This window comes from Vigna umbellata, chromosome 10 (genome assembly GCF_029865625.1).
Source record: "Vigna umbellata cultivar VRB3 chromosome 10, Vumbellata_1.0, whole genome shotgun sequence".
Taxonomy (NCBI): Eukaryota; Viridiplantae; Streptophyta; class Magnoliopsida; order Fabales; family Fabaceae; genus Vigna; species Vigna umbellata.
This window is the reverse complement of record NC_142174.1, coordinates 16,730,874-16,791,821: the sequence shown is the minus strand read 5'-3', so window position 1 is coordinate 16,791,821 and position 60,948 is coordinate 16,730,874. Positions and strand designations below refer to the sequence as shown.

The following is a 60,948-nucleotide window of genomic DNA, read 5'->3' as shown; positions in this document are numbered from 1 at the left end:
AAAACACTACCAAATTCACTTAACTTCAACATAACAGTTATCACAACAGATTATGTTCATCTAACATACTCAATTACAGTTACACATCACATTTACATCAGTTCACAAGCATCAGTTCACAAATGAACATTCCAGTACATACAATTCCATACACTCAAAACTTAAAATGTAACTCAAATAGCAGAATTAATGCATAATTCAGTATATACACATAACATATAACTAGTTATAAAGAAGTATTCTAGCTCTCCTTACCTCGAATATCACAGCCCAGCTCACCGGATCACCTCAATAGCACCTTACACAACAAGGAAACTCAACAAAACCCTACAAACCACCAATTGGTGATAGAAACAGCTCTTAGAGCTAGAATTGAACAGAGAATTGAAGAAGAACGCTACAAGACGCATGCAACCAGCAAAAATTGCATGGTCTAAGTTCAAGAACAGCGGAGGAAAGGGAAGAACAACTTACTTGCTAAAATTCAGAAATTGATCGGTCAGTTGTGTAGCCCTCTACGCCGTGAACGTCTGGGCACCCCCTGATCGTCAATCTGAGAACTCAGTAGAGAGAAATTCTAGAAAGAATGCAGAGAAAAGAGAGTAGAGTTTTAAAGAGATGAAGTGTTTAAGATAATGAACCGAGCTTTAGGAAGTTCTATTATATTATAAAGTTATATTTTTAAAGTAAAATGATCGTCTCATCATTTTAATACACTTATCTACTCTATTACTATATCTTCTAGGTTTTTACAAAAAAATTATTTATTTATAAATATTTTATTTATAATTTCTTGAATATATTACGTCGATAAACTCATCCATAAGTAAATTGTTAGATTTCAATATTATAAATCAAAAGAGTACGAGAGGATTATTTCACGGAAAATTATCGACCAAATTTAACTAAAATTGGGCATGTGTATACTAGATACTTTATACTAATAACATGGTCAAAAAATTTCAGTATAAAATTAAATGTAGCATATTAAATATAGTAATAAAAATAAGATAAATAATTATTTTATAAATCAAAATTAATTTATGTATTAGCTATTTAAAAATAAAAAGATAAACCTAGATATACTAATTTTTAAAAACTGCTTGGCCTTTAGTATTTGTGGAGTTTAATTGTTTTCTTTGTCTTCGGTTTGGCTACAGTGTGTCAAGTTCATCTATCCTTTTATAAAAAATTTAATTTCGTTTAAACATGATTTAAAAGTGTCAATTTCGTACGTGATAAAATTTGTCTCAATCAAGTTATTTTTTTTTTCTTCTGCTCCTCTGTATACAACACGGCTTTTTGCCAGTACACTCTTTAATATTTGAGTGATTCTCCCTGCACCTCACCGACTTCGTCGTGCACCTCCACAATATATTTTAATTCCAAGTATAGCCTTTCAACCGTCAAAATATTTGGATTTTTAAAATGTTTGACTAAAAGTTTAACTCTTCCTGACGCATTTCAAACTCAAACCCTACACCCCCTTTCCAAATCTCTCCTCCCTCTTTTTCTCTCCATCCTCCTCCTCTGTCATTCTTCTCTCCCTCGTATCCTCTACCACCACCAATGTATTTTGTCTCCGCCCTCCCTCCTGAGCAAGCGTTCGTCCTTCGTGCCAAGATTATGCGTTCGTCCTTGCCACGCTTTGCGTTCGTCCTGTCTGGCCTCACAGATCTGAGGTGTTTCTGGCGTCCAGGTTAGAACCATTGCATTGCATCTGCTTTGTTTTGTTTGCTATCATAATCTAGTGCTTGGGTGTTCCCTTCGTGCGTCGGAGTTTCGATTTTTGTTCGTTCGCCGGAGAGCTTAAACGCCTTTGGAGTTGCGGTCAGAGACGTCCGCAGTTGGAAGTGCGGAAACATAGAACCGCATTTCGATCTGCGGAAAGCAAAGAGAAACCGCATTTCGATCTGCGGAAAGCACAGAGATACCACCGCATTTCGATCTGCGGAAGCGGCAGACTAACCGCACATGGAAGTGTGTTAGTTGTTTGCCGGATTTCAAATGGCGTGCAGTTTTTGAAACTTAAGGTTTTTTAATTTTTTTTATTAGGTTAGTATATATTTATTTTATTAGGTTTTATTTTTATTAGGTTAGTATAATAAATTTAATTTTTTATGTTAGTTGTTAAATAAACTGTTTTGTTTTAATATATTTTGAATTATTTTATTTGTTTGTTAAATTTTGTTGAATTTATTATTTTTCAACATATTATTATTTTCGTAATTTATTATTTATTATGTATTTAATTTTATTTAAGTTTTTTAATTTTTTATGAAATTGAAATAATTATTAAATTGTTTATTAAATTAAATAATAATTATTATCTGTAAATTTTGTTAAATATTATTTTGGATTTATTTGTAATTATTTAATTATTATATATGTAATTTTTTTGAATTTCGTAGCATAACATATAAGAAACGCACTTCAAAGTGCGATAGAAATATATAAAACGCACTTCGAAGTGCGACCACTATGAAACGCACTTCGAAGTACGGTTAGAAAACATTAATTATGAAACGCACTTCCAAGTGCGGTTAGAAAACATTAATTAATTAAGTTTTAACTTTTTGTTAAATGAAGGATAAAGAAGTAAAATTGGGGGTGCATGATGAAGGCATGAGGTGTAGGAAGAATCACTCTTGATATTTTTACAATTTGTATGTGTGTCAGTCACGCAATCATATGCAATAAATTTTAAATAATTTATTAAAGAATAATATATTATAATATGCATGGATAAGATTTTTTGTGCATTGAAATTGGAGAGAGAAGATTTAATCATTGAATTATTGAAAAGTGCTGATTCCTCTCTCTTACTCAGTTCAACGTCAAACAATTATTGAAAATTGTTAATCCTACCATCATAAAAAGAAATTATCTTTTTTTGTTTGAAAAGAACAATATGCTCATACAGTTATCTCGTTACACTATATACATATCTTTTCCTAAAAAATAAATACTAAATCTATTTATCTTACAAACAAATAAATTAACTGAAGTTCTTTTAATTTATATTAGCAATATAAATTTTAATTTTTGTAAATTAAAAAATCTGAAGAAACATTTACAGAAACATACAGTAAACTTTAATTAACAGAATTCAAAGACAAACATTTTTATGTTTAAACTAGAAAAGAAAATAGAGAAATTTCAAATGAACTTTGAATTGAAACTTTCTTACAAATATATAGATGGTATAATACTCTAAATTGTAAGTATTTTGTTGAATTTTACCTTGGATTTTTCAAAGGATATATTTCAATATATTGAATTTAAATTGATATTAGTTTAAATTATTTTATTTTTCATTATTTATTTAATAAGTAAATTCAAATTTGAATATTTTTATTCGGATGAAATATTTCAATTACTAATACATACAATTATTTAATTGTAAAACAATCATAATTAATGTTGTTGAAATTTTTTTTCAGTCAACGTTTACAAAAACTGAAACAAACTATCGATAAATAATAATATTTGTGTTGATAGTAAAAAAATACTCACATATTAAAAAAGATGAAAACTGCCAACTAACAATTCATAAAAAAATTAACTTTTTTTTCATAAGCTCTCGTTTTCTCTCTCTTCGTTTATGTTTTATTTTTATTTACAAAATTTATTTAAATATTATTGAGTTTTTACAAATTCTATTTCTATTTAACTTTATTATAATAATTTTATTAATTTAATATTCTTTTGAAACTGGGTGCAAAAAAAAATATATATATATATATACTTTTGTTAGATATACTTACATCATATATATATATATATATTGCTTTTGTCCTTTTATATTATTAAAACATTGTTTTTTATTTAAAGAAAAATATATATGTACACGTAATAGTGTTAGGTTGATAAAAAGTGGAGTGAAACACAGTGTTGTTGTCTTTTTTCTTTGTACAGAGGTTTAATTGCTTCTTTGAAATAAAATTGGTTTAATTGCTTTATTTGGAAAGTGATCATTTTATGCTGGAAACAGTGACAAAGAGTCTGCATTAAAGATAAATGCAAAAGAGAGAAAAAAAGATTAATGTCGTTTCTGTCTATTTAACGGAAATGACTTGATTGAGGCAAAATTTTATTACGTTTGGACGAAATTGACACTTTTAAACCATATTTAGACGAAATTGAAACTTTTTTAAAAGAGTAGACGAAGTTGACATGCTACAGTCAAACTGAGAAAAAAAAACAATTAAACCTATTTGTGGAGAAAAAGGTAACCCACGAATGACTTTAAATTTAATAAAATAGTATTTTATCATTTTTTTAAAAATTATTTATGGAAAAAATCTATACGAAAAGAGACTATAAAAACCTAGCACAAACTATCTAATATACCTTTTTTTTTCAAACCAGTCACAACCAGAGAAAATAAGTAGGTGCGTACATGGTGTAGACAGTATTTTGTACATGTCATTGTTCATTTTGGGCTTATAAATGTTTAGTCCAAGATTAACATTTTTTTTGTTAATATGATGTACAGTTAGTAGAGTGTTTCACCATGCACCTATAAGGATTTTATCCTCCACCTCCAATTTCCTAAATTCCTAAAATGTTCTAATTAATAAGTAATTTAAAAGTTTAATTTTTTATTATTGAGGACTTCTGTGCACAACATTGACTCCACCTTCATTTTCTTCCAATCACCAAACATACTTCTGGCATCCCTTCACTCCTGCACCCTTGCATCCATGCACCTCATTTCACTAATTTAAAACTTTAAAACAATTGAAAACAAAATAATTTAATGAATTTAATTAATTCCTTAATATATTATTTGAAATAAACAACTATACGTTCTATAAAATTTATTATTTCATTAAAAATAAATAAATTTAATTCAAATCTTTATATAAATAAATAAATTATTAAAATATAACAATTTAATTAAAATAAAATTCAAAAATAGGATAATCGAAAATTTAAAATAAATTATTAATTAATTAATTAAAACCACCCAAAATAACTTAAAAATAAAATTAAACCGAACATTAAATGGCTAAAAAAATTTAAACACAACATTAAAACCACCAGCCAGAGTATAACGGTTACCAGTACATTAAATATAAATTTAAAAACATTAAAATGAAAAAAAAAAACTATAAGTTAGGTGTTTAGGAAACATTTGGAGGTGTAGGATGAAGGGCTTGGAGGATGAAACCCTCCGGTTAGTGATGATGACGGTAGGAGCAAAGCCCACAAGAGATTGAATAAAGAGAGTTACTTCCTCCACCACCACCAACTCCTCTTTGCATCATCCTGTACTTAATTTGCCCTTGTTATAAAATGGATGTCAACATCCGTTTCACCTTCATTAGATGTTGACATCCGTGAACGGATGTTGACAAACTTCAACGGATGTGACACATCCGTTTTAATAAATTTATAAAAACTATTTTAATTATTATTTAAATAATAATACATAAATTAAATTAATAATAATTGTTTTATTAAATAAAATAAAATTAATTTATAAATAATTAAGTAATAATTTTAAAAAAATTAAATAATATTTATATATTAATTTAAAATACAATAAATTAAAAAATTAAAAAAATGTGGTGCTACAGAAAACAATGTGGAGTGGTGTAGGGAGTAACCTCTTGAATAAAACGCCGAAAGTATATGTATTTGGGCCACGAAAAAATGAAGCCTTATTGAATTTTCGTTTTCTGAGTATGTTCACAAGGAAAGAGGATCCGAAAAGAAAAGATGATCGGAGGAAAAATAAAGATAGAGATTGAGAACATATAATATAACAAGAACATATAATATAATATGTTATATACATTTTTTTATTATAATTATGAATTTCAAACTATTTTTTTATAAAAATAATTATGAACGCCTTGTGTTGTATTAGGATTTTTTTTATATACATTGGAAGTAAGAAACCTTGAGTTCGTTTAATTTCGGAATAAGTAGTTTGAAATGTTTATACATGAATTAAAAATATAAAAAAATTAATTGTAAACGTATCTGATAAAATCAGTTCTAAATTTATTATTGATTGTAATTTTAAAAATAAATATATATAACGTTTTCCTTTTATAATCAGTAAAAGTATAATTTCATAATATTTTAAAATCAATTTCATTCTACATCAATTATTGTAACGCTCATCGAAATTTATATAAATAATAGCAGTGACACGTGAAAATGAAAACGCAAACAAATGGTGAAATCTGTGCTGTGAAGCATCGTAGAAATTTCTCAATATTTCTCTGTTCTATAGGGTAACTACACTATAGCATACTATCACTATTGTCGTTAACTTCTCTTCCAATTCCGAGGGTAACTTGAAAAGCTAATTCTAAACAACAGAAACAAACACACAGCCATAGTACAGAAGGAAAAACTAGGTTTCAATGACCATGAAGCATTTAGCTGTGTTTTCTTTCAATCAAAAGAACCTTCAAGGAAGGTTCCTACTAGAAGTAAAATGTTAGGAAGTTTCGGATATAGTTGTTACTCTACAAAATTCATTGACGTTGTATATAAGAGCATCTTAACGTAGCCAATGGCATGCAGTGCAAAGCTGAGGCGTGAATTGGCATCAGAAAAAGGTGTTAAGGTGAGTGCATTGAGAGAGAAGAAGAGATGAAGATGGAGATTGAGGAAGTTGGGAACTGCGAAGCACAACCACTTCCCCTGCTGTCACTCAACCACGTGTCCCTCTTGTGCAGATCGGTGTGGGAATCTATGAGGTTTTATGAGGATGTTTTGGGCTTTGTTCCCATCAAACGCCCTTCTTCTTTCAATTTCACCGGAGCCTGGTTAGCTTCATCATTCATTCTCACAACCTCTTCATTCCATACCCAATATCTTCTTAATTACAAAGATCATTCCTTTTGTAGGTTTTACAATTATGGTATTGGAATACACTTGATTGAGAATCCTCATGTTGATGAATTTGATGCCTGTGCCAATGAATTTAGGCCCATCAATCCCAAGGACAACCATATCTCATTCCAGGTAACACACCAGGCTTCTAAGCCAATCTTTAAGGTTTAGAAGACCTAAACAAATAAATTTAAGAGGAGACATTTCTCAAGCATATAAAAATTATAATTGATTTACTAAAGATATATTAGTACTAAACTAATTTTATTTTTTTAAATGTTATTTTATAATTAGTTTAACAGAGATGTATTATTACTAAAAGAAAATTAAGAACTTTTTTTTCTTGGAGATTGAGAACCTTACTTAGTTTGACCTTCAGCTGCGATGTTTTTTATTTCAGTTTACTTTATTATGAAAAGGTCCTATGACTCATGACTTTCTTTAGTAACTTTTAAGTTGTTCTAGTGATAAATATTCATTATTGATATAATGTGAGATAGATACTATACATGTCTGAGAAACTTATGACAGTTCATGATATGATAATGTGAAAATACTTTACACTATCCATGGAGAGATATTATTTACTCTATTTTTTTGTAGTTTGTGATTAGGATTTGTTGAAACAAAGTTGTTTAGATGGTAATAGAACTTAATCAACTATAGTTTCAGTAGAAGAAATCAAATGATGACATGGAGTGTTTTTGATTTTGGGCAGTGTACTGATGTTGAACTTGTTAAGAAGAGGTTAGAAGAGAGGGGGATGAGGTATGTGACAGCTGTGGTGGAGGAAGGAGGAGCCAAGGTGGACCAAGTGTTCTTCCATGACCCTGATGGCTACATGATTGAGCTCTGCAACTGTCAGAATATTCCAATCATTCCTATTTCTTCCTGCTCTCTCAAGCCTCGTGGCCACAGCTTCAAGAAGACAGCTCCTTACAAGTGTGGATTCATGGAGAATGTCATGATGGAAAGCTTGAGCACCGACATGATCAATTTCTCCTTTTAAAACAAATGAGTGAAGAACCTTATCTTGTTTCTTTTTCTTTGTAAGATAAAAAAAAGGGTTTGCTAGCTTATAAAAAAACGATAGGTTTGGTGATATTAAGATAAGTCTGTCATTAATCTATGCTAAAACCTACACAAACGTGGTCTAGAAGTCTTCGTTTGTAAGAGAATATGGTGGACCAAAGTAAATCTGTACTGCTATATTGTATCATGTTTCTGTTTGAAATAATAATAATAATAATAAAAGGAAGAAATTGTGAGTTGATCGGTTGCACTGTTCACCAGCGGATTTGTCTTTATCTTTTGATACTTTTCCACAGGAGGCGTTGTGTGATGAAATTTTCAGCCTACCAAAATTGTGCTGCCTCCACAAAAGAGAACAGAATAGAGCTGGCAATGGCCCGAGGTTACCAAATGGATGGTTCAAATTCGATGCAAAAAGTAGAAAGAGTTTATTCATGAAATAACAGTTTTGTCCTAATAAATCCAATGTATCATAAACAGAGTTGGTTGATGTGTAGATTCATGAAAACAATTTATTTTTTGTCTCGCAATTGTGGTCATGTGTTGTGGTGTCAGAATGACTATTCCACCAAGAATAAAAGCAAGAATAATCACTACAAGCCGAAGTCACACATTTATTTATTTTTGTCTCGTCATTATGGTCATACATTTGTTCTGAACTCATTACATTTCTTGGAGACTCCTATTTAAAATGACCAATCTCTAGCCACATACTTAAAAACAGTTGTTATAAACTCATTACAGGTTTTATGTTATAATCAATATTTGCTTTAAAAGTTGCCACTGTTCTACATTACTGTTTCATGCATTTGTATACATCTCATCTTTACTAAATGGTAGCACACACTAAACAAAAGCAATCCGGAACAAACTCACTTTATTCTCTATGAAAAAAAAAAGACATACAAGGTTACTGATGGGAAATTCCCAACTTTTTAAAGAGTATCAGCTAAAATGTCAGGCTAATTTGACAGAGCTTCCGAAACATGTGATGATGTAAAGCAATAATAGAGGTGACAAGCTGTAAACAAATCTTGAGTCCCCTTTTATTTCTGTTTGGGAAAGTTATTCTAGGAACAGTGAAAATTACCATTTGATCAGTGTCTCTTGTGCTTCTGATTGTGGACTGTAAACAGTATCTAAAGTTCTTTTTTTTCTCGGCCAACTACTCATGCAAAGATGTTCAGACCTGTTTGATGAGTCGTCCATTTATTAACAGTATAGATATTGACGAATCCATTGAAATCCACCATCCCTGAAATGCAAAAAAGTTGGTCGCACTACAAATCTTGGCAATATTATGTGTCTCTTTAAAGGGAAGTTGGGAGATAAGAGATAACCTACTTGATTCATTCAAAAGTCTTGTTTTTATAAATCCAGTAAAACTCTAAAAAATCAAACGTACGCATCTTATAGATTTGTAATAAGTGTGTATGAGAATTTGGGTGTAGAGTAGATAAAGAAGTTAAAGTAAGAGTGAGCAGGAAAATGGATAGAAGGGACAGGTAGAGAAGAAGATGGAAGATTCATGGCTTTGGTTGTTGTGGCTGAAAAGGAAGGAGAAGTTAGGCAGAGGGTAGGAAGGATGAAAGAAACAAGAAACATGGGAAGGATGTGGGTCCCATGTCAGATAATTAATTGGTGGGTGAGAATGAAGCGTGAGTTGCTGTCAACTCTGCATTGGCTTTGAACTTGTGGCTACGAAGTAATGTTTGAGGCCAACAGAGTTGACAAACACTCATTTATTGTGTCTTTGCAAAGTTTTGGAATCAACCATCAAGGTCCCCCCACTCCTTCAAAATCCTTTCTTTTATCCCACACTCTAATCATAGTCCTTCCCCATCATCATCTTCATCAACCACCACCTCCACCCTCTTTCACAAACAACATAACATTCACTGAAAAACAAAACTATCATACCCACATGGATTTGGTGAACACCTGTCTTCTTCTCTGCCTCCCTTCTCTTTCTATGCTCATATATATTCATCATCATAATACACACATAGATACATATATTGTGTTTTTCTGTCTCACTGTAACTTTCTTTCTGTCTGTTGCCTGAAGCAATGAAAGTGGGAGAGTCCAACTATGCGAACGCTTTGTGATGCTTGTGAGAGTGCGGCGGCTATAGTTTTCTGCGCCGCTGACGAGGCTGCACTTTGTCGTGCTTGCGATGAGAAGGTGTTTTTTTTTGTCAATACTTTCTGGATCTTCTTTGTGATATGTTGTGCTCATTATCGATATTGATCTGTGTTTTGTACTTGTGTTTTGGTGTTTCGTTTAGATCACTGACTTGAATGTTATTATCTGGTGTTTATTGAAAAGTACGACACGGTCACTATATTTCATTGGTAATTTAAGAATATTGAAATCCTGGGAGAAACTTGGAGAAGTTCATGTATGTATGGGGTAACGAATTGAAGGGCTTGAAGGTTGACCCTCTTGTAGCTTCGTAGATATGCTTCGATCCGATTTGATCTTGTTGCGGTGTTGTGTGAATTGAAAATCTGAGTCTGTATTTTACTTTTGTTTGGTGTTGGTTTTTGTGGTCAACAACTTTGAACCAAAGGGTAGAAGATTAATGTTTTGGAGCTGACAGGTTCACATGTGCAACAAGCTAGCAAGTAGACATGTGAGAGTTGGTCTTGCAAGTCCAAGTGATGTGCCACGGTGTGACATATGTGAGAATGCACCTGGTAAGTGGTTTCTTCTTTATATCCTTATGGTGTTCCTATGATGCTTATTGTTTATATGTGTTTACCCTTTCAATCTGGATGTAGCTTTCTTCTATTGTGAGACAGATGGAAGTTCCCTTTGTTTGCAGTGTGATATGATAGTTCATGTTGGAGGTAAAAGAACGCATGGAAGATATCTTCTGTTCAGGCAAAGAGTTGAGGTTAGTGAGTGAACTGGTCTTGATATGTTTATTGACTAAACCCACCAAAATTTTGTATTAAGATTGTAAGTTTGGCTGTTTTAATCTCTAGCTTTGCACAAGGCTCACTTCAGTACCTAACTTTATAAAATGTTATTCGTTTTAGTCCTTAATGTTGGTGAAGAAAAACTGAAATGAATATATTTTACAAAGTCAAGGATTAAAGTGACCAATGCTTACAATCTTAGGGATTAAACTGGGGTTTATTTACTTTTGGGTTTCCATAAAGGTGTAATAATGTCTCCTTGTTCCACAGTTTCCAGGAGACAAATCTAGTCATGCTGAAAATCCAGGTTCACAGCCATTGGAACCTGGTGAGAGTAAAAGAGGACAGAATCAACTTCCCAAACTAAAAATGGGAGAGAAGCAGCACAATCATGTGATGCCTCTGCTTCCAACACCAGGATCTGCTGCTGATGGGCATACCAAGATGGAAACAAAAATGATTGATTTGAACATGAAGCCTAATAACAGATTACATGAACAAGCATCAAATAATCAGGTTAGAGTGCATGGGAAGTGGCTTTTGTCTTCCTAATTAGAAATTTCTTTTCAAGTAAAGGTGTGTTTCACATAAATCAGATATGCAAATACTTGCAAGGTAAAATTGTTAACCCTTTTAGTGCAAACCCATCTCATTTAAATTGTAATCAGTGGTATTAAATCCATTCCTCGTGCATTAAATATAGTAAACTTGTTCAAATAGTTTTGATTAGGATATGGAACTAATTGAAATGTCATGTGATGTGTTTGTTAAATGAATTTATCTTGGGGATCACATTCTGGCGTTATTTGAAGGAACATTTTACGATTCGCCTTCACAGCTACAATCTGAAGAGATTAACATTGCAAGGAAAATATTGTTTTGTACTTTTAATTGTGGGTTTGAAAAAGCTTCATATGCGAACCAAAAAAACATGTAATTTGTTCTGAAGCAGGTATTCAGTAAACTGTCATAAAACTTAAAACTAAGTGTGGTTGAAGAGTTGATCCGAACTAAAATTTCTACTAATCACATCATGTGCAATGATTATAATTCTCAGGAATGCTTTCTCTCTTTCTTTGCAGCCATAAATGGTACAACCAGGCAATGCAGTTCTTGCAGGATTCTACACCAAAAATATAGTACTGGCAAAAGCTTCTCATGCATGTTAATGACAAGGATGACAAAGATATTCTGTTAACATCCTATTCTGGCAAATGAGGCACAGAAATCTTTTGAGGAGTTTATTCGTCTATGTACGAACTTAATTTGGTAGTTCAACACAACATATTTGTATTGCAAAGCATTGTTGATTGTATATCTATATGATCGCTTCCAATGAATTGCGTGTTGCTGAATTTTGTTTTTGGTTTCAGTTTCTGTGCTACTACGGCTCCCCACAAAATTCAAGGGGGAAGAATTTTATTTTTCCAAATAAAATGAGACATATAATTATAAATCATAGAGGTGTTAGCAAATTGGATAGAATCCGTGTAGAGGAAAAAAAAAGCTCATTTGATCTTTTTTTTTTAAAATTTATTATCCAATTGATCTGATCATAAACTTTGGATCCAATTTTAAACGGCTTTGATTACTTTGGTTTGTAATTCGATTCTTTTTATTTTATACTATTAAAAGGGTTTGATCATGTGATTTGTTCTTGAAATTAAGAGTGAAAAAAAAAATTGGCCATGGACTTTTTTATAATCCATTATAGAGAGATTAATTAATTTCCTTTGAGATTATTTGATTCAGAATTAGATACTAAGTTTTGCCTTATGCGACAAACTTTCCAAAATAGGTAATAGTTCAAGATGTTCTTAACTTTATTGGAGGATTATCCATTCGCATCAATGTCTTATGTCATGTTGATGTCATTCATATCTTCAACACTCACCTTTAGTTTATTTTTCACTTTTTTTGCTAAGAAAAACATCACATCAACCTACAATGTTAGAGATAATAAATAGGTCATCAAATCGAATAAGTTGATTAAGATTTCCTAAATGTGAAAAAAAAAATATTGGGATCCACAAATTTCACTTTAATGATATCATATATTAGTTTTAACCTATGACATGCTAGATTTTATATTAAATTATAAACCATAAAGTGGTAATGGGTAATATTGAATTCCTGAAAAAGAGCAACAATTGTTGTGATAGATGAGAAATTAAAAACTGTTTGTTTATGAGTCAAGAAAATCAATACTCCATGTATTTAGTGGCTTTTTGTTGGAGAGCATTTTACGCGCGTGCTATGATTCCAACATCTCTAAAATCTTTCACTACGGATCAGATATCTTTATTCATTTTGTGTGATGACATGTGGTTGGGGACTTTATTCAAAAATTTACTTAAATGTTTAAAATACAGGTAAACGTTTATTTTCATAATATATATATATAACCATTTAAAATCGTATATGTCTAAAACCAGAACTCGTTATCCGGATCGACCAATAATATAACACAATTTAATGATTGAGTCCATCGATTTTATTTATAATAAACATGTGAAAAATATGGTTTCCAAAATTTAATTTTTATCGGGGTCAGTTGGAGTTCTCGTTTAACAAAAGTACAGAAAAACTAGGTTGTGCTTTATTTTCTGTAGAGTTATTACATTTAGATGAGTTATTAGAAAGAATAACGTAATAAAGAATAAATATTTTTAAAGACAGTTCTTTAATGGTGATATGAAATAGGACGTTTACTCTTTTCTAGTTTCTAAATTTTGCATAGTATAAAATTGTTTTATACAAAAGTTATATATGTTAAGATTGCAAATCATTCTTATGATTTTTAAGAAATTATTAAAAAAAGAGAGTATGATAATTTTTAATTACAGAACCATTTATAACTATTTTACATTATTAGTATGAATATATATATATATATATATATATATATATATATATATATATATATGAATATTCCATTACGTTAGTAATTTATATGCGTAGTGTTTCGGGTATGGAATAAATATCAACGGTCTAATTTTTGTTATGTTATTCAATATTCAAGTCTTACTCCAAAAAAGGTCTCACATACATTCAAATCGTTCTAATGATAATATTTGTAAGTATTTCAATGTCAAAGTCAGTTCAACTCAAACAGATAATAATAAATGTTGTTGTTAACGTGTAACATATATTTTTACCTCAAACCTTTATTTATTGGTTTTGTGGTGAACTTTGAATTAAGATTTGCCTAATTACGATCCAAATATAAATAATCATAATTTAACCTATGTATGATTATTCAGACCGATCGATGGTTCTGATTATGAGTGGATGGTCTGTTAAGTGACCGAATGAGCTCAACAACTTGTTATCTAGGTGGTTTGGTTTGTCATCCAAACTTATATATGATTAGACAATCTATCATATGACCGTTTAGATTCAACGACTTATCATCTGGTGGTTTGATTGATCAATCGGGCTAATGTATGACAGGACGTTCTTAGATCATTGTGTAAGCTCAACAACTTTTAGTTTGTGACAATTGACCATATGGGTTGTAAATATTCATACAGTACACTTAGTTTTGTTCAAGAGTGAAATACATAAAACATTAACTTTAAACGTCCAAAAAATAAAGTCTTGAAAATTTTTATTTAATATTAATATTTCTCTATCAAATTAATTATAAAATTATATTTATGAAAAAGAAGCCTCAAACCAATTTTTTTAATACTAGTATACATCTATTAAATTAATTATAATTTAATGTTTGAACATAAAATTTTATAAAATTATTATCACTGTTAATTTTTATTAGTAGTAAAAATAATATTTAATGAGTTAAATTCTTTTTAATGAATTATAATTTGTTTAGGAAAAAGAGAATGATTAGTTATTATAATTTTTTATAACCAATTTTAACTTGTATTATCTTTTATCTGTGTGACTTTTTATCAACTGGTTCCATTCATTTTCTCTCATTGTTTTATTTTATTCTAGAATTCTTCTTTTGATGGTTTTGGTAGATTAAGTTCATTGAATTTCACATTGTCTTTATGTACTAATTTTTTATCCTTATTTAGGTTTAGTATGTTTTTCTTTTTAATTTTATTGTTATTGTTTTTATTCTATTTGTTGAATTTAGGATTAAAAATATATTTCTTTTGCCTGGTTCAGTTTTTGGTACTTTTCAATTTATGAATTTGGAGACTTTTTTTTGCACATATTTTAACAAGAAATTGAAAATTTTTGTTTGGATTAAATTGCATACCTATTAAGTAGGTTAAAGTTTAACCTTTTGATGGATAATAGAAATGAATTCTCTTTCAAAATAAGTGATAAACACGAATTAAAATTGAAAATAATATCAAAATTAAATGGAATTAATTATAATAATTTAATAGATAATTTAAAAAAAAAAGTTCAAAAAATAAATAATTTTACCTAAAAAGTCTCGTTTATAAATTTTCTTTTGCCTCCCAAACTCTTAAATCGCCAATGGAAATATACTTATTGAGTACATCTATACTTAAATTTAAAATAAATAAATATGTGACTCGTGTTGCCTGCTAGTTAGATGTGATGGAGTATGACTTGGAATAAATCATCCTCTCCCCTCCACAAAAAAAAAAAACATTACTTTATAGTTAAAAAGTTGGTATTTTAGTATTCAATGGTATAATAATCTTATTCTATATAACGGAGATTTAAAAGAATAAATATTTTAAATGTAAATTAATTATAAAAAAATCATAATCAATATCCATTTTAAAAATTACAAATGTATTTTAGATTTATAATATATTATTTAGGTGTAGTATACATTATAAGAATACAATAACCAAAGCATAAATTATCAAAGTGTTTGGCGTCCGTACATGTACGGAGCATGCGCGTGGGGATGGTCGAAAGAATTTGTAGCCATGAAAGTCTTTTTCCGTCTATCATTATTCATGCATAGTAAAGTGGTCGATTATTCAAAACCATAGCTGGAAAACTTTATTATTTCTTATGATCCATTTATTTATTAAGTTGAATTAATGTCAGTGGATGATGAGTGTTGGAACATAGTATTAATGAGACCAAACTTTAGGTTATATAAATAATTAACACTACTTTCAATAAAAAATTTAAAATAATAAATTTTAAATTTTTAAATATGTTATTTAATTTTTTTTCATTTTTATTCTGAGATTTGAAATTTTTAATCAATATACGATTTGGAATCATACTTAGATTCCTAACGAGGAGGAAGATATTGAGTTAATGGGAAGTGAATGATTTTTAGGGATTGTTCATTCCAAACTTGTTAGGGAAAGAGGAGGGTACTATTCACCAGTTTGGTATGCAGTGAGGCACTCTTTGAAAAACTTTTGATGAGTTTTTCAGTGAAGATTCATGGGAGATATAAATAATACTAATAAAAGATGCGTGTGGGTGTAACGTGGAGTTGGTATAAGCTTGTGATAGGTTTTTTTTGAGAAAGATTCACATGAAATATACAACAATAATAAAATACGAGTTTAACCATATAGATAATTACCATTACCTCTGATTTAAAATCTTTAATTAATGAGTTTATAAGTTTTTTTTATAATATTAACTTTCGTGTGTTTACTTAATATAATACTTAAATTCAGTGATAAATTCTTAACGGGTTGTAGCATAGATAGACCTAAGATGGGAGGGATGAACAATGTGGCCGACAAAAAGAGAGGAAGGTAAGGAAGTATGGTGTGTGAGTAGTTAGGGTTCATGTGATGAGGTGTAAGAATAATAGTGATGGGTGATGGTGAGAAGGAGAACAGGTGTCGATGCTTGGTTGTGGTGTGTCAAAACTGAAGCCTGATAAACTTGATGGCCCGTCGTTGTTGATAAAGTGTTTGGACAAAAAGCATTCGTCTCAACTACGAAGGTAATGGAGAAATCAGGCAAGGATGGAGACATTTTGTAGAATATATTGTAATTTTGTAAACATGGTATGAATTGCATTGGATCATTAAAGGGTTGTAATTTAAAAATTATTGAATAAACACGCAGTGTTGGAAAAAAAGCACAGATCAACAATGTTAATTCTAGTTAAAAAAGAAAAAAAATCTTGTTTATTCTATCTTATCATCTTATTATAAAAACCTATTTTGTATATCCGCTTATTTTATCATAATGTTTATAAACTAATGGATAAATATATTGCGCTCAAACCTAATAATAATAATAAAATTACAGATTAAATCATGCAGCTCAGGATAAGAATTGCAAAATAAACCATTTTAGAAATAAATTTTTTTCTCCCAACAATATAACTTACCAAATTAACATTGGTTCTGTTCACTGAAATCCGACTCTAAAAGCTTTCTAATTAACATGCAGGGTTGGTTCTATCTAGAATAGATTGAGAATCCATTAAATCAAATTTAAAATTGATCCGTCTAATTGATATGAATTTTTAGAAAGAAAAGTTGCCTCGTCGGTGCTGTTTTCTTTTCAATAGTTACGCAACATCGTTTTTTATAGCAATTAACTGAATCTCGTTACACTGAAAGGCAAAGCAAAAGATATATTTTACATTAGCTTTTTGGAAGATGTCAATGTTAGAAAATTACACAACTTTAACAATGTGTAAATGTAATATAGCTGTACAATTGCGATAGATAGCACCATGCAACGATAATGCTTGATGAAAAGCTGCACCATATATAAGAAATGCCCCGTGCAACGATAATGCTGATGGAAAGCTGCACCATATATAGGAAATGCCGGTACCTACAGTAATGAAAAAGGCTAAACCATATTTGTTTATGTTTCCAACAACCAGAACTGATTTAAAAAGACAATTTCCTATATGGTAAGATAGGATGGTAGAGAAAAGAGAGTGAAAAAGAAAATAGAAACAGACTGCATAAAATGAAAATTAAAGGTGGTTTAGTTGAAGAAAATAGAAATAAACGAGATAAAATCAATTAGTAAAAATAAATGAAAAATGAGAAGGAAAAATATATGTGAAATCCAATTTTATCTATTATTCTCACTTCTACTCCTCCCCAATCCAATTAGACAGTCAGCGAGAACCAAATGGTACAAGTAATCACATGAGCTCTCCATTTTCTACATCATCGCTAAATTTATAGATGTGTTGGTTGCAATGTTGAACCACTTAAAATACTTAAAACTATAATGAAAAATGCTCAACACCCAGGACAAACAGAGTACAAAAATAAGACAGACAAAGTTTAGCGTGACAAATGAAGACCATCTATTACTGGCTGCTTGGACTTGGAGTTGATTTTTAAGATTGAACTAATAGATGAGATTTAAGAAAAAAACATCAAAGCTATATTACTTGCTATGTGAATAAGGTATAAATAGAAGAACGCAGAATAAAAGAAATGTACCATCATCATGATTGGAAGAGAGTTATTGTTGCAATATAATCATTCTTCATCACCTGCTAACATCGCCAGAATATTAGTGGTGTCTTCAAAGAATCATTTCGGACTAAACTATAAAATAGCAGGACATTATAAATACAAAGGACACACCTCAAAGGCAATATTTTGATAACCATACACAAATGTTGAACCAAATGGATTAGTTGCAGAGCCTTGGGTTTGAATGGCAGCTCGTCCACAATCCCCAAGTATTTCCTAAAAGAATCAATTGCAAAATATTATATGATATAAACTTTGATTAATCATTATTAGAAAATCACTTCAAATGCCAGTCACTATTCTCTTCCATAACTACATAAGATATAACCCAATAAAAGGGATAGAAGACCACCTTCACTTGTTCCCATTTGGTGCTAGGTGTAATAACCCTTTGTTTGATATTATTTACTTCCTCGAAAGATCCCCCAGCTGCTGGAAAGGTCAAAAATAGATTTTATCTCTTAATTCACAACAAAAATTTACAACCAACCGTTACATAAAGACCAAAACTAAACACTCCATTGCAAATAAAAAAGATTGCTCACAATCTGCACCATGGATAACAAAGTTGCACTTAATATAAGAATTGAAATCCGCATGACCGGGGAAGTTGGAATGCAAAACAAACTTCTTGATTTTGTGGGTCTGAAAATACAACAGATATGTAGGAGTTTCCATTAACAGTCGTTTCACCGTGCAAAGAAGCAAAAACACGATGTAAGATACAAACCTTTCCATCAAATAAGATGTCCAGACCACGAGTGAAATAATTATAAAAGTAATCTCCACATAAAGTTGTCCTTGGTCGAATATCAGAGGCAGAATGAATGCCCATTTGATCCACCTATAGAGTTAGAATTAAGAATCAAACTTCATACAAACTAAAACTCATTCAGGAAGTTTACTAGCTCGAAATAGTATGAAGTTTTTTGTGCTGAAGTTAGACTTCAGACCTACTTAAATAAATTTATATTTAGTGAATATCAATATTTCTCCATTAAGAGAGTAACTAACAAGATTAGAAGAAAAAATATATCAGCTGCAGATTTTCTTGACTGTTAGCCCGATTTTAAAAACTTTTGTTTGGACACACCTCAATTCTTAGTATTTAGAACTTATCCACAGCATAACCCTAAATTATTCTGTCAAGTACACCATTGCACGTATTAAGGGGATCTAGCAAAACCTTCTTCTAAAGCATTTAGTAGAGATTAGAGACAATACTACAAAATCTCCTGATGTCTCGCATCTAATCATGCTTATGGCTTCCATATATCACACATTCTCCAACAACCATGCAGCTATGCATACAAAAAATTCTTGAAAGAAAAAGCAGCGATGAAAATAGCAAAGTAGAAATTTGAAAGAACAAGCAGATCACATAAGAAATGAAGTTCATATAAGCCATAGCATGTGAAGCATGCCAGAGAAGAGAGGGTGATTGTGGAAATAGAACTGTTTCATATTCTCTGTTCATTTTCTTCCTGCGCTCTAAAATGAAAAAGAACTTGGTGTATCATATGTATCTTCTTCTTCCTTCAATTTTCTTCGCCCATTGACCCTATGTTTTCACTTATCCATCTAGCCAAACAGCAGAAATTCCAAGATGTCCTCTCTTTTCTCTTAACCAAATTATCAAACAAAGGCATACTCTAAAACATGAAACAATCAATTCCCTAGGTCCTCATATGACCCATTAAATAAAGTAGAAGACGTAGTTAAGATTGAATTGTATACTCCTTGCAGACCGACTCAGGGTGTACACCAGAATCTGAAAAACCGAACTGTATAGATCTTCATAAATAAAAATTTCCTCAATACACCAATCGTAAGTAGAAATAAAGTGTCAGGTTCTGTAGACATCTATGCAACATATATCAGTTTAGTTCCACACCAAAAGCTACATATTAATCATATTCCATTCAAAACATTAGTAATTCATTGTATGAGCACCTGCTTTTGATGAATTCCACAAGGACGCCCAAGCTCCGTCCAAACATCCTGCATAAAACATTAAGCACTGCATAAACTTTCCTTAAGATAATGAATATGAAACATGTGGAGGATGATAAAAGCAACAAAAACCATCGGAAATTCATCCCCTAAAAGCAGAATCTCAAATGGTTTCAATTGTATGTAGCAGTAGATAATGATTACCTGAGGAGATGCACCAAACGGAATATGTTGAGAGCCAACTGTGAAATACAATTCTTCTCGCAGCTATATTAACCAAGAAAAAACTGAATTAGAAGTCAATACTACAATCAACAAGACAAATCAGGAAAACTGTTTCTCTTAAATGAAGCCAACTAAAAACTGATATAGGGTTTAAAGGACCCAAACCTTTACATGGACCTCTTCCATATAAATGCTTCCAATCGGTAATGGTGGAGCAGAAGCCTTATCCATTAAAGACCCCACACCAACCTTCTTACCAGAGGAGCTGTCATATATAGAAACCCTGCAGGTAACCGGCGTGGTCCCATCAGGAAACTCCAATGGCAACTCCACTGTCATAATTAAGAGAGAAAGTTTCAATGTAATGAAATAAGAAAACTAGGTACAACATTTCAATTTCAAGATGATATAGTAAATACCTCCACCATCATGACAGCAGTCTGTAAATTGACTAGGAATAGGGAAGGCAAAAGAAAGACCCTAAAGAGCAATACAGAAATATAAAGCAGAAAGCATTACTAACAAGAAATCGTAAACACACAAGGCAATAGTAGATAATCATTTGATATCCAAAATATGTACCGGATAGAATAGGGTGTAAATGCCTCTATCCTTGTCAAAAATTCCAGGATATGTAGGTCCAAACAGTGCATATACAGCAACAAAAGTAGCCAATGTTGATGGTCCCCTAGAAGTGGAAAAAATTATCTTTAGTTTTACAATAAATCTATACTACAATTAAGATTCCAAACACTCACCCTATCAAGGAAGTAGAATAGCGCATTTGAAGTCTCTTTACGTCAAATATTTCAATCAGCCGCAGTCTCTAAAATAGCAATGAAATGTTTCATCATGACAGAGTCTTATGAACATGTATATATAACAATGCATAAAAGCACTATAAAACAGTTTAGAATGATTGAACTGGTAAGAAATTATGCATACAACTGTTTAAGTGCTTGAGATCTTCGAGAAGAAGAAAAAGATACAAGGTGCACCATTACTTTTGAACAAAGTGGCAATACCAAGCATTCACGTTAAAAACAAAAGTCAATTCTCAAGCATGGTATCATCTTGAGGGGAAGGAGCACATTACTGTAACAAAAGAAACAGAAATAGAGTAGGAAATCCAAAAGCTTCAAACAATTCACCCCAACAAAGTTGCACAAAAAATAAAGATAGCTAAATTTTAAACATGCATTATTACATTGGATCTACAGTTTCCATTTGCACGGGCAAAGTACCAAGACATCCTTATACAATTTCAGTCCCATTATTCTCTTATCAAGTTGTAATATGCAAGCAGAATGAGCTTCAATGATAATACAACTAAAAACTACAGAGTTTTCTAAGATAATCCAATAACATTCAGAACTCATCACTTTTCGCATGAATTCTTAACACACTTGTTGAGTTTGCATTTTCAAATGCGTCAGACTATTGTAGTTGGTTTGTTAGTTATTGTTCATGATATCATAGAGCTACCAAAGCATGAGTGATGGTCCCGTCATATCATTTCTAACTTACAATGATCGCTAATCAAGCCCTCATGATTCCAATTAAAGATATAATAAACAAAAAATTCACTAAATAATACACATCATTCATGCTTTCCAAATAAGGACTCTACAAAAAAGAATAAATCAACCACTGGAGCAAGACGAAGGACTAAAAAGTTATATAGACCTGAGACCACGGGTCGAAACGAAGATGGAAACCATGATCGGGAAAGCTAATCACAATATCTAACTTCAGCGGTTCCTGCGTGTGCATCAGAAAAAACTTAAGATAACTTAAAATCAATCTCTTACAAAATAAAAACAAGTGTCTCACAAAGGCGATGCCACCGATACTAGCCTGCCCGAAGCAGACAGTAAAATTACTCGAACAAGTTCACACAATCATAGCCGAGACAAGTGACATGAAATAAAGCCATAACCATTTGTGACAAACCTCATCAAAATACTTCACATGCACCACGTCATATATATTTGGCTGCTGCTCTATCTGAGCAAATGCTTCGCAAATGGGCATCCCTAAACAGCATAAGAAATCGGTAACAAGCCAAGTCAGTAAACAAAAACATAAGCCATATACGAAACGCCAATAACACCTCCAATAGTCGAATAAATTTAGATGTATTAAAATATTGGATACAACCGCTTAGCGTGTCTTTGAACATGTATGATAACCTCAACAGTCAAAAGACAAGAGGAAAAATTAAATTACCATGTCTTAGACCTAAATTTACATAAAGAGAAGTGAAAATCGGAAACGGATAGGATTACTGTTGAATTGAAAAAATGCGAGAGGATGACTACCTAAATTGAAGGGTCCGATGCCGAGACCGGGTCGAAGATCGAGAACGATAGCCCCCATGGCTGTGCCCTCGCAACGGCGCCGGGGTCTCTGCATGGTGACAGAGGGTATTGGATTGGGAGATTGCGGATGAAGGAAATCCTCCGTTACTTTGTGTGAAGAAAAATCGACAATAGATAGGGGTAAACTGCTTATGTACGGTTGCAGCGGATCCGATTCGATTTAGTTAGACGGAAGAACGAACTTCTGTTTCCTTTTTCGACACCCCAAAAGCAAAAAATGCTCCTCTCGCACGCCACGGAAACCCAAATCACGTTGGTTTATTTTCTTAATCAGTTAGGTCTTCTTTCAATAGATTATACCCACGCTGTTATGTCAATCTTTTGAAAAAACACTCCTATTTCTTACGTTTTTCAACCATTTTAAACTGTTTTATCTATAATCTAAATATAAAAATATATAAGGAGATATATGTCTATTTACTTTCAATCTTATCCTCTTAATTATTATTTTTAAATTTAAATAACTGTTTATGATAAATAAAATAAATTTTAGTTTTATTATTTTAGTAATTATTTTTTAATTTAAATAATTATTCATTATAAAAATTATTTAAATTTTCATTACTTTAATAAAAAAATTAAAATTTAAATATTTATTCCTATTATTTAACAATACTTTTTATAATATTTTTTATTTTAATTACTAAAAATTATTTTATCTATACCTTTTTATTTTTTCAAATTTATTCTTTAATTATTATGACATAAAAATATAATCATAGAAAATAGATAGATGATAAAAAGGAGAAAAAAAAGGAAAAGAGTAAAATAAAGGATAATTATACTTTGACAACATCTTTTTTACAATATTTTAACATCATCTACGTGTCATTATGATATAAAAATATTGTCAAAGTATCATTATCCTAAAATAAAAATAAATTATTGCTTTCTTTTATATGCTTTCATCCCATTAAACACACCTTTATCTTTTTAACTTGTAAAATTATATATATATATATATATATATATATATATATATATATATATATATATATATATATATATGGGTTTGCTAATGCGGGTATGCCTGCTTTTCATAAACTTAAAAAAAAAAAAATCCCCCAAACTCTTACTCACCTCTCTCATTCTTCTCAATCCTTTCTCTTTCATCTCTGCCACTCCAACATTTTCTCTGTCATCCCTACTACTGTAGCCCCAATTGAAAGAATCAGAAACATTTGCCTTTAAACAATTTTCCTTTGTAAAGAGTTGAGTCATTGACATATTCACCTTCAGGCAAAGATTCATTCAAGATTTCTTCATTTTCACCATTTTCACTAACTTCTCTAATTTCATCATCTGCATATGTTGAATCATCATCTCTAAAAAAAACTCTCCAAGCCAATTACCAATTTTTTGGGATGTCATTATGCTTGTGAAAATTAGATAAATTATATACGACAAAAATTATAAAATGAAAACTCGTTATAAAGTCATTTTTTGTAAGAAATTGTTTAACAACGAGTGTTTTTGATTTTTTCCAGGCCAATTACCAATTCCTTTGATGTCATTATGCTGGTAAAAATTAGATAAAATTAGATAAGACAAAAATTATAAAATAAAAACTCATTATAAAATCATTTTTTGTAAGAAATTGTTTAACTGCGAGTATTTTTTATTTTTTCCAGGTCAATTACCAATTCCTTTATTCTTCTGAAAATTGGATAAAAATGGATAAGACAAAAATTATAAGATGAAAACTCATTATAAAATCATTTTTTTGTAAGATTGTTTAACAGCAAGTGTTTATTGGAGCTACACAGAGAAAAAATTGGAGTGAGAAAGATGAAAGAGAAAGGACTGAGAGGAATGAGAGAGATGAGTAAGGGTTTGGGAGTTTCTTTTTTTTTTTTAAGTTTTGAGAATGAAAATTATTAAAATACCCTTAACCTTAAAACTTAGAATCCATATATACAGGGTATATATATATATGGTTTGCTAACTTGCATATACTATTTTAACAATGTGTACCGAGTTTTAGTAGCCGAGTTTTAGTAGACAAAAATACCATTATATATTATGGACTCTGAGTGAGTGTCAAGGGTTTTTGAATAATTTTCATTCTCAAAACTTAAAAAAAACAAGAAACACTCAAACCTTTACTCACCTCACCTCCCTCGTTCCTTTACTCACCTCACCTCTCTCATTCCTCTCAACCATTTCTCTTCCATCCCTCTCACTCCAACATTTTCTTTGTCATCTCTATTGTAACCCCAACTAAAAAAATTAGAAACACTTGTCTAACCCTAATCCACCTTCCTCACTTATCCAATTTGTTTCTCTCTTATCTTCATACTTTCTCTCACCCACACAATTCAAATTGAAGTGAAATCTTTTTGAATAAATCAATGCAATTAGGAGGACTCGATGAAGGACATCAATTCAAATTCTGAATTTTCAAATTAAGAGAAATATCGAGAGAAATCAAGAATTCTCGCTATTTCTTAGATTCATGGATAGGTTGGGGCAACAATATCATAAAAAATACCTAAAAAAACTAAAATACTAGCAATTTGAAACGAAATATAGTTCGAGATCCATGTATTCTTTTTGTACTATATTTTTTGAACTAGATTCAATTAAATTGGAACGAAATCTTTCATCACTTTTTGAATTCTTCTTTTTTATCTTAGTTGTTTTCATCTTTTTCTTATATTCAAATCCCAAAAGAGTTATAAGTTAATTAAAAGTAACCCGCGACACCACAATTTGTTGCTTTTGGTCTGTTCGCTCATTTGTTTTCCACTTTAATAACAAAATAAAATTATTTTGTTATTAAAGTTAAAAACAAATGAACGAACAAAGAAAGAGCAACAAATTGCGGTGTCATGGGTTGCTCTGTGTGGGTGTGAGAGAGTACGAAAAGATGAGAGAGAAACAAATTGGATAAGTGAGAAAGGTGAATAAGAGTTTAAGGATTTCTTGTTTTTTTTTTAGTTTTGAGAATGAAAATTATTCAAACACCTTTATCCTTAAAACTTAGAGTTCATAATATATAAGAGTATTTTTGTTTACTAAAATCCGATAATGTACCAGTAAAAAAAAAGAGCTTATGCAATTTAGCAAACTTCTATATGTATATATATACTTTTATATTAAGCTATATTACATGCCTTCTATATTTTTACATGTATATAAAAAAAGATGTTTTCAATGCACATTTTTGAATAAATGATCGTTATATCTTTTAAATAAACCTTGTTTTAAATTAAAATAATTGTATATTTTTTATTCATTAAATCATCATTAGTTTTAATTTAATTATTTTTTAAACTATAATAATTATTTTATTACTTTATCATTTTAAATAAATATTTATTTAAATTTAATTTTCTTAAAATTAAATTAATTATTTATAATATATAATATCTATATTTGGATACTATTATTAAGATTATCTATTATTTATACTATTTTATACTATTATATAAAGAATTATCATTTTTTCTATACACATTTTGCTTTTAATTATATCTTTTAAGTATTTTTTTAAAATAAAAAAAAATTATTTTACCAATTTACCTTTCAAGTAATCCTTTTTTAAAATTTAACCATTTTTTTGGATTTAACCCTTTTTATCTAAAATTTAACTACCATTTTAAACTAAAATAACTATTTCTAATTTTACCTTTAAGTGCTTACTTATTTTTGTGTCTATATATTTTATCAATTTTACTTTTTTTAAGTGACATTTTTTTAATTTAATTGTTTTTTTATTTAACCATTTTTATTAAATTAAATAGATTAAAATCGTCTACAAAAAATAAATAAAATCTATTTATTTATGTTTAATTTGGAATTTTATTATTTTTCGCTATTATAAAACAATGAATACATGTATTTTCACTAGTATTATATATAAAATAATTTTTTTATTGATATGCACTTTTACTTTTTACTCTTTAAATAATAGTTTTTTATAATAATTTTAATTTTTATCATAAAAAAATGGTTGGATCTGGTGTTTGAAGAGTAAAAAGGAAAAAAACGAAAAATTGGAAAAAAGATAGAGCATTAGTAAGGAGAGAGAATTCTCTTTTGACAAAAACAAAAGAAAAGGAAAATATATACAAATTTCATGAGAATCTCATTTTACATGTGGTACATGAAAAGATGCTATATTATTATAATTCATGTTTTAACACTTTTTTTCCTGTGGTTATTAATTTAGTTTTCTCTTTTGGTAAATTAAGAAGTATGCATATGAGCATATGTTTAGTTTAGTATGTTAAATTAATAAGTTACTCTCTAAGCTAGGTAATAATATGATTATTATATCTTTTCACGTTAATATTTGATTACCGTTGTTATTTCAAAATATATTTTAATTTTATCTATATATTTATGTGGTATCTGCAAATAAATTTTTTAATAAATAATTTATACTTATTAATATTTATTAATAGTAAATATTTTAATATTTATTTATAAATAATTTGAATAGAGTATTATATTATTTATATTGGCAGATATTTATTATTTAAAAAATTAAAATTAAAATTTTATTTATATTTTATTAAATTGAATTTAATTAAAATTAAAATTAATTTATATTTTATTTATTCGAATTTAGTTAATTTTAATTTATATTATATTTTATGTATTTTTTATAATTTTATTTTAAAAGTTTATATAATATCATTTTTAAATATTCATAAACACTTACTAATTTTAAAATATACATAAATATTTTTTAAGTAAATATTTAACTAATGACAAAATAAATAATGAATTTTTTTTTACTAGTCAAATTAGTTAATTACATATTTCCTGAAAACAAACTAATCAAGGGACATGTTATGAAAATTGTAGACGTAAGAGCAATGGAACTCGTGGGGAATATTGTGGAAGTATTAAAATATGGTATTTGGCCTCAAAGTCACAATTTAGGTATATACATTGATTATAAACAGGGAAACCTGATCTATATTATGACAGATAATATGTCTACGTACTATTTTTTTAATACTTTTATTAAGAAAAGAAACTAGAAACATAATAAAAGTGAAAATTCAAATAATTTTTAAATGACTATCTATGTCGCGTGTGCGTGTGTAAATATATGATTCTTATTTATTTTCAAATTTTTATTTATTTATATTATTAAAAAATTAAGTTATTTTTGTAGTGTTTGATTGAAACAAATAAGATTTACAAAAACATATAGCCTTTTTCCATCATGATCGTATTTTGCTCACTTAAATCCCAATTTCCCAATAGATGTATTATTATTTTCATTTTTTATAAATAAATTATTAATTAATTTTCAAAATTTGTTTATTGAATTATTATGCACACTTGTAATTTAAATATTGTGTATGTTATGGCTTTCAATTTCATTTTTTAATAATCACGTTTGATATTTGTACTGGTGATCCTCGGAGGGCTTCGACGAAGGGTACTTGAGAAACATCAAGGTCGAACGGCCGAGACAAGTGGATTTCGAACATGATTAAGGTAAAACACTAATTAAGGATGATTGGGCTGTGGATTGGGTCGTGATTAAGACTTTGTTAATCTGAAACTCACGACCAAAACTATAAATACATGTCAAAGGTAAGAAATAGACAAGTTCATTAATTACGCATTTATTACGGTGCTTAACTTATCAGTACCTTTACAGGTACACCTCTGATCGGTGCACAGGAGACTGAACAAGGCTTGACTAGACGAAGATAACTGAGAGCGTGGATCGGACGACGCCTAGAGAAAATTGTGCAGGGACTTAGGTGACTCAACCCCATACCGAAACAATATCATTACTAGAAAATTTCTACAATCAATTTAATTTCAATTAATACCGAAAAAATTACAATTTACTAAGAGACTATTGACTTTTACACCATCCTTAGAATATTTCTAAAGATAAATTAAAGATATTTATTACTCCTTAGATATAAGTTACACAAACTTACCTTCTTTTTTTATTTGTTAGTTAAGTAATCGTTCAATATTATTTTACTTATTATGTAGGTTAAAAGTGATAAAATGTTTACATCATCTAACAAACATAATGTGATCAAATATTGTATTACAGGTTTGGATGTTAAAAGAAAAAAGAACTTCGCTTACAAACCATTGAAACATTATATCGAAAACATACCATCTATAAATCATAAATCCACATACATATAGATAACATAAATACGACTCAATGTATATGCACATCAACAAATCTTCATCCACCAATATCATTTCCATAAAGAAATAGTATTTTTTTTTTCAAATTTAAAAATTAATTGATTGTGTTACTTTAATTTATATGACTTTTTTTCTCCTTGAAAGTAGTTTTAATAAACGAATTTCATACAAAATTGAATAGTCATAATAATTATAATAAATATCAGTGTATGAAAACTTTGTTATGTCATTAAAAAGATTATATGTCGGGTTTAAGAATTGATACAGGTATAAAAGGTATAAAAGTTTTTACTATCAATTTCATAACTAATATAAAAAATTCACATTTTATATAAGTTTAAATCACAATAATATAGAAAATGTCACTTTTTATACCTACACATTAAGAGTAGCTTCTTATTAGTACACATGATGACACTTAAACTCTCTTTGAATCTATAGACAAAGATATGATTTCCGTATTCGTCTCCTTCCTCCTCTAATATAATTAATAACAAAACACTACAAAGAAGCACAATCTAAAAAATAAAAGAAATTGATTATTTATCAAAATAAATATCACTAATAATAATACTCGAGAAATGGCAAAATAACTAAAAACAAACAGATAGAATATTTGCACATTGATGCATAAGAGAGCTATATACTATTAGACATACCTTAATCTCTTGTGAATCAAAACAAAAGTATAGAGAAATTGAAAATCTCAAGGAAGAAGCTGAAATATTCAAATCTAAAGACAAGAACTACGACGACAATTAAAAAACTATTGAATCATTAAAGCTATCGACGAATCACACAACACCTCTAAAATCGCTTACCACCTTTGGCGAAGCACTATTGTTTCCACTGCATATAACCAAGAGCGTCGCTAATGACAATCACACGTGACACTCAATTCAAGCTCTTAACCATTGCAGAATCGACTCCCTTTTTATGGAAAATGAAACCTTAACCAATAGATGATATGACATTTGATAACCCCTGCACTCTTACCTTACCCAAAGTTTACAAGTTTCTTTTCTTTTAGGTTTTCTTACTTTTCCTATTTTTTGTAAAATTATATTTACAAGTATCAATGGATACTCGTGAGTTCTAACAAATTTACGAATATTTTTTAAACGAGTATCTGAATGATAAGGAATATATTTTTTTTACTACAATTAGGTAATATGAAGTTGTTATCCATGTTCACTCTAACTAATTGTTATTCCTAAATGTGACATTATAGAGAAAACGTAAAAAATGATTGTGGAAGTAACCCAATGAAAAGATAATGGAGGTGCAAAAATCACTCCACACATATATAACAAACACGACATAGAACGATAAAGAATATAACAAAACAAGTAACAAACATATCATATCATAAATAACAACATAAAAAAAGGTAATAATAATGAGAATATGTTAAATATACAATGGGTAAAATTCAAATTTTGAAATTCAAATATCCCTAACTGTGTGTTTTTGGGCATGCACCCACTTTTAGCAAATTCATACATTTTTTTAGGACCAGGCACACAACAAATCTTCATAATTCTAATATGTAGCAAAATCTCCATGTTTTTTTGGTTTCTTAGAACACTACTGCTTTTGGGGAAGGGTATATTTGTACTGTGCCGCTTTGGATGGGTGTGTGTGCACAACTTTGAAAATCTAAGATTGCATAGTTCATTCAATGGAATGTCAAAGAGCAATTAAAGTTTTTGTTTTTCCTTAATATGCTAGGTCTAAATACTCAGCTTCAACATCTAATTTTGCATAGCTAATTTAATTTAACGTGCAAGAACAATCCCAACTTCTTTTTATTCCTCTTTTGAACAATCTTAAATTGAATTAAACTTTTTTTGGATTTTAAAATCGATCAGTAGTCTTTAATACCTTTGAGTAATTTAAACATTATTATCGGTTTTATCTAAAGTATAATATTTTTAACACCTTTTCAGTCAAAGAAATCATGTGGGCAAAGTTTTAATATATGTGACCTAAAAAGGTAGGTATTTTAAGATACGAAGGAAGTTGATTTCTATCTACTGTTTTATTAAAAACATAAATATGTCTAATTTAAAAATTAATTACTACACACATTGCATTCATGTTACATGAAGCAATCATATATAACTAGCAAGTGAAGTTATTAGATGACTAACTTTGGTGAATATAATAGTTAAAATTAAATTTGGTAAAACAATTTTTAAGACATATTTCCTTATATATTTTATTTAATCATTAATTCACACAGCCCGTACACATATAAGAAAAACACATTATATATATAGTTATAATGAATTAATCAAGTTGTAAAGTCTAGAAAAAAAATTAGTAAATATAAATGTTTATTTCTGAAAATATATAATAAAAGAGAGAAAAATGAAGGAATGATATTTTTTATTGTCACCGGAGTTAAAGTGAAAAATAATAAATCATAAAATCTGAAAATAATCAACATAGTAAGATATTTAAACATACATTTTTCAGTTGTATATATTTTCTTGTAAAATTAATAATAATAATTATTCCATACAAATTGTGTCGTTATAGTGTAGTTTTAGTATTATTATACCAAATTAAGATATACACATGTATTTGTTACTCCAAAGACATCATAACATTGCTTTGAGAGTAATTTATTTATTTTTACAAAACTAGGAGAGCAATTTTATAACATAATTACAATCTATCAACATTTTTCAACACAAGAATACATTATACATCGCCCACCACTTTTGTTAACCATTATTGTCAAATTTATTTTCTTAAATGATTGAGACGTTAATATTTTAAGAAGTTGCATTGTGTTGTGTTATTGAACGTGCAGTTACTTTTAACATTTTGATAATTCATTTACATTTTTAAAAATTATAATAAAAAGTAAGATAATAATATGAATTGTGTATAACAAATAAGATAATCCTTTACCTTTATATACGGTTAAAAATTGGACACTTTATTTTCATTTTTTAATTTTAAAATATTTAAAGATAAAACAATAATATGAAAAATGAGAATATAGGTAAAATCGATATTTGACGTTACATTAATTTTTGTTTAGCATAATGAATGGTTTTAAGGGAAGTCAACTTCCACGTGTAAAATATTTTTCATTAATTAAAATATGCAGAGAAAAGCATTTAATGTCTAAAGCAACAGAGATGTGAATGAACATACATGTATGTCATGCATTCATCCGTGAAGCTAATTCACCATATAAGTATGCATGGATTTAATTTTTATTGAAACATAATAAGGACTACACGCACTTCTAACATTGTAGATGAGTTTTCATTTAATGCTTTATCTTCTCTTCAACTTGCGCTGAGGCCACACTATACAATTAAATTCATGACATCTTTTTATTATAATATGTTTTTTTACTATATATAGACATATAAATTTTATTTTAATGGAAGAAAAAGTTTAATCACAGTAAAGTCACAACATATAACGTCTTTTAAATCTTGAAAAATGCTTATTATCAGAGGGGATTTTTTTCCACTACTTAGTTCTTGTATATGTTTAGATTAATTCATAGTAAATAAAATGTTTTTTAGTTATTTTTATTGGCAGTGAAATGACCCTGATCTATACCTATAGGGGGTTTTAATTTCAAACAAATTGAATGAGTGATTTTCAATAACAAGCTCACCCACAAGCCGAACGAAGCATTTATTGGGTTAGCATGTTCACATAAATAATGCCGCAACGTCTTGACTAATGACAGGTATGACAACAGTGACGTTATCATCCTCCAACATGTTAAACTCACCCTAATTTTCTCACTAAACACTGTTTCCAATAATCACTTACTCTCACATGCAACTTGGTTTCGTGATATTCTATTGCAGCGAATAACACACGCACACAGTAGCTGGCACACTGGGAAACGAAATCTGTTTGTTAATGTTTTCGGTGCATCACGGAAAAATTATTGCCCTCCCCGTTTGAGAAAATTACCATTTGGAGAATTAAACAAAAGAATGTAGATAAATGGGAAAGCTAGTGGCAAAGCGGAACAAGTAATCTTGCCTTCTTTTTCACCCAACATCCACTTTGTGCCTCAAGAATAAAAACAAGCCTAACTTTCCTTTCTTAAATCGGAGGCAAAAAGTAGTTTTCGTAAAGAAAATGAATTATTTTTTTCAGAAACTTGTAAAAAAATTTTTAAATGGAAAAGATTATTAATAAACTAATAAATTAATAAATAATAAATTAAGATGATTTTAGGCGTGTTTTGAGCGTTGAAGAAAATAACCAAGTGGCTCCCACTTTGGCTGGCCTCACCACGGCATCCCACTAACCACGTGGTGCTCGAGAAACACAGAATCGCGTACTCAAAAGGAGTCGCGTTTGACGATTCTCAACTTTGAATTCTCACTAGATGAAAAATTGAAAACATGTAGAAAAGCAAAAACCAACAAACAAAGAAAGAAAGAGAGAGAGAAAGAAGGAGTAAGAGGAGCTTCCACATTCAACCAATCCGCGGCGAGCATGTCATCTACCTTCTGCTCACTGAGAGGTCAGAGTTCCACATACTCTCTCTCTTGCAATCGGGATCTCTCCGCTTTTTGACACGAATTTACCAACAAAACATACAGTGCCTTGTTACATCTGCGTCTGCACTCCACTTCCCTATCCATGTTAGGGTTTTCTATCTCCCACGCTTCTCTCCCTATGTTTCGGAATTATTGATTTTCTTCCTTCGATTAGATTCGATTCGATTTCTGCTAGCTATGGAGCAGCCGCTTCAACCGCAGCCGGACGCTGCGGCAAACACGGCTCGGGGTTTGGAGGACTCCCGCCTGGTGGGAGCCACTGTCGTGCCTGCTGGCTATGCTGATGTGGCCGAAAAAGATGTTAATAGTAGCGTGTCGAATTCGGAGGTTACGGTCGTCGAAGGCGCCGTTTTGAAACGGAAGCGTGGTCGTCCGGCCAAGGGAGCTCCGAAAGTGGTGCCTATCGTGAGACAAAAGAAGGACGAGGAGGATGTTTGCTTCATTTGCTTCGACGGTGGGAGCCTCGTTCTCTGTGATCGGAGGTGAGTTGTAATTGCCTTTGATTTAGCTGTTGTGGGTTAGATTCTACGTCCACTTGCCTTTTTAGTTTGCAATTAAGGTAGCTCATGCGTTATGATTTTCAATTGTAATCTCTTGTGCCGGTTTCAATATATGTTTATTATTAATTTATCTGTCTTTTCTTTTCCCTTTTAGGGGTTGTCCTAAAGCGTATCATCCCACGTGTATTAAGCGAGACGAAGCGTTTTTTCGATCAAAGGCTAAATGGAATTGCGGTATGTTGTTTCGTTTATTAATTTCCTGCAATTGGATTACTCAGCCAATGTGTTCTTAATATTTGGTTTGATTTCCTATGAACGCGACATTTATATTTGGGTTTTGCTTGATAGATTTGGAGTTGCTACTGTTGTAGATTACACAGAACCAAATTACTAAAGAGATTACGCAGAATCAACTTAATAACCTCCAATGCTATTCATTTATTATCACCTTAAACTGAGTGTCGTATTTATGGCATTTGACAATTAATGCACACTTGCATACTCTGTTTTTCGGAAGACTATTGCCTCTATACGTTTTGGATTTTAGTATCTCAGTTTGCATTACAATTGGACTGTTTTCCGTTGTTAACCATTTGTTTTTTGTGCCATTCAGGTTGGCATATATGTAGCGCCTGTGAAAAGGCTTCGCATTATATGTGCTATACTTGCACGTACTCTTTGTGCAAGGGGTGCACAAAAGACGCTGATTTTGTTTGTGTCCGAGAGAATAAAGGTTTATGCGGAATATGCATGAGGACTATAATGCTGATTGAGAACAGCGTCCAAGGAAATAAGGAAATGGTATGTTAAACTTTCTTATCTATGCTGGATAGCTGGTACACTAGTAATTTTATTTGTGCAGGATTACTTGTGTTAAGTTTATGTTGTATGATAGGTCGATGTTCTAATTTTTTTATCGATGTTTACAGTGTGAAGTGGATTTCGATGACAAAAGCAGCTGGGAGTATCTTTTCAAGGTTTATTGGATGTATTTGAAAGGGAAGCTATCTTTAACATTTGATGAGCTCCTACGGGCTAAAAACCCTTGGAAAGCTGTTGCTCCTATGAGTTATAAGGTTCAAAGTCCCCATGAACTTTATCATCTTAGAGATGACAAAGGTTCTGGTTCCGAGAACTCCTGTATAGACATAGAATCAAATAATTTGAAGAACAAAAGACCCAAGAGACAGCCAAAACTTCTTGGCAAGGGTGATTGCCTGGACAGGATGGGTTCAGGTGGTGACAGAGTTATGTCTTTGCCTGAATGCACAAAATGGGCATCGAAGGAGCTACTAGAGTTTGTTTCACATATGAAAAATGGTGATACATCTCTCCTGTCTCAATTTGATGTCCAAACTCTCTTGCTGGAGTATGTGAAGAAAAATAATCTTCGTGATCCTCAACAGATGTCTGAAATTGTTTGTGATTCTAGACTACTAAATTTGTTTGGAAAATCACGAGTCAGCCAAATTGAAATGGTAAAGCTCCTTGAATCCCATTTTCTTTTAAAACACAACGGACCAGCAGAAAATACTTTTGGAGCAGGAATTATTAATGCTGTTGCTAGTGAAGGGGAGGCCATTGACACTCATAGTAAACAGTTGATGTTAGTTAATGACAAGATATGTAAAACACATAAAAATGCCGATGTTCTAGTTCCGCAAAATAACCCCAATGCATATGCTGCAATAGATGTTCACAATCTTAACTTGATCTACTTGCGGCGATGTCTGATGGAGAATCTGACTGAAGATATTGAAAAGATTCACGAGAAGGTTGTTGGTTCATTTGTGCGGATAAGAATCTCGAGCAGTGATCAAAAACAAGATATGTATAGACTTGTCCAAGTTGTAGGTAAATAAACTTTTATAGCTTCCAATACTCAGTCAATTACCCTTTTGTGAATTGCAAATGACTTGAAATTGGTTTTGGAAAAACTATTTGGGCAGGTACAAGCAAGGTTGCTGAATCATACAAAACTGGGACAAGAACAACTGATTTTAAGCTTGAAATTTTAAACTTAAACAGGAAGGAGGTCATACCCATTGCTGAAATTTCTAATCAGGAGTTCTCTGAGGTGAAAATAGATATTATTTTAATCATATTACCTTCAAAAAAATCTCTAGAATGTGTAGAAGAGTTAAGTTTATTCTATGCAAGTTTGCTGATGGTCAATATATTTAATCTCTAGAATGTGTAGAAGAGTTAAGTTTATTCTATGCAAGTTTGCTGATGGTCAATATATTTATTTTACATTCAGGATGAATGCAAGCGGTTGCGTCAGAGTATAAAATATGGGCTCTCAAAGAGATTGACTGTGGTTAGTGTGCATATTATTTCAATTTCATAAAGTATGTTGTATTTTGCGTGTTTAAGACGATTCTGTGTTGGCTGTAGGGAGAGATTCTAAACAAAGCATTAACACTTCAAGCAATTAGAGTTAATGATGTAAGTTCTTTTCCTTATTTTATTTTTCTGCTACCTATCAAAATGGAGATATGATGTATGATTAATGTTGATTTTTATCATAATAAAAATTCAAAGCATAAAAAAAAGCCTACATATATTTCTTAGGTACCATATTGTATGTCACTTAGGTACGTCTACTAATCTTAGTCTTTTTGAATGGAATAATTATGTGGCAGTTAACAATTTCCTGGTGGACTCAATATGTGAATTTAGTGAAATGTTTTGGTTGAAATAAAAAATGCTTTTTCTTTAGAGGCACAAAATTCCCCCCTTTTATTGTCAGAGTAATATATATGATAATTGTCATTCTTTAATATCATACCTTTAAAATATGACCAGCCATATCGTTGGCCTTGATTTTAAACATTATGCTCTTTTATTGGTATAGTTGCTGGAAGCTGAGATTTTGCGGCTTAATCATCTTCGTGATAGAGCAAGTGAAAAGGGGCATAGAAAAGAATATCCTTTATGATTTACTACTTTACTCTTTGGTGTTCTTTCCTCTCAGTACACTATAGATAATATGATTCTGCAACTATTCATTATCCATTGGTACAATATATGCTTGTTTCACAGTAGTTTATGCACTAATCCACTAGGGGAGCTTAGCTGAATATATGCTAGAATCTTTGGAGTTCTATGGAGGCATACATGTTATAAAGTAGTTTCCTTGTAAATTTTATGTTTTATTTTGTCTTGTGCATCTACATATTATTGCTGGAATTTCATTTTTATTTTATTTTACTCTATGGTCAAATTTATGTGTGCTTATTTTATAAACGCAGTCATGGGACATACTGCACTGTTTTTTCTTTTAACAAAAAGTTGGACATACAAAAAATATTTGTAAACTAGATTGAAATTTTAACAAAGATGGGTTAAGCAATGAGTTGATAGGTTCTCATTAGTTGTAATGGGCCTCTGTGTGTGTGTGTGTTCATGGTTGCATGCTCATGTGCCAAAGGCATAATCAACGTTCCTTGACCAAACTGCACGGTTAAAGAATATGAGGAGAAGTTGCAGCTACTGAACTCTCCAGAGGAGCGGCAACGCAGGCTGCAAGAAATTCCAGATGTACACTCTGACCCCAATTTAGATTCAATGTTTGAGTCTGATGAAGATGATGGAGAGTCAGATGAAAGGAAGCAAGGTAGCATTCATTTGCTCCACAGACATTGTTTTCATGTTTCTTTTGGAAGTTGTCCAAACAATGTTTGTCTCATGGTAACGGTAATTATGTATATGCAGATACCAATATATTTTCAAAATATCTTGGGTTTGATAGAAGAGAGAGGGGCTCTTTTTTTCCAAGAATTTCGAACAATGTCTTCAATGATGCGGGAGGCAAAACACAAGACTTGCCTGTTACCCGAGAACATGTTGGGAATATATGTACAGTAAAGAACTGTGACACAGCTATCGAGGATAGCACTAATACGGTTGTGAAATCAGAAGTGTCTAGTGTTGCAGTGGACATTTCACCATCACTTATCCCAGTGGAGATACAGCAGCCACTTAATGAATTTTTGAATGATAGATCATGGAATTATCAAGATCCAACTGGGAAGGTTCAAGGGCCTTTTTCTATGTTGCAGCTGTACAAATGGAATGTAAGTGGAGGTTTCCCTCCAGATCTCAAAATATGGAGGATAGGTGAGAAACAGGATAACTCTATACTGTTAACGGATGCACTAAGTGGGAAGTGTTCCAAAAATGTGTCATTGCCATTCAACAACCCATTGCTCTCTCTTGGGGTCAGTACATTGGATAATAAACATAATGTTCAGGATGCTGGGAAGAATGTAGTGAAGAATGGAATTTCTGCCGATGGGCAAATTATTGAACAGATCAAGGAAAAAATAGTGGATGATACCTCTACCCAGTCTGATGGTAAAGCTGAGCCTGTCAGGAGCAATGGATGGCTTGGGCCGCTGCATTTATACCCTTCACCATTGACAACTGCCATTACTGAGAAAATGAATGAAACGTCTGATAAATTAAGGAAAGATCATGGGATTGTGCGAAACTCTCAAGATAATGGAAATAATGGCTCAAACAGAACAGTTGATGGGCAGAGTAATAGTGGGCAAAGTTATCAGAAGCCATCAGATAGTGAAGAGAATGCAGGGCAATCTTCTGGACAGACCTGGAGACACCCTAATGTTAATATTAATAGCTCTTCGGATTGCCTGGTTGCCACGTCAGCTCATGTTTCGGGCAAAAAAACATCACCTCATAAGCTGGGATTTGATTTGCATAATTCTCCTTCCCCTCCAGCATGTAATACATCATCTGGACAGACCTGGAGACCCCCTCATGTTAATAGCCCTTCCAATTGCTTGGTTACCACGTCAGCTCATGCCTCTGATACAAAAACATCACCACATAAGCTGGGATTTGATTTGCATAATCCTCCCTCCCCTCCTGCATGTAATACATCATCTGGACAGACCTGGAGTCACCCTACTGTAAATAGTTCTTCTGATTGCTTGGTTAACACACCGGCTCATGTTTCTGGTACAAAAACATCACCACATAAGCTGGGCTTTGATTTGCATAATCCTCCTTCCCCTCCAGCTTGTAATACATCTTCTGGACAGACTTGGAGACACTTTGATATAAATATTTCTACCAATTGCTTAGTTACCTCATCAAATCATGTTTCTGGTGTAAAAACATCACCGCATAAGCTGGGATTTGATTTGCATAATCCTCCTTCCCCTCCAACTTGTAATACATCAACATGGCAGGCAATCATTGGCGAGCCCAATGATTTTGATGAATCAGTTTCAGATCTGTTGGCAGAAGTGGAAGCAATGGAGTCACTTGGTGGCTTGGAATCTCCCACTTCAATCATGAAATGTGGCGATGATTTGACTGAAGGTTCTAAAAATGATTGTCTCAGCTTTGTTGCAGACCTTGGCCCAATGCTTGATGCAGGTAAAGGTGATGCACTGAGCTCCACTGGAGATTTAAACTTACCATCTCAACCGACAGCAGCAGAGGAACCATTACGGCAAGCAGATGTACATCACCATCATCAAAGAATTTCTGATGAGCATTCTTCAAGAAGTTCTAAAGTTGAGGTGGGTACAAAAAACACAAGTGTCTCGGGTAATCAATGGGATTCAGGCTCAGAAAATTCACCCGTTGTTCCATCTCCTGCAACCTTGGGCCTGGCTATAGACACCACTTGGAGACTTGGGCTAGATAGTACACCTTTGGGGTGGAGTGGAATAGATCAAGGAAATACAAATGTGGGTTGGGGAGTAGGACAAACAGCAGTGCAGGAAACCAGGAGCTCAAATTCATACACTTCTGTAGTAACTCCAGGTTTTGGGGATAACCAAACAAGATATGGCAGTGATCGTTTTTCTGTGCCTAGAGATCGGGGTTCTCAAGGTCATGCCAGGGAATCGGGTTTTGGTAGAAGCAGAATTGCATTTAACAGGCAACCGTCGTACGGTGTTGGGAATGGAGGCTCATATAGGCCTCTGCCCAAAGGGCAGCGAGTTTGTAAATTTTATGAAAGTGGGTACTGTAAGAAGGGGGCATCCTGTGATTACTGGCACCCATGATTTTAGATACCATTAGCACTGGTGACAGTTGTTTTTTGTAATCCTTAACATATCTGAAGTTGGCTCATTCCAATTGTTGTAATTTAACCTGACAGTATTAGTCAAGTGGCATAATTTTTTTATATGGAACTACTCTTGCTTGATCTATCTCTATTTTTTGTGACTGCTAATTACAAGTTTGTTGGCTTATGTTTTTCTTGTTCATTCAGTTTCTTCCTTTATATATATAATAAAGAGAGAGGATCAAGTTATTCCAAGAGTAATTTTTATTTCTCGTCTCTTCTTTCATTTTATTGTAATTTGCATTACGATAAAATGAAGGATGAATACTCCTTGTGTGTGTGTGTAGAGAGAGAGATAGAGATACCAAATTATTATGATTATATTCTTGAATACGAGCTCTCAATTTTTGTTAACGTGTTTGGATTGTGAAATCGTAATGGCACTAATACACTCTGAGTGTAATTCCTTGCCAATTAAGCCTCTGCGGGAAGCAGGTGAGACCATGGCATTGGAAAATAGCAGAACAAAAAAGGAAAGCAGACTGATATCTGTATATATGGGATCGCATGGTTTACTGCTGTGGCTTTCCTGTTTTGTAAACCCTCCCTTCCCATTTCTAGTAATTGCCTCGTTGAATTAGTGTTTTGTGTCTAAATTACGGCGTTATACTGCCAAGTATTTTTTTATACTTTCGTGCTTAATATCGTTCTTATTTTTATGATATGCTTTCTACGAGCATATCTTTTAAGGGCAACATATGTGAATGTTACAGTTCTTGCAATTACTTTAAGAAGAATTTAGTGATTATTATTCTCAAAAATATGATCAAGAACTTGCTTTGTCTGAAGCTTTTGATACGGCACTACTAGCCCGGAAAATAAAATATTTAAAGTCACTTTGTGAAGTTTAAGGAGTATAGATGATGGCGCTTATTTATATATATATGTGATAAGGTCTGCTTGAAGTTAAATAATTTTATGAAATTTCCATGTTAAAAGACACTGTTTAATCCGTGATATTGTGTATAAAAAATTAGTTATAATCCTTTACTATCTGGTAACTGATAATGATAATTTAAGGTAAGTCTTTTTCTCCAAAAAAAGTAAAACAATTTAGTGCAGTATAGGATTATTCAGTTTATATAAAAAACAACGTAATTTGATTTTCTGAAATTGAAAAAACATTTCAATCTAGAACAATTCTTTTATAGTTTGGATGAGTTCAAATTTGTTTTGTAGACCGTCTTGGCTAAATTTATTTATTAGCAAGGTGCGTCCTTACAGGAATTGCTTGAATAAGATGAGATGATAACTACAAGCCAAGCTGCAAAAGGCACTCTTTAAGGAAGAATCTGGATGAGTAATCCATGCGTTTTAATAGTTCTTATATTCCCGATGTCTTGAAGAATATACAATAAATAACTTGTATTTTTTTTTGTATAAATTCTTTCGGCTCTTACCAACTTTTGGAGCTGAACTTACTAGATTTTTTGTATACCTTGGAGGGTTTGAATTTAAAGCTATTGGAAAGAACGATGACTGATTTCATATTTCTACTTTAAGACAGTATTTTTTTAATCAAAACCTTCCGGAAAATGCTTTCCGTAAAAGGGGGAGATGTTTGACTTCCCAAAAAAAACTTCCGGAATTATTTATTCTTCTCTGTGATTTTGTTTGGAAGAACTTCCTATTTGCAGCGAAACGATCTGCTTCTCCCAACTTTCTGAAAATTCAAAGCACTATTTTGGGATGGAAAATACCAAACATACACTCAATTTTCTTCCATATCACTTCTTTTTCTATCATATTACATCACTTTATCTTCTTACCTTTCTTTTTCTTTCTATTATACCTTTTTTTATCCCAATCCACCCCATTTGAACTCCACGTTTATCATTGCTCTTGCTATTGTAAAGTTTTAATTTTTTTATCGGAAACCATTGTCAAAGGAGAAAGAAAAAAGAACGTAAGCGTTCTTATCACGTTCAATAGTCTACAAGTATAAATGTACATAACAAAACACAGTTCATAATGCAACATTGCTATTTAAAGTAGCAGTATTCAGGTTTTGAACTTGATGGTATTATTTAAGTTAAAGTAGCAAAATTCTTGGTTTGATTAGCTTTATTTTTATCTGGATAACGATTTTAACATTGTTTTACAATAACGATTTTCACGTTTTTGACTTAAAACAATTACCAAGACTGGTAAATAACACTCCCAAAACACATAAAAATAAGTATATGCATGAGATGTAAATTGCATTAAAAGATTAAAGGAAACCTAAATGACTTTGAAAGAGAAAATTTGAAGAAAATTAAAGTAATGCTGCGTAAAAATGTAAAAATAAACTAAAATAAAATAAAATTAAAAAGTGCAGGATTTTATTCATAAAGTTAAATATATTTTTTATTTTTTAACTTTTAAATAAAAGTTAAAATTAGTTATTTTTCAAAATTTTGATCTAATTTAATTCTTAAACTTTAAAAATGTATACATTTAATCTAATTTAAGTTATTTATATTGTTTGATAAAAAAAATTTAATTAAGAAACAAATCCAAATTTTTAAATAAATTTAATAAAATTTGATTAAGAAACTAAATACGTTTTAAAAAATTTAATTTAAATTTTTTAAAAGAAACTAATTCTAATTTTATTTAAATAAAATCATATTTTGTTTTTATAAACGTAAGATAGAACCACACGGTAAACATAGTACTTTTAACTGAAGAAATGGTCACAGGTTATGATTTTAGTGATAATCTTTGTTTAGGATTTACTATACATAAGAAGTGTGCTTTTCGTTTGCATTGATACTTGTGAGTTCAATAACTATCAGTAACTTCAGTCACATGTAATTTTGAACGTGTTTCAGTCAAATTCTTTATCACTTTTAGTACTTAAGACATAGTAATTTTTATTCACTTGTCATTGTCAACATTCTCGAAATTCTCACATCTCAACCTCTCTTAGCTTACCATTTCTTTTACAAAATTAAACCATAAATTTCCGTTATATTCAAATTTAAGTCTAATTGAATATTGGTGTTTTAACACTTAAAAAAATTACCCATATAAAAGAAGCACTTGTAATGTAAAACATTGTTTTTAAATGCCCAAGTACAAGTTGTGTTTAGTTTTTACATGTTTTGAAATATAATACAAGGAAAATCATAAATACACAAGAAAATGTCATATAATGTAAGAAAAGTATAATGATATTTTGTCACACAAATTACTTTTACATTCATTGGTATTACTTTTATTTTTTTTTTATTTTGATTTGTTTTATAAATATACAAGTTCGCTTTTTATATAATTATTCTATACAAATGTATGTAAAATGAATGTGATGTTTCTGAATTACACTCGTGTTTGAAAAGAGATAAGAATGTGAGTTTGGATGTTAGAAAGGATAATGATATTTTGAAAACATTTTTTTGATAATTTTTTAATATTATTTATATGTTATTATGTGATTAGTCTAAAATTATTTCATAATCAATAATAATAACTATAAACACAATCAATCACGTAATAATAGGTAAATGATGTTAAAATAATGTTAAAAAAATATTGTGAAAGTGTTCTCCTCTTTTAGAGAAAAAGGAAGAAAAAGGAAAAATAAAAAGAGAAAAGAAGGTGTTTGAGACTTTGTTGACGGTAAAAAATGAAATGACTGGGACCATTCTAAATACCAAGTAAATGTTTACCTAACTTTGATTCCAACGGATAACAAATGTTTACCTAACTTTAATGTTAGAATTGAAAAAGGGCATCCAACATCAATAACACAAACATCATGCCAATTAGGATAATGCCTAATTGCTTTATACTCAAAGAGGTACAATTTCAAGTTTAGGAGATTAATCAACGGATTCAGATTTTTAAACATAATTCTTTTTTTTCATGTCATTACTTAAAGGCCATCCATAATGAGAGGAATTAAAAATATAAATGGAGAAAAATTAGAAATTAAAATTACTCAGATATTTATTAAAAATAAAATGAAATTTCTAAAATTAAGAAATTAAAAACATGTTTTGGTCTAAAAAGGTTCAGAAAATAAATTAGGCAAAAAAATTGTTAAAAGAATAGTTAAAAGAGTAATGTCAGTCAACTGCATGTTGAGAGAAAAATTAATATAATTTACCTCGTCAAAATCAAATATTTGTTTTACCTAGCAAATAATATGATAACAATTTAAGACTGTGTTCGTTTAAAGGGAATTCACTGTTTACACAGTGATTTGCGAGCGAGGATTAAAGGTTCCATACGTGTTCGTTTGTGTTGATTATCGACGACGGAAAGCGATGAATTTGCAGGAATGCACGATTTGGATATCTTCGCACAAGTGAGATGATTTGCGTTGATTGTGACCATATTTACATATTTGCCCTGATACTTTTTTAAAATACCTTATACGTAATAACATAAAATAATATAGGCATGTGTGTGGTGGTCTCCCAGTGTTGAAGACGAAGAAGGGTGGTGTGTTTTGAAGGGAAGCAAATGGCTGGGTGAAGATGAAGCATGTGGTTGAATAGGAAGAACACAACTGTGTGTATTCGGTTACGGTTCAGAGTTGTGGATTTCGGTGAACGAAGTGAAAATTGAGGATGCTGTAATCGGTTATTTGTGGGTGTAACCGGTTACGCTGAGGCATGTGAAAAGGAAGTCATGCGTATTCGGTTACGCAGTCAGTAATCGGTTACCATGTAATGCAAAATATTCTCTAGTAATCGATTAACAAACTTACTGTAAATATAATTTCATGTAATGCAAAATATTCTCTATTAATTAAAAATGGTTTTATAACTAATATAAAATTATAAGAACATGTGCTTTTATACTGTAAATACATCTATAAAATAATTTATAAGTGATAATTATATTTAAGGCTGTGTTAATTTTTTAATGACATGATTAATTTAATACGTGTGTTTCACACTATATATATATATATATATATATATATATATATATATATATATATATATATATATATATATATATATATATATTTGATTTGCAATTTTATTTTTAAGTGTTTTTTTTTAAGTTTAACCATTTTTAATTAAAAATTATGAGTTTAACTATGAACATTCAAGATCATAATTTATTCAGACAATGCTTCGACTTTTTATCTTTGCATCCATCACATACAAGACGTCTAATAGGGATGCCAATACAATATCGTTTCAATGCATTGCAACGATACCTTGCTGAATCAACGTGATCATGAACTATTAAAAGAATATTTGTATGTTGAATTGTTGCAACTTTTTTTCAGGTCATGTAATATTATAACTTGCTACTTAATTATTTGTTTGTTTAATGTTAATCATTCTCATTTCCGGAACAAATAAATTGATATCACTTCGTAGTAAATTATATTACAAGCAAATATTACATTTTAAAATAAATTCATTTTACTACATTATAACTTTTATAATTTTTAAACATTAATTTTATAAATTATTCATAATTTTTTCTCTTTATAAACATTTTTACAATTAAATATAACATTAAAAAATAACATTTTATATTACTTTTATAACTAGGGGCATTATAGTAATCTTTAATTTCTACCAATTAAACTAATTTTTAAAATCTATCACATCAATCAAATCTTACACTAATTCTCACAAACTTTACTTCCAAATCTACTCTCAATTAATCACAAATCCACTCAAAAAAACAACTAAAAAATTACCCTAAAAAATCCATTCAAATTCATTCAAATCATCTCCCCCAAATACACCAAAAAGAACGCACCCTAAGTGTCATATCATTCATTACTTAAAAAATAGTTATTCCCAGTGGCAGGCAAGCGAACCAACTTTATCATACAAAAAAAAAACTTTCTCACAGGGCACTTTTCTAGTTCTTTTATATTCTTCAACTGCTAACTAATATATATATATATATATATATATATATATATATATATATATATATATATATATATATATATATATAAACTGTAAAGATATTAAAATATCTGAGAGTAATAATAGTTTAAAAGATCATATCTGATTATTTTATTATTAAAAAATAAGAATATAAATGAATTTTTTTACGAGTTAAGTTTTATTTTATAAGAACTATATATTTTTGGTGGAATTTTTTTAATTTCTTTCTGTGTTTTCTCTAGACTTATGATATTATTCTTTATTTATTTAAATTTTGGAGTATGTTTTAAAACTTCTTTAAGTTTAGATTTATAATACTATTTGATCATGTGTAAATTCATTTTCTACTTTTTTTTAGTCTTATTAGTAAATTTATTACAAGATGTAAGGGATTGTATATGTTGTTAAAGGGTTCAAGATAAATCCATGTTTAGTTATGATTGTATTAATGTATTTTGATCGTTGTAATCAGAGTATTATGTGTTCAGGTAGAATAACTTGTATGAAGTAGAGTTTGCGTGGAACAATTCCTTAGTTAGGAACATTTATTCAAGTAAGGAAAATTAATGTTATTTTATATATACTCATGATTTTGATTGAATAAACTGACTTGATAACCATGAATAACTAGTATGACTAAATTGTATAAGTTTGGTTGAAAAATGATAGAAATCATGTTGTGTATGTTCATCTATGTATAAAATGGTGGGGTTGTATCTTAAGTAAGCTAAATTGATATGCATAAGATTATTGATGTTGTATAATGTTTTGTATGTAAGGTTGATTGGGTTCAAATTATATATTTATTAGTGTGTATGAACATTTTAACCATCGGTTGATTTGACCTAAAAGTAGGGTAACCATGTAAATTTTTTGGTGTTTTTCTACCTATGATTAATCATTTTGGTTAAGTTGGTTTATTTAAGGCACCTTCAATTGGTAAGAATGTTATTTTCGAACTAAAAGCATGTAAGGATCAAGTGACTATCTGATACACCTATCGAATTTTTTATTTTATGCTAACTTGTTAGACGAGCTAAACTTCCATTAAGCGAGCGTTAAAAATATGATTACAGAGAGCATCATGACCTTTCACCCGTTGTCAAAGCTCGTTGTTGGGTGAGTCAAAGCTCGTTAGGCGAGTCAGAGCGTGTTGGGAGAGCTTAAATTTACAAGCCCCTAAAGCCTAAGTCGTTGAGCGAGTGAATAAGTAGTTGAATGAGTGAATGAGTCGTTAAACGAAACTAATTTCGAAAATGGTTTAGAGGCGGGGAAGTTTGATCATTGAACGAGTTTAACTTCACTAGGAAAATGTATATGTATTTTGCTTCCAGTGGTTAGTTGATTGGACGAGTCACCTAGTCGTTGAGCGAGTACATCCTTAAAAGTAACACATTGAGCAAGTTTGTGAATTGTTTCATATGATGTCATGTAGATTTATGGAAATTATAAGGAAGATTTAAATGTTAATGATTGGTTAAGAGATGGACAAAATGTTGAAACTATGAAATTATTTAGACAGAGATGTTGTGTATATTGTATGAAATATTTCCTAAGGAGAAATGTCAAACTGGTTGGTTTAGTTTTATGCATTGAGTAATGGTTCATATTGTGATGTCATTCCAACTCTATAAAACTTATAGAGTTATATAAAAGATAAAGTTTTAAGTAGTAAGAGTTAAAGGAGATTCCTATAATAAGATTTAAGAAAATATATCTCACTTCTAGTAGTACTATAAAGCTTTATTCACTTGAATGGATTTGGGGGAGAGTGATTGAATGAATTTGAGAGGATTTGAAGGTAAATATTTTGTTGTTTATTTGAGTGGATTTGGAGGTAAGTGAGAGTGGATTTGGAAGTAAAGTTTGTGAGAATTAGTGTAGGATTTGATTGATGTGATAGATTAAAAAAAAATTACTTTCAAATCCACTCTTACTTATTTCCAAATCTACTCAAATAAACAACAAAAATTTACTTTCAAATTCCCCCAAATCCCTCTTCTCCAAATCCATTCAAGTAAACAAAGTCTAAAGTGAATTAACCATGTAATGGGAGATTGAAACCCAATAAATATTAGGTTACACTTAATATGAAAATGTACTTTATGAGAGTTTTAAACAATTCATGGAGAACATACACACAAAGTTAAATTACATATGAAAATAATATATCCTGTCTATATGAAAATAATATATCATGTCTTAACATAAAACAAACAACATTATGTATGTAAACCACCTGATTAATTGAATAATTTACAAATTTTATTGCGATAATATTTTTTACATTTATTTTATAATGTGTTTTTATTTTCATTAAAGTAAAGATTGTCGTGATCATATTCTCCACATTCATTTCATTATCATTTTGAGTCTTTTTTTTTTCTTCACGTTATTTCTTATGTATGTGGTTTTTGAATTTATTGTTGTAACGTGAAATTTTAATACTCATTTTTTAAATGTTACGCCTCTATTTGTTACAATGTATTCACCATTCACAAGCAAAAAAATGTGGGATTGGATTATTTTTGTTTCAAATGACTTAAGAGCGAGAAAAGGAGGTGATGTTGTATTCCTCCTCCTCTCAAGAGTCTGAAGATACGAAGGGAAAATCAAGAGTATAAGTATCTACTCATCAGTCCCTTACTTTAATTAATTTTTCTATAACGCTATTACTTCATGAATATAGAACATATATTTGCATTGCATAGATGGTATACATGGTAGGCGCCATGCTGAAATGTAATGATAATAATAATTTTAAATATAGAAACTATTACCTAATTTTAATTAAACTAATCATCCACATCCATCAATCCCATTATTTTAATATGATTCCATCAATTTTATTTTTTTATTTTAAATAATAACTTACGTTTCATTTTAATATAATTTACATATTAATTATAATTTATTTTAAATTACTTTTATGATCAAAAGTAAAATAATAATATTTCAATTTTATCAATTAAATAATTTTTTAATTCACTTCCTAAGTTTTATAAATTTTCTTCTCATTCTTCTTTATTTCTAATGATCTTTTTCTTATTCCAAAGTTGTTTGAGTAAATTGTAATATAGTAAACTTATATATATGCACTAAACCTACAAAGGAGGAATAAAATTGCACAAGCCACATGGCAGAGAAAATTACACTATATTATTGTTTATAGTTTTACTTTTCACAATCACTATATATATATATATATATATATATTAATGAGGTGGAGAAAGAATTTTATGAGACATGTTCCACAAACCAAAGATATTATTTTCCCCTGATAATTAGTATATACACCTAATTAATCCTGGTTAATCTAAACTGTTAATCTAAGTTAAAATAAAATATCTAAATTAAAATCATTTATAAGTAAGTTAAACCTAAGTTGAATATGAATTGTTAATTCTGGATAATATTTTGAATAGTTTACATTGTTAAATGAATTTGGTATATATAAATGATGAAATACCCGTCTCCATAATCTAATTAATTATATAAAAAAAATTCTCTTCAAAACTCAATGCATTTTAAATCTCTAACTTATTTAGTGTTTATGATGCATGGCATTGTAAATAAAGCTGACGATAACATTTAAATATTAAAAAATTGAAAAACCAATCAGGTCATAACTCATACCAAACATTATTAACAAAAATTGATGTTATTTTGTATTTTTTTTTATGTAATTTAACCTTTGATGTTTTATTATTTTTTATTTTGATGTTAGTTTAATCTAATTTTTAATACTAAATATGTTAAAATAGTTATATTTTTATTGGAAAAACTACAATGATTTGTGGATTTAGCAGTTAAGATTTCAAAAAATAAAACCGAATTTTGTTATCATGAAAAATTAAACAAGTGGAGTGTGATATGCATACCACATCTACAAGTAACCTGTGTCATGTGTGGAATTTAAGTTCCAATGACAAAGAGACAAAATTTACCATTTAGAGTATGAAAATTTAGAACAAAATATCCACATCAAGATCATATAACAAATACCTCTCTCACTCTGATTTTGATATGTACTAGTCAATTTTCCACTATATAAAAACAACCCTAAATCTCATCTTTAATGTTTTGGATGAGTTTGGTGTGACTGTGTGAGCTTATCAATTTTTTATTTATTTAAAAATTTACACATTCCAGTTTCTATTTTTGGATTAAAATGATTTCATTTATTACCAATAATAATAACAGTAATAATTCGGGTTATAGAAGAGTAATTTTATAGATTAGGAAGAAAGTAATTAAAAATTGGGTTGCATATAATTATTTAATTTAAAAAAAATGCAAGTGGACCGTACACGTGAATCACATCTTGTATCTACCAGAAGCCTGGGAAGAAGAGGCTATGAAGAAACTACGAGTCAAACCAAACATTTATGATGGGCGACATCATGTCTTTTAGGTAAATTATGGCCAACATCATAAATAATGCTGCAACTTACTGCCAACACACATCACATAAGCGACCTGCTTTTTTATCCAACGTTTCATCATAATCACTTTTTCAGTTTCCGCTGTCAAACCATTACTGCCAAGCAATTTTTATTCTTCCAAATACAATTTTCCTTTTTTTTATTTTTTATTTTATTTTAGTACTCTCAATTCAATTTGCGGTACATAATTCATCGCACGTTTCGTACACTTCTCGTTATTTCCTAAACTTTACTACCTTAGTACAATTTCTTTTACGCAATCGGTTCTGTAAAAACTTTCTACCATTTTAATGAAGAATAATTATTTTTTAATTTATATAAAATATAATAAATAGGACCTTTAATGACATATAAACATATCAATATACATAGATAAACTATACCTGGATGTATAACTTTTGTACATATCACATATAATATTATTGTAAATTTTAAATAAGATTTAATAATGTATATTATATTTTTTAACTATGAGAATAAATCTATTAATTAATATTTGTTTACAATTATAGGATGTTAATAAATTTTTCGTAATGTAACTATAGCATTTATTTAAAACATCTGATTGTATACTTGATTTATCATAATATATAGCTTACGTTGTGTATCATTATAAGATATGTATACATATTTGTCATTATTATTATTATTATTATTACTGCGTCTATATATGTAAATCTTAAAAAATTCATTTTATGTATTAAAAGAATTCTAATTCATGGTAACGCACGTGATATTAATAGTCACATGGTTTAAATTGAAAAAAATTAAAGTTTATTACATGGGTATTTAATGTCTTTTTATGTTAAAAATACTAAAAATAAATGTCTAATTATTATTATGGTTAAACATTTATGAATAACGTCCTTTAAAATCCACATGTTTTAAATTGAAAAAAAAATCCAAGTTTGTTGCATGAGTATTTAATATCTTATGTTAAAATTACTAAAAGTAAATTTCCAATTCTTATGGTTAAACATTTATGAATAGTATCCTTTAAAATTCACATCATTTGATCCAGACAAAATTACGATAAAAAAGTTTATCTTGGAGCAATTAAAAAAATAAACATGACTTAAAACTGCGTATCCTTATTAGTATCATTTAATTGTTTTCATTAGTAATTGTTTAAACATTTTTATTACAATCATTTCAACCACTTCTAACATTAGGCATCTACATAACAAAATATATCTTTATAAAATACTATGTTGGTGTTATATATATATTTTTTTATAAATGATTAAAATGCATGTTACAATTTTTACTACATCTTGAATAATATCATAAATCATGTATGAAGAAAAGATAAAAGATATCCAAGTATTTTTTTTTTCTATTTTTTAGATTATATGTTTATAGAATTTTGAGATTAAGTATTTGAATATTTTTGTTGAAGTTTGTCAAGAAGACAACACATATACTTTTATTTTCTCTTTTCAATGCCCTTCGTCTTTTGAATATTCTTCCTATTTGTATAATCATGTATGGTTTGAGAACCTCGTAAGCTCTTAGCGTGTGCTTTTTTAATTCATCATACATGAACCCATTTAACATAAAATATATAAAATAATTTAATATAAATACTTTATTTATTTATTTATATTTATATTTATATAGGCATATAATTTTTTATACCTATACTGAATATGTGTAGGTTAAAATAGTTTTTATTCTACCACGACTCCGTTAATGTATTTAAGTTAAAAATGTGCGTAGATAGAGACAAAATAAAATAACGCAAAGAGAATAAAAAGTTTGTATGAAAGCAAACTAGGAAGTCAACCTTTTTGACCATGCAATGCTGGTGCGCCACAAAAGGATACATACTACCCAAACTAAAATGTAGTTTTGTTAGAAGGGATAAAATAATTTTTTAAAAATTAATAACATGCGTTATTTTTAGTTAATAATTTTATTGATATATTGAAGAAGTTGACATTAAAATATTAATGTTGTATGTTAAAAAAAGTAAAAATTATGACAATTGAAAAATGAGTACATCTCCATTCCAGTCTTCAATCCGGTGAATTATTTTTATACATTGAAATATACTTCATGGTTTATGGTTTAAGAGTTCAGAACATTTATATTTTATATATACCCTATTATTTTAATACATAAAAACATTTTTTAGGTACAAACCTAAGTTATTAAATTTTAAAGTATAGAATAAAATAGATATAATGATTGATGTTAATAATATTATTTTATGAGATTTAATATCAAAACATGCAATTTACTTAATATAGGATTTAAACAATATTAATATTAATGATAAATTCTATCTCTTAAATAATCGATTGTGACACTTCTTAGAAGTTAATTTTTTTAAAACTTAAGGAATAAAATTATATAGATTTCTTGTTCAAAAAACCCAATACACACAGTTATCTTTTTCTCTAAAAAAAATTTCCTCAACAAATTTTCTCTGCACAATTTTATTCTATTTGAAATTTCTCTCATAGCTCATATGTTCTTTGATCACATAATTGCAAAGAGCTATACAAATTTTAGTGATAAAAATTAATAATAAAATTTTCTATGTGTGAAAGGTGAAAAAAAAATGTTTGGGAGCTTAAGAATACATTGTGAGGTGAAGAAAGCTAAAAGTTTACACTATTGATTTTTTGGGATGTTTTTTGGTACTTGGGAATTAGAAATCGCAGATTTTGAGTTTTTGTATGTTATCCAAACTTGTTGGGAAAATCTTGTATCTTGTTAGATGAGTTAGGTTTTTTTGATATCAGAGTTAGGTTTTTTTGTTATGAGTCATCTAAAAAATTAGGATTTTTTTTATTAATTGTTTTATTGAGTTGAAATTTTGACAGTGATAAACATACAAATCTTTACTTTGACAATTGGAATTTTTAATTTGAGATTTGTAATTAGAAAAGTTAGTCTCTTATTATTATTCTAATTTTAAGTTTCTCTTTTTGACGAGTGTTTGTATTTAATGGGTTAATTAGTAAGTTGTTATGCACTATTATTGTGATCTTGGATTGATCTTGATATGAAAATATGTATTTTGAGAATGATAAATATGTGAGATATGAAATATAAATTATGTCGATGTGATAAAATAATTTTATATACAATTGGTAGATATGTGTTATGAATATATGAACGGGGAGTATAAAAAATATGAAAGTCTTTCAAGGAGATTATATCATATCAAATGTTATAAAAGGAATGTAATGAAATGCTTCCAGGAGGTTATTTCAATATAAAGGACGTGATATGTTGCTTTATGTGTTATGTTTTGGTTGCATATATTCTTCCTAAAGAGGAAAGGTATGGTAAAATAGTTAGTGTTATGAAATTGCTATGGACACTCATGTGAAACTATCCTTAATTCTATTAGATTCATAAACTCATGTAGAGATGAAATATGGATGAGGAATATTGAAAGAGGTTCCTATATTTAGTTAAAGAGATCGAAAATTCTTTTTCTATTAAGTTATAAAAAACTAATATTGTCAAAATAATGTTTGGTGACTTAATATATTTGAGTTAGTCATTATATATTTTATTATTTTTTAGGATTTTAGAACAAGTGCATAATTTTTAGTCTCAAAATAATTTCATAAATTCAAATATTGAGTTAGTATAAGTGGTTGAGCTATAGAGTCTTTACGTGCTTCTAATTTTTGGAATGAATGTAAGAGAATATAACGATTATATATTTATATAATTATATATGTTGAATCTCCTCCTAATGGTTTGGTTTTTTTATATAAAAAAAATTAAGTAAAAAGACATATTTTGGATTGTTACAAGAATTGAATAATTGGAACTAAATACAATAAAAAAAACTCTAAATTTTAGACACATTAAACAACAATCATTTTATAGCTAACTTGTTTTATTAAGCACAAATCATACTTTTTTTTCATCAATAAAGTCTATTTCCCCCCTCTACTTATCATTCCGTTTTTTCAATAATATTTATTAAAATTTATATATATAATTTACTTTTGAATGTTATTATTCTTAATTAAATATATACTGCCTAATATTAAATATTTCAAATTGTTTATAAAAATTGTAATGTTTTTATTTACATTGTGAATGTTTAAAAATTCTAATTAAGATAATTCTGTTGTGGTTATATTTTTGACAACTTAATAATCTCAATTAAAATATACATTGCTTATTATTAAAAATTTTAAATGCTAGATTTAGAAAAATTATTATGCTTTTTGTTTTGACATTTTGAAAAACTTTAAATTATCGTTAAGATAAAGATAATACCGTTGTATTCTTTTTAATTCTTTTCACTCATTCCAATTCAAACAGAATGTATCTGATAACTCATTTAACTCTCTCTCTCTGTATAACTCTATAAAATCACATGACAATGAATTTTTTTGAAAGTCAGAAGTTTAAAATAAATTATATTATAATTAATAAAGAGAAAATAATGCATCAGTTATCACATTCATTTATACAAGAAAATTCTAAGGTTTTGCTCTCTCTCTCTCTCTCTATATCTCTCTCTCTCTCTCTCTCTATATATATATATATATATATTGATGGATAGATTGTAGGCTAGGGTGAACCAGTTATATCATTGGTTTATGGTGAACCACTTTCGTATACCGTGAGTTTCATCATATCTACATAGTAGAATGGTGCGGTGCATTTCTCATTCTCACCGTGAAACCCGTCTGATCCCTGAACCGGACCGGGAACGATTCCCCTCCTCTCCTCACCTCCGGTCTAGTCCTCGTCGGAGCTCTCGAATGGCAGTGAGACAGTGAAAGAGGAAGGAGAAAAAAACCGGTGCAGATGATACATTGACTTACCATGAGGATGAAAATAAAATTGTGGTGTGGTAAATAAAATTGGTCCTTTGTAAAACCCACATTAGCCATTGCCTATATATTGTCCATTAAATAACATTAACAAATTCATTTGCTAGTTATTGTCTAAAGTAATTCCTACTTTAAATAGATGAGACAAAGAGGAAAAATAGATTATAACAATTTTTTTTTGCAAACACATTTATTTTAAACCCAAACATAATATTTTGAAAAATTAAATTCCTGGCATCAATTAACACATTCATTTATGTAGTTATTGCCTCAATTAATTCTTACTTAAAATAAAAAAAATTAATATGATTGGAAGTTACGATTAAATAGAATAATATATTTACATTTTATAACCAACAATAAATTTTGAATAATAGAAACAAGAATTCCGGTAAAATATATCTTAAAATGAAATCTAAATGGTGTTATAATAATTAGAAAGTTAATGAATAATATAATAATATATTGATCCATGTGGAGGCTAGGGATATATGGCAAAAGAAGAAGAGGAGTTGGTCCATTTGGATCATGTTTTTAGCGTTGAACATAATAGCGAAGTAGGGCCCACCCACAATGAGTGGCGTTTCCTCGGTAACAACTAACCACGTGCTGTTCGAGAAACGCAGAATCGGACAGACGTAAGAGTCGCTTTTGTCCATTCATTCACAATCTTCATGGATTATCAGCAATCAAATTTAAACACTTATTAGTAATTAATTAATAAGAATAAATAATATCAACCAAACCATAAAAAAATAATAGTTTAATGCGTAGTCATGAAAGGTAAAAGCGAAAAGGCAAAAATTTATTTCTTTTCCATAGAAAAAAATAAAATAAAAAGAGGAGAGAAGAAAGAAGGAGGAAACAAACAAGTCCCCTTACATCTGCACCAAGTCCATATTTCAACTCCAATTCCGTGTGCCCACTCACTATATCAGACCGACCAGGCCTAAATCTCAATTCCCAATTCCTCCGTTTAGGGTTTCTCTCTCTCCAAGTCCGCTCGCTCCAATTCATGTTTTCATATCCTTGATTGATTCGCTTCTCGTGGATTCTCTCTTTGATTCGATTCGTCTATGGAACTGCAGCTACAGCCAAAGGCGGTACCCGCGGTGGATGTTCATGGTGGGGATTTGGAGAAGTCATATGTCACGGAGGTTCGCAACGTTGACATGGCTGAGGCAAACGAAGGTTGTTGCGTCACTGTTTTGAAGCGAAAGCGTGGTCGTCCGGCCAAGGGAAACCGTGTTCTCAAAACCACGGCACCGCCGACGAAGCATAGCAGGGACGAGGAGGATGTTTGCTTCATATGCTTCGACGGTGGAAGCCTCGTTCTCTGCGATCGCCGGTGAGTCGTCACCGCTTCTTCCTGTTTCTGATTGATTTCTCGATTTTGCGATAATTGATATTCACTCTGAAAATTCAGTTTCAGTTTGGGTTTAATACTGAGTTAGGGGTTTTTTACTCGGTTGTAATAATTGGAGGATTCATGCTATCTCACACACTCTCTCTCTCCTTCTCTTCCCCAGGGGATGCCCTAAGGCATATCATCCCTCGTGTATTAAGCGGGACGAGGCGTTTTTTCGCTCAAAGGCCAAATGGAATTGCGGTATTTAGTTCTAAGACTTTATTCATTCTTTTCGTGCATGTGTGTGTTGTTTTGCTTCAGTACCTTACCTGGCATGCAAGCGGATACTTGTATGCTTTTGAAACTGGATAAGTAATATATATGGTTGGTTGTACATGTATATATTGTGTTTTCCATGTTTAGTAATTAATGTAACCTGAGGAGTTTTAATTAAAATTTAGAGTGGCAGAATCTTGTGCATTTTTATCGTATGAGATAGGGATATCTCAATTAATTCAAACTTTTGAAACTGAAAGTTTTACTAACTTTTGTTTCCGTTTCATGCTTAAATGCGATCTGATTGTTGTAAATGAATGAAATCTAAATTTCAACTATTGACAATTAAATAATAGTTTCAGGGTTGGTTTACTGGTGACACAATTGTGTCAGGGGAACGTTACTTTGGAGGAGAAAATGCATGTAAAAGTGACATTGGCAACTCCTCCGTAGATGGCTTAATGTAGTAGCATATATATTTCCTGTGCATGTCTCTTCTTTTTCTATATTTTTGTTTGGAAGGTTTGGATAAATTTCCTTGATTATAGAGAACCAGCTCAATGTTATTCAATGATATCTACTTATTATCACTTATAAAAGAGTTTCACAATTATTACATTTTCCAATTAGTCCACATTCAGTTATCCTTTTTGAGAAGTCAATCCTCTTTATTTGTTTTGGGTTTTAATATTTTAGCATATATTAATTGTCTTTTAGCCTGTATTAAATTCTAATAAACATTCATTTTTTCCACTACTTAGGTTGGCATATATGTAGCATTTGTGGGAAGGGGTCACATTATAAGTGCTATACTTGTACATATTCTTTGTGCAAGGGGTGTACAAAAAGGGCAGATTTTGTCTCTGTCAGAGAAAATAAAGGTTTATGTGGAATGTGCAAGAGGACTATAATGCTGGTAGAGAATTGTGCTCAGGGCGACAAGGTACTGGTGGTATGTTAATCTTTCATAATATATGCATTCACAACCCCTCCTCCGAGTCAGGGATGGGGAAGCAGCTTGTTTAAGCTACGTGTTGTTATAGTTTTTTTGTTCCCTGTGTTATTTTTATAGTGTGAAGTGGATTTTGATGACAAGAGCAGCTGGGAGTATCTTTTCAAGGTGTATTGGACATATTTGAAGGAGAAGCTATCTTTGACCATTGATGAGATCCTTGAAGCTAAAAATCCATGTAAAGGTACTTCTTCCAGAATGTTCCGTAAGTTTTAAGGTTCAAACTTGCATGAACTTTATCATTTTAGGTTGACATAGAAATAGAATGAATCACTCAATTAATTGAAAAACAAGACTATTAGACATGATAAAATGGCATAAATGGAATGGTTTCCCGAAAAATGATAAATGCAGTAGGGCAAACTTGCTCACTACCTGTGAGCCAACTGTGAATATATGTATAATACAGAACCAAATTAACCCCAATAAAATTGAAGATAATGATATCACTAATGCAGGTGTTGTGAGATTAGAAGTATCTGGTGTCGCAGCAGGTGTTTCATCATTACTACTCTCTCCAAAGATGGAGCTGCCAATTGGCAATATTGCGAATGATAAACTGTGGCATTATCAGGATCCAACCGGGAAGGTTCAAGGACCTTTCTCTTTAGTGCAGCTTTATAAGTGGAATGTGAGCGGATATTTTCCTGCAGATCTCAGAATATGGAGGATAGATGAGACACAAGATAATGCTGCATTATTAATTCATGTGCTTAGTGGGAAGTGCTCAAAACTTGTGTCATTGACATACGACAGTCAGAAGCTGTCTTTGGAGACCAATAGTACATTGGAAAATAAAGAAAGTAGTCAGGATGGTGGTGTTGAGCACAATGTGATAACAAATGGAAATTCTGCGAACCACCAAATTGTTGACCAGTGTGGGGAGCAAAAATTGGTCGATACCTGTACACAATCCAATGGTAAAGATGAATCTGTTAAGAGCAATGGTTGGCACTCTCAGTCTCCGGGTTGGACTATACAAGCAGATGGGAATAATAATGAGGGGCAAAGTGGAAATTCTGAAAGGAGAGAGGATTCGCCCAAATGTGAGGATGGTCCTCACTTACACCCTTCACTACCTTCAACTGCATTTTGTGAAAAACTCGAAGAGAATCCTTCTGGTAAATTAGAGGAAGTTCATAAGATGGAGGTGAAGTCTGAAGATAATGGAAATTTTGACTTGAACAGAATTTTTGATGGTCAAAGTAATAGTGGACAAAATTATCAGAAACAATCAGACAGTGAGGATAATTCTGGGCAATCTTCTGGTCAGAACTGGAGTTGCCCTAGTGTAACTAATCCAGTTTGTAACCTATCTACATGGCTTTCAATCTTTGGCGAACCAAATGATTTGGATGAGTCAGTTTCAGATCTGTTGGCTGAAGTGGAGGCAATGGAGTCACTTGGTGGTGGCGGCCTGGAATCTCCCACTTCAATCATGAAATGTGGTGAGGAGCTGACTGACGGTTCTATAACTGATTGTCTTAGTTTTGCAGATGGGCTTAGCCCAATGCTTGATGCAGCAGGTAAAGGTGATGCACTGAGTTCCTCAGGTGATTTACACTTTCCATCTCAAACCACAACACCAGATGAACCAACTAAGCAAACCGACGTGTGCCATCAACATCAAAAGATATTTGGGGAGCATACATCGAAGAGTTCAGAAGTTGAGGTATGTTTTAGGCGAAGAAAATGATTTTTATAGTCATTTTTTTTAACATATTGGTTTAGAAGGGGTTACTTTTGGTCGACCACAAAGTTAAATTTAACCTATTATTTTTATGCAGTCTACTTTCTCTAAAATTAGCTGGAATCCGCACATTCAATTTTCCTGGGATCCTCCTAACTGTAAGTTTTTTCTCCACTCTCTCAGCTTTGCAGAACTATTTTAACAAGTTTGTTATCATATTTCGTATGAATTGAATACTTTGCTAGCCATTCATTATTTACTGAATTTTGACATTTTGCTAAAATGGTTATTTGGATTTGCAGGTTGACATTACAGATTATGTTGAAGGCCATTTTTCTTATCTTTAGGCTACACAGATGTTAGAAACAACTTAAATTGGATACATATTATCATGTTCATAACAGCATTCTTTGCAAACATAACCTCTCGCCTTCGTTGTTTGCTTGTTGATGAAGAAAGAGCGTTAGGGTTCTTGTTAGTCTTGTCTATTCTGCTATGTAATCTCATTGAATTTTAAATGTGAAGAACTTTCTTAGGTTTCATTCTCGGACAGATTGGTATTCGACTTTCCTTCAAAATTTCAAGGAAATTAATAATTAACAGCTACTGTTTTTCAAAATCCTTACATTGGACTCTGCTATGACTGATGCATTATACCTTGGATATTATCCAGCCTGTAAGTGGCATGAACAACCATCACCGTTAGTTGCACAGATTAGATCAGGAAACTCGGAATCAAGTTGCTTGTAATAGGTTATACATATGTGGAAAAGCTGGGTTCAACATTATTCGTATTAGGCTGCCAATTCCGAATTATGAAGAATTTAACATTAATTGTGATTGCAATAATCTTGTTATAGTCTTCAAATAAATTTGCTTGTATGCCCAAAAGCTTGGCTGTTCTGAGAAAAAAAATTCAGACTTGGTCAATTTGTTCGTGAATGTGTTGAATATAAATGTTGTTTTAATGGATGATTGTTGGTTTCCAAATTACATTGTTATACGAAAAATTAAAAAAAAAGGAAGAAAAAAAAAATTCTACTATACATATTTACTTATACATAACTGCCAAGGCTTTTTATTTTAAGTGGTACAAATTTCCATTAACATATGTATGTTGGTATTCATTAATACGCAGCAATGACTCCAACAATTACAAAACTCAATTAGTTTTGCATTCATTAAATGTATGGGGACATGCATGCAATAAATACATAATCATATTTGATTGAACAATTTGAAAAGCATTTGATTAGCATCAATTTGATGATCAACAATGAGACACACTTTTGGTTGATCTTTTCTCTCTCTTTATGCTTTCCAAATTTTTACTTTACTCGTTAAAAATATTTTTATGATTGTCTTTTTCCTGTTTTTTGTGATTTTTCTAACCAGTTTGTTTATTATGGAACCTTTTTTTTCTTATATTGACCTC

General features: G+C 30.3%; 5 protein-coding genes and 1 long non-coding RNA gene across 12 annotated transcripts; 4 read left to right on the top strand and 2 right to left on the bottom strand.

Annotated features, from left to right (window-relative positions):
* Window positions 1-6,232: 6,232 nt before the first annotated feature.
* Window positions 6,233-8,129, top strand: LOC124834892 (glyoxylase I 4-like). Its single transcript, XM_047309707.2, has 3 exons — window positions 6,233-6,791; window positions 6,873-6,990; window positions 7,577-8,129. Exons 1-3 carry the CDS (start codon window positions 6,616-6,618, stop codon window positions 7,865-7,867), a joined length of 585 nt encoding a protein of 194 aa, XP_047165663.1. The 5' UTR covers window positions 6,233-6,615; the 3' UTR covers window positions 7,868-8,129.
* A 619-nt stretch (window positions 8,130-8,748) lies between these two features.
* On the bottom strand, window positions 8,749-9,485 carry LOC148192059 (uncharacterized). The gene is made up of 2 exons (XR_015782612.1): window positions 9,235-9,485; window positions 8,749-9,145 (listed from the first exon to the last, which is right to left on the bottom strand). It is a non-coding gene; the product is annotated as an uncharacterized LOC148192059 (long non-coding RNA).
* A 185-nt stretch (window positions 9,486-9,670) lies between these two features.
* Window positions 9,671-12,169, top strand: LOC124834893 (B-box zinc finger protein 18-like). 3 transcript variants are annotated; one of them, XM_088100474.1, is made up of 6 exons: window positions 9,671-9,823; window positions 9,958-10,074; window positions 10,493-10,589; window positions 10,695-10,789; window positions 11,085-11,330; window positions 11,897-12,169. In XM_088100474.1, the coding sequence occupies exons 2-6, from the start codon at window positions 9,982-9,984 to the stop codon at window positions 11,900-11,902; spliced, it is 537 nt and encodes a 178-aa protein (XP_087956600.1). In that variant the 5' UTR covers window positions 9,671-9,823; window positions 9,958-9,981; the 3' UTR covers window positions 11,903-12,169. The 3 variants fall into 3 exon arrangements, with proteins under 3 accessions (XP_087956600.1, XP_047165664.2, XP_087956599.1); XM_047309708.2 differs by having other exon boundaries at window positions 9,672-9,823; window positions 10,674-10,789; XM_088100473.1 differs by lacking the exon at window positions 9,671-9,823 and having other exon boundaries at window positions 9,830-10,074; window positions 10,674-10,789.
* Window positions 12,170-17,311: 5,142 nt separating this feature from the next.
* LOC124834890 (PHAF1 protein At3g51130) lies at window positions 17,312-23,057 on the bottom strand. Of its 4 annotated transcripts, none has more exons than XM_088101007.1 (15): window positions 22,702-23,057; window positions 22,334-22,416; window positions 22,067-22,141; window positions 21,139-21,206; window positions 20,963-21,068; window positions 20,800-20,860; window positions 20,546-20,712; window positions 20,360-20,422; window positions 20,156-20,203; window positions 18,933-19,046; window positions 18,748-18,847; window positions 18,555-18,631; window positions 18,314-18,418; window positions 18,167-18,219; window positions 17,312-17,537 (listed from the first exon to the last, which is right to left on the bottom strand). In XM_088101007.1, the coding sequence occupies exons 1-14, from the start codon at window positions 22,793-22,795 to the stop codon at window positions 18,172-18,174; spliced, it is 1,209 nt and encodes a 402-aa protein (XP_087957133.1). In that variant the 5' UTR covers window positions 22,796-23,057; the 3' UTR covers window positions 17,312-17,537; window positions 18,167-18,171. The 4 variants fall into 4 exon arrangements, with proteins under 4 accessions (XP_087957133.1, XP_087957134.1, XP_087957135.1 ...); XM_088101008.1 differs by having other exon boundaries at window positions 18,555-18,634; window positions 18,757-18,847; XM_088101009.1 differs by having other exon boundaries at window positions 18,757-18,847.
* Window positions 23,058-33,263: 10,206 nt separating this feature from the next.
* Window positions 33,264-40,155, top strand: LOC124834891 (zinc finger CCCH domain-containing protein 44). The gene is made up of 11 exons (XM_088100349.1): window positions 33,264-33,424; window positions 33,616-33,943; window positions 34,116-34,195; window positions 34,575-34,762; window positions 34,891-35,815; window positions 35,911-36,038; window positions 36,222-36,281; window positions 36,359-36,409; window positions 36,819-36,889; window positions 37,426-37,580; window positions 37,679-40,155. The coding sequence occupies exons 1-11, from the start codon at window positions 33,397-33,399 to the stop codon at window positions 40,006-40,008; spliced, it is 4,344 nt and encodes a 1,447-aa protein (XP_087956475.1). The 5' UTR covers window positions 33,264-33,396; the 3' UTR covers window positions 40,009-40,155.
* A 15,893-nt stretch (window positions 40,156-56,048) lies between these two features.
* LOC124834814 (uncharacterized) lies at window positions 56,049-60,138 on the top strand. Of its 2 annotated transcripts, none has more exons than XM_047309608.2 (7): window positions 56,049-56,535; window positions 56,717-56,796; window positions 57,573-57,754; window positions 57,884-58,007; window positions 58,282-59,495; window positions 59,611-59,671; window positions 59,816-60,138. In XM_047309608.2, the coding sequence occupies exons 1-7, from the start codon at window positions 56,264-56,266 to the stop codon at window positions 59,818-59,820; spliced, it is 1,938 nt and encodes a 645-aa protein (XP_047165564.2). In that variant the 5' UTR covers window positions 56,049-56,263; the 3' UTR covers window positions 59,821-60,138. The 2 variants fall into 2 exon arrangements, with proteins under 2 accessions (XP_047165564.2, XP_047165561.2); XM_047309605.2 differs by having other exon boundaries at window positions 57,573-57,763.
* Window positions 60,139-60,948: the final 810 nt, after the last annotated feature.

Coding starts and splice junctions, on each gene's coding strand:
- LOC124834892 (XM_047309707.2), top strand. CDS start 6,616: ATGAAGATGGAGATTGAGGAAGTTGGGAACTGCGAAGCACAACCACTT. Junction 6,792..6,872: donor TTCAATTTCACCGGAGCCTG/GTTAGCTTCATC, acceptor TTCCTTTTGTAG/GTTTTACAATTATGGTATTG. Junction 6,991..7,576: donor ACAACCATATCTCATTCCAG/GTAACACACCAG, acceptor GATTTTGGGCAG/TGTACTGATGTTGAACTTGT.
- LOC124834893 (XM_047309708.2), top strand. CDS start 9,982: ATGCGAACGCTTTGTGATGCTTGTGAGAGTGCGGCGGCTATAGTTTTC. Junction 10,075..10,492: donor GTCGTGCTTGCGATGAGAAG/GTGTTTTTTTTT, acceptor TGGAGCTGACAG/GTTCACATGTGCAACAAGCT. Junction 10,590..10,673: donor CATATGTGAGAATGCACCTG/GTAAGTGGTTTC, acceptor ATCTGGATGTAG/CTTTCTTCTATTGTGAGACA.
- LOC124834890 (XM_047309703.2), bottom strand. CDS start 22,795: ATGCAGAGACCCCGGCGCCGTTGCGAGGGCACAGCCATGGGGGCTATC. Junction 22,142..22,333: donor ATGTGAAGTATTTTGATGAG/GTTTGTCACAAA, acceptor ATGCACACGCAG/GAACCGCTGAAGTTAGATAT. Junction 18,220..18,313: donor ATCAAAATATTGCCTTTGAG/GTGTGTCCTTTG, acceptor CGATGTTAGCAG/GTGATGAAGAATGATTATAT.
- LOC124834891 (XM_088100349.1), top strand. CDS start 33,397: ATGTCATCTACCTTCTGCTCACTGAGAG. Junction 33,944..34,115: donor CTCGTTCTCTGTGATCGGAG/GTGAGTTGTAAT, acceptor TTTCCCTTTTAG/GGGTTGTCCTAAAGCGTATC. Junction 37,581..37,678: donor GTCAGATGAAAGGAAGCAAG/GTAGCATTCATT, acceptor ATGTATATGCAG/ATACCAATATATTTTCAAAA.
- LOC124834814 (XM_047309605.2), top strand. CDS start 56,264: ATGGAACTGCAGCTACAGCCAAAGGCGGTACCCGCGGTGGATGTTCAT. Junction 56,797..57,572: donor AAAGGCCAAATGGAATTGCG/GTATTTAGTTCT, acceptor TCCACTACTTAG/GTTGGCATATATGTAGCATT. Junction 57,764..57,883: donor AGGGCGACAAGGTACTGGTG/GTATGTTAATCT, acceptor TTATTTTTATAG/TGTGAAGTGGATTTTGATGA.